The 72,089-nt window shown below is 46.6% G+C and overlaps 2 protein-coding genes across 2 annotated transcripts; both read left to right on the forward strand.

Annotated features, from left to right (window-relative positions):
* The first annotated feature begins 41,862 nt into the window (after positions 1-41,862).
* LOC147983578 (uncharacterized) lies at positions 41,863-42,641 on the forward strand. Its single transcript, XM_087539542.1, has one exon. The coding sequence runs from the start codon at positions 42,119-42,121 to the stop codon at positions 42,533-42,535; it is 417 nt and encodes a 138-aa protein (XP_087395668.1). The 5' UTR covers positions 41,863-42,118; the 3' UTR covers positions 42,536-42,641.
* A 3,574-nt stretch (positions 42,642-46,215) lies between these two features.
* Positions 46,216-48,433, forward strand: LOC125540874 (protein trichome birefringence-like 42). Its single transcript, XM_048704409.2, has 4 exons — positions 46,216-47,269; positions 47,430-47,611; positions 47,688-47,843; positions 47,951-48,433. The coding sequence occupies exons 1-4, from the start codon at positions 46,433-46,435 to the stop codon at positions 48,291-48,293; spliced, it is 1,518 nt and encodes a 505-aa protein (XP_048560366.2). The 5' UTR covers positions 46,216-46,432; the 3' UTR covers positions 48,294-48,433.
* The last annotated feature ends 23,656 nt before the right edge of the window (positions 48,434-72,089 follow it).

Consider the following 72,089-nt stretch of genomic DNA (forward strand, 5'->3'; position numbering starts at 1 on the left):
TGTTGAATCATATAACAATTTTATGATATGAGAAATTCAAAAAGAAACATTCTTATTGTGTCACCAAATGTGACATAGTTTTTAGGAAAACTAACAAACTTGTAATTGCAATAAGACAAATATCTTTTAAAAATTGTTATGAGAAATGAGTTTTTAGGGGGGGGTCATTTTCTATTTTTGGAGTGCCAAAAATGTTTACAGCACCACTCCATTTTCCAAAACTATATGATCGCATTTTATGTACAGTTGACCAAATCTTTAGATGTAAAATGCTTTCGATCCACCTCTCATCAAAAAGACAAATTATGCTTCAAAAAAGCATCTACCTCGGCATTCTTTTGTTTTTCTTCTACTTTTTCACATGAAAAATTCAATGAAATGATCTCATATTATGCACAATGGTGCACCTTGAAATGGCAAACAATGTTTTCTTTTTGTGAGACAAATAGGGGGAGCGAGGCGAGGAAGTTTTTATTTTCTTTGCACGGAAAATTCATTTTCATTTTTTGAGTGCCCGAAAAGAGGTTTTTTTGTGAAGGACCTACCAAATATTTGTTGCAAAATTGTACTAAATCAATTTTCTAAAATACTAGGATATATTTAATGCACAATTGACCAAATGGTTGGGTGTAAAAAGTTTTGATCCACCTCTCGTGAAAAAGACAAATTCCCGCCGATTCAGCTGGAAGCGGGTCAAATTTGAATTGTAGATGCCTCGTAGTTTGCTATTTATTTTTTCCAAAAATCATTTCTAGGTACATAAGTATCTATTTAATCAGAGAAACACCAAAAAAATTCCAAGATTCAACCACTATCTAGGAACGGTCATTCCCGCCGTTTTGACCGCATTTTGAAACGGGCATAAAAAATTCAAAAAATTGGGAAACCTTCGCATTGTGTCATTATATGTGGCCAAGTTCACAGGAAAAATAAGAAACTTGTAATACGGCAATTATTTTTAAAAAGTGTTCTCAGAAACGAGCTATCAAGTGTGAAGATTCATGACTTTCAGGCCAAATGATCAATCTTATGGCCACATTCATGGCATAGTTTGTTCAAATGATCTCATATTGTGCACAAGGGTGCATATTGGAATAGAAAACAATGTTGCCTAAGGAAGTTTTCATTTTCTTTGCATGGAAAAACCATTTTCCATTTTTCGAGTGCCCAAAAGGAGTTTTTTTGTGAAGGACCTCCCAAATAATTGTTGCAAAATTGGACCAAATCAATTTTCTAAAATACTAGGACATATTTAATGCACAATTGACCAAATGGTTGGGTGTAAAAAGTTTTGATCCACCTCTCGTGAAAAAGATAAATTCCCGCCGATTTAGGTGGAAGCGGGTCAAATTTGAACTGTAGCTGCCTTGTAGTTTGCTATTTATTTTTTCCAAAAATCATTTCTAGGTACATAAGTATCTATTTAATCATAGAAACACCAAAAAAATTCCAAGATTCAACCACTAGCTAGGAACGGTCATTCCCGCCGTTTTGATAGCATTTTGAAACGGGCATAAAAAATCAAAAAAATCAAAAAATTGGGAAACCTCCGCATTGTGTCATTATATGTGGCGAAGTTCCCAGGAAAAATAACAAACTGGTAATACGGCAATTGTTTTAAAATAGTGTTCTCAGAAACGAGCTATCATGTGTGAGGATTCATGGCTTTCAAGCCAAATGATCAATCTTATGGCCACATTCATGGCATAGTTTGTTCAAATGATCTCATATTGTGAACAAGGGTGCATATTGGAATGTCAAACAATGTTGCCTAAGTAAGTTTTCATTTTCTTTGGACGAAAAACCATTTTCCATTTTTCGAGTGCCCAAAAGGAGGTTTTTTGTGAAGGATCTCCCAAATAATTGTTGCAAAATTGGACCAAATCAATTTTCTAAAATACTAGGACATATTTAATGCACAATTGACAACATGGTTGGGTGTAAAAAGTTTTCATCCACCTCTGTTGAAAAAGATAAATTCCCGCCGATTCAGTTGGAGGCGGGTCAAATTTGAACTGCGGCTGCCTCATAGTTTGCTATTTATTTTTTCCAAAAATCATTTCTAGTTACATAAGGACCTATTTAATCATAAATACATGGTTTGGTGGCGATACGTCGAGGTTTGGGCGGTGGCCGAGGGCCCCAACTCTAGAGCGCGTAAACTCGCATGCCCGTCGCGTGGTCACCTTGTGACCGTGGCGTTTCCATGTGTTCTGGGCGGCCTAGGCATGTCTAGTGGGTTGGGCACTCCCCAGGTTGGTGCTAGGAAGAAAATTACAACATAAGATTGTCACGAGGAGACCGATCGATGCTCAAACATGAATTAATAGCCAAGTGTTTGATTAGCGATACGGGAAATGTACATGGCTAATGGGAGTGAGTTTTGGCTGAGGATGATCAGTTACTAAGAAGACCGTCTTCATAAATTTTCAGCTCAAAAGGAGGAGCCTAGGTGGTACTTGCTTTGCAAACTACCACACTGGACATAACTACGAATGTTGAAGCTCGGCTCAAAATAATAAATGGATTGAGCTGGCACTAGGTGGAGGATGGTTATTTGGGCATAGGAAACCACTGTAGAAAATGGATACTATTTGGACATGCCAAAGTGGTACTTCCTTCACAATTCTCTTCTATGGACAAAAACTTGGGAAAACTAGTGAGAGAGATTGGATGAATTAAATGAGCTAAAAATTGGTGTAGGTAAGTTACATAGGTATGGTCATGCGCTGGTAGATTTTCAGATCATTTGGGTAAGCCTAGCTAGTACTTACTTCACAAAGCTTCTCTCGAGGTAGAAAATTTCCTGAGAAAGATTTACAAGGAAAATTGAGCTCAATATTATGATGTGGCAATGATTTGGGTATGGAAGAGTGCCCGAAAAGTTTGAGGGTAATAGGAGGGGTCTATATAACACTTGCTTTGCAACATGCCAATTTGGCCATAAAATATAAATTGAACCTGGGCTCACATAGATGATTTGACTGAGCTGCAATTTGGAGGAGGGTGATAATTTGGGCATATGAAGGAACTGTATAAATTTCATGTCATTTCGATATATAAAAAAGGTACTTCCTTCACAATGCTTCTAGGTGGACAAAAACTTTGGAAATTTGCCGAGGAAGATTTGCCAGGCAAGTGGAGCTGAATTTTGTCATGCGGTAATGATTTGGATAGGACAGAGTGCCCAAAAATTCCAAGGGCAATCAAGAATATATAAATAGCAGTTCCTTCATAAAGTGTTGTTGTGAACAGAATAGGAAAATGAATATTGTTGAATTAGTTTTAAACTAGGCAAGGAAGGATTTTTACATATTTGATGAAGATATGACCCAAAGAATTTATGAGATTTTTTTGGGAATTTTGGGAATGACAAAAATATAGGTTGCTTCACAACCTAGGGCAAAAACAGCCACATGGACATGACACATAGGCAAAACTGATGAGGTGGCGCCTAGTCATAGCAACCCACCACAATTTACAAGGTTATGACCATCTATATTGGTCATGATCAGCTAGAAATAAGGCAGCAGACCAGTGCTATCTGCTTTATGACCATTTCGTGTAAGGAAATTACGACCTTTCTGACCAAAATGGTCGTTATAGTTTAGGTTTTGGAGCCCTCCGAACAGCTTTTGACCAATTGGTCTGAAATGGTCATAGATCTATGACCAATTCTTCCAGGGTCACTGACAGAAGGTCACTAGTTGACATATTTCTTGTAGTGCAGGTTGCAGCTCCGCCTGCTCGATGCGGCTTGCCCAAACGTCGATTGCAGTTCCGCCTGCTCGATGAAGCTTACCCAAACGTCGATTGCACCTCCGCCACCAGTGGTTGAAGCTCCGGTAGCAGCCGGTTGTAGCTCACCCGTCGGCGCAACGCCGTCAGATGGAGCTCAACCCAACATCGGTTGTAGCTCCTCCGTCCACCGGTTGCAGCTTCTGGCATGCCCGGTTGCAGCTCCACCATCCGCCGTCCGTGGTCCATCCCTGGGATGAGAGGGGGCGCCAGGGAGCTAGAAGGACGCCGGCGTAGCTATGGGGAAAAAGGGAGAAAAGCTCCCCGGAGAGAGAGAAATAGCAGCAGAGGGAACTCTCTGGTGGTGGTGGGGCTCGCCAGAGTTAGGATCCGACGGCGCGAGGCAGAGTTGAGGCAGTTGATGCGCGAGCGGAGAGCAAAAACTAAGGATAGGCGATGCACGCGCAGAGAGGACGAGCTGCATGATTTGTGTGGACTAGGGAAAGCGGTGCTGGTTCGCTAGAGTTAGTGGAGATAAGGACATGACGTACGGTGGGGCTCTGTTTGTTATGTATGTGCACGAGTACATCGGCGTTACCGGCCGAAAATTCGGCCGGCGCGCCACACACAAACGTTTACCAATATTTTATACAAAATAGGTTACAGCTTGATTTGGACTCATACTATTGTAAACAGAGTATGGAGTCATGTTCTACCAGGACGCGTATATTCTAGTCCTCCTGTATGTTAGAATAAGAACACCACGCCAGATCATAGACAACATCGAGGCACAATATTGGTTAACATGGTTCACTGATCATGACTACATCCCAGGGGCAAATAACTACATGCGATTGTCCCCAAGATATCGCATCACCGGCCGCCGGCTCCCCCGCGTAGTACCTGTTGTTATCAAGTCATCATGGGTTACAACTTGTGGTACCCCCTCGTTACTGGCAGAGCTACTACAAGACCAAATGGGCCATGACCTGCCCAACATTTTAAAATATGTACAATTCAAAAAAACATTTTGACACATGTATACTATTTTTTTACTTCTAGTCCTTGGAACGCCAGACCATATGCTATTTTATTTTGTTAGGCCCACATAACCCGCCCACTGAAGGGCTTCAATCTCCGCCACTACCTCTTATTATATAAGAGATCTAGAATACAATGTGACCTGATTACAAATTCAAGTCCAAGTAAGGGGGTATTCACCATGTCGTATCCCGGTCAGGAAGATTACACAAATTTGGCGCACAAGACGAGAACTCTTCTAAATTCTAGGCCTCTGATACATTATATAAAACAAGGCTAGGCTAGTCGATAGAACATATTCTAGACATCCTAGAGATTCATTTCACATATATGATTAAGCAGGGCATTGTTTTAACTCTTCGAGAGTGCCCAAACTTGGGTAAACACCATGTCACTTTTCTATCATGTTACCATCAAGTCAAGATCACCAGCTTGGGACTCCCTACCCGAGATCTGTCGGATTTAGCTTCGTCATTGATGGGAATTCAGATCCCTGCTAGTAGTCAGTGCGGTGTGATGGGAATTCAGATCGGCTTCGGCGCGATCTATGCACTGGAACAAAACTTCATCATGAACGTCGGCATCTTCGGGGCTAGCTCGACTGGTCAGCTTGGCTGGGCGAAGGACTAAGCTTCGCATTGGATAGTCAAGATCGGACGGGTTCCTTCGTCTCCATCAACTTCGACCTCCATGAAGATCATGGAAAAGATCGTTTATGGAGCTCGCGACCTGTACGTCAACATTGCCCTCGCGTGACCCTGCAGAATTTTCTGGGCAGCGGATTTGTTTTGGAAGTCCTAGCCTAAAAAATATTGTTGATAGTCAGTCATATGATGATGATTTTGTGAGAAGGGACGTACTGGTTCTTATGGGTACAGTCTTAGCACCACAATCCACCAAGTTTGTTCCTTATCGTTATTACAAAATGGTGGAGGACGTGAACGCTATCAAGTCATACAATTGGAACGATTTCACGTTGGGGGTGTGCATGGATGCTATTAAAAAACGGTCGAAGATCTTGAAAAATTCAAGTGGCCTATCGGGAACTTGGCTCTTCTTCAGGTAAAAGTCATTTCGTAATAGTTGTATGTACATATATTTTTTATGTGATCTATGTGCCTGACTATTTGTGTTTACTATCATGCAGTATATATACTGGGAAAAACTTGAGCCAATTGGTGTGGATACATTTGATCCTTTGTCTTGTGAATACCCACTAATGCTTAACTGGCCAGAAACGGAAGGGGAAAGGCGAGACGACATGACAACATGCATGGGCGGGGTACCGGCAATCTAAGTCAATAAGTATAGTCCTTATTGGTTTCACATAGTAATTAAGTATATTCGTTATTTAATTCATTTTATTGTTTGTTGTACAGATTGAAAACTGCATTAGCGAAGAGTACAGACGTGCTAAGGTAGCACGTGAAGGGACTGTCCCAGAGGAAGAAACGAAGAAACCTAAACGGAAAGGTGGTGGCAGGTGTAGAAAGCCAAGCACGTCCGCGGTTTCATCTAACACGAATTATAGTATGGACCATGTGATGACATACATAAAGCTGCTTCACAAGGAGGTTCTCAATATACCCGAAAGATGTGCATAGGTAATTTAGAAGTTGTATTGAACCTGCTTTAATTATTCAACTACTTATCGTGTTTCATTTGTGTTTGTAGATGGTAATGGAAAGGTTGAACACGGAAGGTGTGTTGTACAAACCCAATAAGAGGGACAACGATGACGAATTTGATAATGTAGGCGAAGGAGTTGGGATGGAGAATGGCAAGTACAAGTCATCAAAATATTTGCCAGATATTGAATCACCTACGGACGTAAAGATAGGAACATCTTTCACGGGTATGAATGATACCTCCGTGCCCGTTGATGACACGGATGCTCCGGCGACGACATCGGGTAAAGGTGAAGCTACTGATCCTTTCATTATAGAGGATAATGGAAACTCTCCATCTTCGACATCAACTGTATGGACAAAAGACTTTCCGTCTATGTCCCGAACCCCGCAGAATGATGATATTTCTGGTGAGTCTATGGGTGGTTTGTCACCAACAAAGTCTGAAGACACGTTTGAGAGTTTCCCAGCAAAGAGCAACATAGGTAATGGTGAAGGCAGTCAGGACAATGAAGGTAAACGCAAAAGAAAAAAGTTGAAATATTGTCAACCCCCCTACGACCTTCTCATTACCCGCAAGAAACGTGGTAAAAAAGTAAGTCAAATACTACTTTATAATTCATTCACTCGTTATGTAATTTTTTTATTATTTAACTGACTGTAGCTGCATTGCTTTAGATCTGTTTGCATCGTCACCACATTCAGTTCTAGCAAGTTCTCTTAACATGACTCCGGATCACATAGAGGCAGCCAAAGTTTTTGTTGAGACTCTTGCATCGTTAAAGAAGCATGCACACCGAACCATGGTTGATGTGCCGCCACCAGATGGGGACATATGCACGCCAGCTATGCTTTACGATGTCCTAACGTTTAAATGGTTGAATGGCGCTGTAAGTATGACTTTGTTTTTAACAAAACCCTCATTTGTACTTCAGCTCTCTGAAACAAATTTTTAGTTTATGTATGCAGATCATCAATGCATATTGTAAACACCTATAAAACCGTGATTTTTCTGATGATTACATATCAACAACGTGGTTCCCCAAATTTATGTTGAATAGGGCAAGGGGAAAGACCAAGTCAGTAAATGATTTAGACTCGGAGAATGTTACAAAGAAAAAAGTCCTCGCAAGAGTATTGGATGAGTATTTCAGACGGGACAAGGTATTGCTTTCATATGTATATGTTTTATTAGTCAATACTATTTAATTGCACTAGCATCATTTGGTTACTATGTAGGTGTATTTTCCTATGCACGTTAATGATAATCATTGGATAACCATAGTGATGCACACCGTGAAGGAGGAGTTTCAAGTTCTTACCTCAAATTCTAAAGGTGCGATTAGCCAAAGAATTCGCCATATGATTGCCACCCTGGTATGCTATAATTTTTGCACTCGCATTCGGAAAAATATTGGGTCATACATTATATTCTGGTTTTGTTAATTTGTTTCAGATAGCTGAAATTTCTAAGGATATTATGGAGGCCAACTCAACTCTTGAAGCAAAAAAATTCCATATGTCTCATCGTGGCCAATAAATGAGTACAAAATGCCGAGACAAAAAGATGGGTAAGTTAATACTGCATACAACTAGTACAAGCAAGTGCATTCTACATCCTAAGCTGATCACACGTGTTTATTGCAGAGTGGCTTGTGGACTTTTTTGTGATGTGGTGCATAAAATACTGGGACGGAGATCGTTGGACATATGAATTTGACCAGGAAGAGATTAATGCGTCAAGGCCACGTATTGTCGCGGAAATTATTTTTTCAGAGGTGAACAAATTAGAGAAGGTCAAGATGAAAATTGTTAAAATCATGGAGAGGAATAGGTATTAGCATCGGTAGGGTTTTAGTCCCGTAGAAGGTTTACCTGCCGTTGTTGGATACTTTGTTCGATTGTAATGCGACATGGCACTGGGACAGAGTTCGACAATTTTTTCACGTTTTAGTTGTTGCTTTCGTGTGAGACTAAACATTTAAATGCGTGTCCAACTATGAATGGTACTATTTTATGAAACGGAATGTTATAAGTGTGGGCAAGTAATATTTTTGCTGTGCTAAAATGTATCAGTTTTCGGATGTGATGTCATATGTACTATTGTTGTTTGTATTCATGGCAGTCATTTTTTTATAAAAAAAATATCTCCGCCGTCTTGAGTTGGCACGATGTGGAAAAAACGTGCACGATATCTCAGGGCGATTCTGGTGGCAGCGGCGGCGCTGGATCCGATGAAGATCGGCCTGTCAGCATGATTGGCGCGCCGATGATGAATATTTCAGCCCAGCCCGTGCGGTGGCCGACAGCCGAGGCAGTGGCGGGCCCGCGTAGTCCAGCTAGTGCGGGCTGGCGCGATTGGCCGTGCGCCACGCGCGCATCTGGTGGCCCAGCAGCCGACCAAGCGACAGCCGCGGGCCCGGTGGCAGACGTCTCGTCCCGCTCGACCGAGCGGGCACATGCAACGATCCCGAGGGGGATTTATGGCGATGTCGGCCCATTAATGACGTGCGTCAGGCGCGTGTGCCGGCCCTTTAATGCCTCTTTGTGTGCGGCTGGAGACGCTGGCGCGTTGTGGCGACTAGGTTTAGTCCCACCTCGCCCGCGGAGAGACGCGACGACCGATTTATATACCCGCGCTGTCGCCTTCTCACAAGCTCACTACAGAACACTAATGAATGCCCTGTTGTACGCCGTGGCCTCCCCGCTCGGCGGCCGAAAGGCCTCCCCGAAGGCGTTGTATAGTATACTGTCCATGCGCGTGTCCGGACACGGCTGGGCCTTTTTTCAAATATATTTTTCACATAGATTAAAATTTTAAAATGTTAAACAGTCGAGAAAGTCATGACAACAGTAACACATTCATACAAATATATCATGTTTCACACATAACAATACACTACTGGAATCAGGTACTTTGCCATCTGCCAGCTCTTTGCCGTCAGCTATTGGACGGCGAAGAAGCTCTTTGCCATCAGCTACCAAAAAGCAGACGGCAAAGAACTGGCTGATGGCAAAGACCTAATTTGCCATCAGCCAGTTCTTTGCCGTCCGCTAGCGGACGGCAAAGAGGGAGGGGGCCCCACTGGCGAGCTGCTTAAAAAAACCTAACGCCCCCCCTCTTTGCCGTCCGCTAGCAGAAGGCAAAGAGAAAATAAGCGGACGGCAAAGGTGGCGGACGACAAAGAGGGAGGGGCCCCACTAACGTTAACGGTCGTGCCCCACCCCGCCCCCCCTCTCTCTTTCTCTTCTTCACACGTGCGCCGCCGCCCCCAGCACTCGCCGCCGCCCCGTCGCCCCACCACCCCGCGCGCCGCCCCACCGCCCCCCCGCCCCGTCGCCACTGCCGCCTGGCGCCCCACCGGCCCCCCGCCCCGTCGCCACCGTCGCCCCCGCCGCCCTGCCGTCTGGGCGCCGCCGCACCCTGGCGCCCCGGCCTCCCCGCGCCCCACCGCCCCAGCCGGGCCCGGCCCCGTCGCCACTGCCGCCCGGCGCCGCCGCCCCAGGCCGCCCCGCCCCCCTCCTCCACCCCAGGTGAGCTCTGCCTCCTTTTTTTCCTTTTTTTCTTTTTTTTAGTTTTAGGTTTATGTTTAGTTTAGATTTAGTTTTGGTTTTAGGTTTAGTTTTAGGTTTATAGGTTTAGTTTTAGGTTTAGATTTAGTTTTTTCCTTTTTTCTGTTTTTTTAGTTTTAGGTTTAGGTTTAGTTTAGTTTTAGGAAAGAAGAAGAAGAGAAAAAGAGGAGAGGAGGAGAAGAAGAAGAGGAAAAAGGGAAGGAAGAAGAAGAAGAAGAGGAGGAGGAGAAGAAAAAAGAAGAAGAGGAAGAAGAAGAAGAAAAAAGAGGAGAGGAGGAGAAGAAGAGGAAAAAGGAAAGGAGGAGGAGGAAGAAGAAGAAGAAGAAGGAGGAAGAAAAGGAAGAAAAGAAAGAAGAGGAATAAGAAGAAAAGGAAAAAAGAGGGGAAAAACCGACCCGACACGGTACCCCGACCCCGACCCGGCACCCCGACACGACACCCCGACCCCGAGACCCCGACCCCGACACCCCGACCCCGACACCCCGACCCCGAGCCTGACCCGACACCCCGACCCCGACACCGACACGGCACCCCGACCCCGACCCGGCACCCCGAGACCCGACACCCCGACCCCGAGAACCCGACCCCGACCCCGACCCCGACACCCCGACCCCAAGCCTGACCCGACACCCTGACCCCGACACCGACACGGCACCCCGACCCCGACCCGGCACCCCGACCCGACACCCCGACCCCGAGACCCCAACCCTGACCCTGACACCCCGATCGACCCCGAGCCTGACCCGACACCCCGACCCCGAGCCTGACCCGACACCCCGACCCCGACACCACACCCCGACCCCGAAACAGCACCCCGACCCCGACACGGCACTACCCCGACACCGACACGACACCCCGACCCCCCGACCCCGAAACAGTACCCCTACCCCGACACGGCACCCTGACACCGACACGACACCCCGACCCCCGACACCTCCCAAAAAGGTGTTCTTTGGCCTTGTAGAGGCCGACGGGGTCATATATTTGTGAATTATTAGTTAGGTCATATATTTTTCGATTTTGTTATGAAAAACATCATATCTAATATTGTTGATCGGGTAGTTTTAAATGTGCAGTTGTTTCATTGCTGCGAGGTTTGGTGTTCGACGACCTCGCCGTGCGTTTGACGAGCTCTGCCCCTTCGTTCGTGGGTGAGCACAAATGACATGTCCTCCTCCCCCATTAATTATTTGATCTATTCCGATGAAACTTGATAGCTAGCTATATATGTGTCTTGAATCATCAGTATGCGTAACCAATATGTGTCCACCGTTCGAAAGCGTCATAGTTATAAATATGCATGCATTTGCATATTTATAACCTTGATTCTTTCGAATTGTCCAACGCTATCCATGGACAGCCCGAGTATGTGTAGATTGGGTTCGTTTTCCCATATGCTTTGCTCCGGATCTGACACATAAATTTCGTCAGTGCCTCCCCTGTTGTTCTCTGGGTACACATCCTCTCTGTTTATTGCAGAGACGTGTATCAGGAGAACAGCGGGGAGGTGCTGCCGAAATTTTGCATCGGATCCGGAGCATAGCATGGGAAAATGAACCCAATCTACACATACACGGGTGGGATTAGGACCTATCATTACCTATTAGAGTGTAGGTTGCATGGACGTAATAAAATTGACAAAGTAGATCAACTGATGAATATATACATGGTGAATTACATATATAATTGTTGTGTGACCAGTAGCTCTGAAAGTCAAGATGAGTGACCGTGCGTGGATGTATACCGGTCACACTGGTCAGAACAAATGGAGCGTTGAATGGTTCACAAAAACCAAGGGGTTTATGCAAGCCGCATTTGCAAATGGGCAGAATAAAACCTGGTGCCCCTGTTTCCGGTGCGGCAATTGGGAAAAGAAGACAGAGGCTGAAATGGGCAAACACCTGCAGAAGAGTGGTTTTACGCCCGATTATACGGTGTGGACATTTCATGGTGAGTCTTCCCAACGTGACCGAGCTGAGGTGGATCGTCGTCGCACCAACGAGCATGGTACCGGGATGGAAAACATGGTGCAAGACTATGATGATGCTCGGGATCCGGACGAGGAGATGGAGGAATCTGCAAAGGCCTTCAATGAAATGTTGGAGTCTTCAAAACGTTCGCTCCACGAGCACACTGAGCTTTGTCAGTTGGATGCCATCTCACAAGTAATGGCTCTGAAGGCTCAGTTCAACTTGGGCAGAGAATGCTATGACGCAATTATGATAGTATTTGGACGCTTTCTACCCAAAGGCCATGTAATGCCTGCAAACCTGTACCAGTCGGACAAAATCCTCCGTGCACTGAAGATGCCCTATGAGAAGATACATGCCTGTGAGAAAGGATGTGCCTTATTTAGGCTTGACTATGCGGACTTGAACTATTGTCCCATTTGCAAGTCTTCCAGGTATATTGTGGTAGATAACGGTATGGGTGAGAAGACACAGACCAAAAATCCCCGTTAGTGTTCTTCGGTATATGCCAATCGTACCAAGACTTCAACATCTTTTCATGGTCGAAGAGACGGCCCGACAGATGACATGGCACAAAACAGGCAAAAGAACCGAACTAGATGCAGATGGGAATCTGATGATGGTACACACATCAGATGGTGTTGCATGGAAAAAGTTTGATGAATTACATGCTGACAAAGCGGCAGATCCGAGGCATCCTCGAGTCGTCATCAGCACGGATGGGTTCAGTGTGTTTGGTATGACGGCAGCCCAATACAGTTGTTGGCCCGTATTTGTCTTTCCACTCAATCTCCCCCTGGACAGATTATGCAAAGAAAGAACATTTTCCCCCGTGATGTTGCGTGGCTTCATCCCTGAGGATGAATGGCTAGTACTGGCAGAACTCGGCTGTTTCTTCCGTGTTCTTTGTGCGAAAGAACTATCGCCTGGCGTGTTGAAGAAATGGAAGAGTTGGCGCTGGAGTTGATCTGCAAGTTAGAGAAGATCTTCCCACCAGGCTTCTTTAATCCAACGGAGCATTTGATTTTGCATCTCCCGACCGAGGCAAGATTGGGGGGGGGGCGTGCAAAATCGTTGGTGCTACCCAACTGAGAGGATGCAGAAGACGCTTCGAGAAAAATGTAAAAATAAACGTAGAATTGAAGCATCGATGGCTGAGGCATTCATCACAGAGGAGGCGGCAAACTTCGTAACAGCGCACTACGAAGCCAAAAATTGTCATTTGCATAATTCGAAGCCTCGGTACAATGCTGATGACCCTAAAAAGGGTGGATCCAACCTCAGCCTATTCAAAGGGAATCTCGCACCAGCTAGTGTTTCACATCCAGTATCTTTGGATAACGAAGAATGGCGGACCATTTCGTTGTATATCTTCAACAACCTGATAGAAGTGCGGTCGTACATCGAGTAAGTTCTCGGTACATTGTTTCACAACTTCTATTTCCTTTGAACTGCTCTTATTCCTGGATATGTCATACAGTCGATACGTCGCCATATTCTCGTATGGAGCGGAGATCCAAAAGGATTCCGTCGAAGAGTATGAGCTTCTCGCAAAGCAAGGAGGCGGCTATCCCGGTTTCATCTCTTGGTTCAAACAAATGGTAATTTCTCTTAGACAATTTCATTTCATTCGCTAATTTGTGCGTAATGCAACAGTCCTTTCATATTAAACTTGTAGGCTAATTCAGAGTCTATGGACGCCGAATTGAGACAAGTCGCTAATGGTTTTGACTATAAGGTCCGTTCATTTGACAAGTACGACATCAACAGGTAGCGCTTTCGTACCTATGGCAAAGAGCTATCTATGGCCGACCGAAAGTCTACAAATTGTTGTGTATCTGCTATCGGCGAAGGAGGTACCGAGTATTATGGGAGAGTTGAAGCAATTTATGAACTTCTGTTCTATGGTGAAAACCCACCGAATGTCGTAGTCTTCAAATGTTATTGGTTTCAGCAGAAGGAGACTACAAGGACTCATGAACATATAGGGCTAGTTGAAATCAACCAAAGCACCCATTTAGATGTTCCTGATGTCTATATTACGGCTCAACAGGCGACCCAAGTATTCTATCTACCGTGGGCCTGCCAAACTAATCCAAATCTGAAAGGTTGGGATGTCGTTTATGAAGTGCTGCCACGTGCTAGACTTTCTCCCCCAAAGGAAGAGGATTATGAACCTCACATTAACCCAGACACATATGAAGGAGAATTCTTCCAAGAGACACGTCTTTCCAAAAAGCGTTTCAAGAACCGCTATACTTCACCCCAAAACATTGAAGTAGACAGCGACAATGAATCCAACATCACCCCAGAGGAGGAACAAGAAGAGCCAGAACAAGAAGAGGTTACTGCTGCGGATGACCTGCCAATGCTTGACCGATTACGTCAAGGTGGCCTTGCACATGTTGATGCCAATGAACCCTATGAGCCCATCATTGATTATAGTGATGATGATGATTATGCATTTATTGATGATACTGATCGAGATTATTAGTAGTGTTAGGTATTCAATTTTTTTATGTTGTACTTGATGATGATACACTTAAGTGATATACATATTATTATTCATGTCGGTACTTTTTTTATGTTGTACTAATTTCGTTTATTCTTTGTCATGGCAGGTGTTGAAAGATGGTGGGCGCTGGTCGGGAGCACGCCGAGGCCCCTTCTTCGTCGGCACGTGGTGCGAGGTCTTCCATTCCACACGCACCTCTCCGCCGAGCGTTGCTGGACAGTATGGCGACACCGCCGGGCCCTTCTTCGTCGACCACAGTGCCCAGCAGGGGACGAGGTAAGAAGAAGAGAGGAGGTGGAGCACGTGGTCGCGGGAGAGGAGGTAGGGTGACTCTTACTGCACCTTCCTCGTCACCGCCCCTAACTGTTTCACCCGAGCACGTGACTGCTAGGGTGGACTCGTCTGAGGAGGAGGCTGCACGGACTCCGGTCCACGAGCCTCTGGTCCACGGGTCTTCGGCCCATGAGTCTCGGATCGACGGGCCTTCGGCCCACGAGACTTGGGCCCACGAGACCCCGGAGGAGCACACGTCTGGATGGGGTAACTGGTCGGGTCAGCCTGAGGAGCCGAGTGGCCATGATGATGATGGCGGGGAGCCGAGTGGCCATGCTGATGATGGCGGGGAGCCGACTGATGAGGAGGGTGAGGAGGGGGCAACGTCTACCAGCGTGGTGCTACACGGCTCCCGTCCGTGCCGGCGACCCGCGAGCAGAGGTGGTTGATTTTCCCTGATGGGGAGAGGTAAGTGCATTTAATCTTTTTGTACCTTCTGCATTCACGTTTCTTCAAATAACTGATGTGTTGGCCTTGTCATGCTGCAGGGGTTGGGACCACCATGAAAGTGTCCGCCGGCCCAACTCCGTCCTTGGAGTTCTGATTCGGCAAAACTTCCCGGGGTTTGTCACGTTGCCTGGTGAGGGTCGGCTTCCAGAGGTTGGACTGACTTGGGAGCACTACTTGGCTGCCTCGACCCCGCCGGGTGAGATTATCGACGGTGTCTTGTGCAAGACGAGGGCAGACGTGGTGATCAGAAAGTTCTGGGTAATTTCTCCTTTACACAATTAAAAATCTTCAACTAGCTAGTTATTAATTGTACTAATCAATATTGTCTCATTTGATTGCAGACATTCTACAGGTGTGAGGAGGGATACGAGGAGGAGGCGGCAGATGTTATCCACAAGGAGTGTAAGCGCCTACTTCAGAACTTACGGCATGAGGTTCGGGTGCAGGCTGTTCGAGACTACTACGCCTGGCGTGGTGTCAAGAAGCCCAAGCAGGAGTGCCGCGATAAGTTCTTGAGTAAGGAGAAGTACATGAAGGTAATTCTTAAGGGCTTGTACTTACTTCCTTCATTTAGTAATTCATAGCCGTAGCGCTCAAGTTTCTATTTGCTAACTTAGGCCCCTCCGAGATGGTGTGCGGATCGGATGGATTGTTGGGAGGTGTTGGTCAATGCGTGGTGCTCAAAAGAATGGCTGGCCACCCACAAAGAGGCCAAGGACAAACGTGCCCAAATGGAAGGTGTGCCACACCACCAAGGCAGCTCCAACTTATTTCAGTACGGGTGGAACTGGGTATGTGGTTTGCTTCATGATTCATGCAATTCATTCATCATGCTAGCTTTAGCCCTTTAATTACTAATTTACTTTGTTTCTCTCTTTCAGGCACGCTACAATAAGGCGGATAAGGTGCCAGAGGTGTACGACCTGTATGCCATGGCCCACACTGGCCCTTACAAGAAAGTCAAGGCATTCTCTGCGTCTGACCTCGATGATCCAAAGAACTTCACCAACATCTCCACCCACGACAAGCTCGTGCAATATAGAGATCAGGGGAAGGCGAGGAAAGGGGAGGACTTTAACCCGAGCCAGGGTCCCATTGATACAGAGCTGCTGATGATATCTGGTGGCGGGAGGTCCCATGGCTCCATAGCCATGGGAGATGGACTTATCCGTTGTCCTAGCACTCTCCCGGAGATCAAGGCGCGCCAGTCGAGCTCCGCTCCTGAGATAAGGCCTCGTGAACGGCCAGTCCAACTCGCCTTCAAGGTTAGTTATACGTACTCAGCTATCTTTCTCCATTACATTGTGTGCGCTTCCATCAATGATTACAAATGGTCATGTGAGTGGTGTTGCAGGCTGCTATACAGAGTGAGAGAGATAGAACGGAGAAACTTCTGGCGGAGGCGGCGGAGAGCTAGCGGGAGTTGGAGGAGAGGACGACAAAGATGTTGGAGGAGGAGAGGGCACGGAATGACATGCAGGCAAGGGCCATGTACGAGCTCCTTGTGGTAAGTTTCTTCTGCAGATTACTTGCTAGTCTTAACATTTGAGTCTCATTACTAACTAGTATGACTCTGTTGTGAAAACCAAATGTGCAATCTGTGTGCGAGAAGTTCGGTCAGACCGCTCCGCCGATGCCAGTGATTGCTCCTAGGAGCACGGTGAGTTTAATTTGAATGGACATTACTTGCTAGTCTTAACATTTGAGTGTCATAATGCTAATGAGACATTGGAAATGATATTTGGTGCAGCTTAACTCCAGAAACGCATCGCACGATCCTTCTCCAGCTACCGGCGCAAGCCAGCCCGCTCCTACACCTCCGTGATCACGGTAAGTTTCTCTAGTGTTTTGCTTAACAAATGCATAAAGACCTAGACTTGGCTTTATTTCCTCCAATATGGTTACCATAATGACCTAGAGTTAGCTTCTTTTCCTCCAAAATGACTTAATAAGCTTACTGACCTCATAAACCATCCATTTTACCTAAGTTAGCTCTAAAACGATATGTACTTAGCTTACTTATGTCAAAAATTGCATAATTAACTTAGTTAGCTCATAAACGATCCATTTTACCTAAGTTAGCTCTAAAATGACTCATTTTACCTTAGTTAGCTTATAAGTGATCCAATTTATCCAAGTTAGCTCTAAAATGACCCATTTTACGTAGATTAGCTCCTAAATGATCCATTTTACCTACGTTAGCTTTAAAATGACCCATTTCACCTAGGTTAGCTCCAAAATGACCCATCTTACCTAGGTTAGCTTATAAATGATCCAGTTTATCCAAGTTAGCTCTAAAATGACCCAATTTACCTAGAGTAGCTCCTAAACGATCCATTTCACCTAAGTTAGCTAAAAACGATCCATTTCACCTAAATTAGCTCTTAAATGATCCATTTCACCTAAGTTAGCTTAAAAACGATCCATTTCACCTTAGTTAGCTCAAAAACGTGGCATTTCACCTTAGTTAGCTCATAAACGACCCATTTCAACTAAGTTAGCTCATAAATGATCCATTTCACCTAAGTTAGCTAAAAACGATCCATTTCACCTTAGTTAGCTCAAAAATGATCCATTTCACCTTAGTTAGCTCATAAACGACCCATTTCAACTAAGTTAGCTCATAAATGATCCATTTCACCTAAGTTAGCTCATAAATGATCCATTTCACCTAAGTTAGCTCAAAAACGATCCATTTCACCTTAGTTAGCTCAAAAACGATCCATTTCACCTTAGTTAGCTCAAAAACGATCCATTTCATCTTAGTTAGCTCAAAAACGATCCATTTCACCTTAGTTAGCTCAAAAACGATCCATTTCACCTTAGTTAGCTCAAAAACGATGCCCTTCACCTTAGTTAGCTCATAAACGACCCATTTCAACTAAGTTAGCTCATAAATGATCCATTTCAACTAAGTTAGCTCATAAACAACCCATTTCAACTTAGTTAGCTCATATATGATCCATTTCACCTAAGTTAGCTCATAAATGACATATACTTCTTATTCTAGTCTTCTTCTTGTTCTATTCACCTATTTCTAACTTTCTTATTTACCATTTTGCAGATTTCACTCACTTCATGGAAGCTAGCTTGCTATGATGGAGTGCTGGCTTTTTCTTCGCTAAAACTTTGCATTGTATCTAGCTTGCTATGATAGAACTTGCTATGTTGATGAAACTTTGCTATGTAATATGTATATGGAACAATGTGTATGGATGGAACTTGATGGAACTTGCTATGTTGATGAAACTTTGCTATGTAATATGTATATGGAATTATGTGCTGGATATGTGATATGTTTGCTGTTAAATATATCTATATATGTCATATATATTTGCTGTGAAAATTGTTGGATTAAAAAAACAGAAAAAAAAAGAGACAATATGCAGGCTCTTTGCCGTCTGCCACCAACGGCAAAGGGCTCTTTTCCATCAGCAGCCGCCGGCAAAGAGGTCACGTGGCAGGCAATTGTGCTTCCTGGGAGGCTGACCAATTTGGTCAGTTTGCCTACAGTGGCTGACGGCAAAGGCTTTGCCGTCGGCGGCGGACGGCAAAGAGTAAAAACTTTGCCTACAGTGGCGGACGACAAAGGCCTGCCGTGTAGTGACGTCGGCTGACATCATTCGGCGGACGGCAAAGGCCTTCCGAAGTTTGCCGTCAGCGGCGGACGGCAAAGGCCTGCCGTTAACCACCTAACAGAGTAACAGCGCATTTATTGCCATCTGCACTCTTTGCCGTCCGCTGCTGATGGCAAAGGCCCCTTTGCCATCAGCCGGCCGAAGCAGACGGCAAAGTAGCTCTTTGCCGAACCTTACTTTGTCGTCCCCTTTTGCCGTCCGCGGCAGACGGCAAAGACCTTTGCCGTCAACCATCCATGCCTTTGCCGTCTGCCGTGGCAGATGGCAAAGTAGCTGATTCCTGTAGTGATAATCACATGTCTCATAACGTTGAACAAGGTGGCATAAAAAATAAACTCAAAGTGCCATGTCTCATATCCTTTAACAAAGTAGGAAAACAGATAAACTGAAAGTGCCATGTCGCATTACAATCGAACAAAGTATCCAAAATAAAGCGACAAATAGTACGACATGCTAATTGAACTCTGTCCCAGTGCCTTCCATTGATTATTAATACTTCATCTTTATGCCCGGTTCCTACATAACAAATTGTAAACAACTCATCAGACAATTGTGAAGAGAGAAACAAAAAATAATTAGAAAATGTAAAACTTACTTTTCATTCTCAGGGCACGTTTGTCGTCTATGGCCCTCTTTCTTATCAATGTCACAAAGAGGACCGGGTTTTCTCTCAAAAAATGATTTTGGTCTTCCATTTTTTGTAACATTTGGATCTTTTTTTACCCGCCTTGTCGTACTCTATTTAGGGGCGCCCTTCGTGGAAACTTTCACGGGATCACCTATGACATCAACATGTTGTTCCGGCTCACGTGGCTCCTCATGCACATTTCTTCTACTACCAACAGCATCATCAGGGACCTTTTTCTTCGCTATTATATTCTGCAGACACTGCATCAACTCATCAAAGACGAATGGATCATTTGAAGCAACATGAAAAGCTTCAGCTCCTGTTATACTGAGTTCACTATAGCGAGAACGCTGCTCTGCCCCTGTCCAACCCCAGCCAAACATGTCACTCTTCCACTATGCAGGCAGCCCACCTCTCGCAACTTTCGACATCCTCTTAAGGATGCAACACTTAGGTATTTTAGATATTTTCAGATGAACTAACACATGCAGAATGTGTTTACAAGGCAACCCTTTTCGAAGCATTCGTCCACAACTGCAGTATATCGTACTCTCAGAGTTTTCAGCTCGATAATTCATGCTGAACTGAAATTTGCGGTTATTTCTCCATGTCATGATGAAGGTGTGGCAGTCAACTCCCACTAGCATCTCAAAAATCTCAAGCTCTCCCATCTTCTTCAGATCTTGTTGAAGAATATAAAAATTGGAATGAGTGAATACTTCGGCAGCATGCTTCTCAATGTCCTTATATTCTGTGACTGATGGTGGCAATGACTTATTTGAAACACAATCATCACGCTCCTCGTTCTCACATAGTCGAACTATGCAGTTCTCATAATACACAACTAGATCAACAATAGTCTCCCACAACTATGAAGGTGAAGACAAGAGTTAAGGCTTTCACTCCTCTGATTACTGCGCATACCCAAAAAAAACCATCTAACAGATATGATGCTGCCCACAGACTCCTCTTCCTGTACATCCTACGCAGCCACTCTTCTATTTTATCAGTCTTCCATTTACGGACAAAAGCGTGCCATCTCGCCTCAAAGTTGGCCAGAGAGGTGGAATAGTGAAGGAAATATGCCCTAGAGGCAATAATAATGTTATTATTTTATTTCCTTATATCATGATAAATGTTTATTATTCATGCTAGAATTGTATTATCCGGAAACATAATACTTGTGTGAATACATAGACAAACTAAAACATCACTAGTATGCCTCTACTTGACTAGCTCGTTAATCAAAGATGGTTATGTTTCCTAACCATAGACATGTGTTGTCATTTGATTAACGGGATCACATTATTAGGAGAATGATGTGATTGACATGACCCATTCCATTAGCTTAGCACCCGATCATTTAGTATGTTGCTATTGCTTTCTTCATGACTTATACATGTTCCTATGACTATGAGATTATGCAACTCCCTTTTGCCGGAGGAACACTTTGTGTGCTACCAAACGTCACAACATAACTGGGTGATTATAAAGGAGCTCTACAGGTGTCTCCAAAGGTAAATGTTGGGTTGGCGTATTTCGAGATTAGGATTTGTCACTCCGATTGTTGGAGAGGTATCTCTGGGCCCTCTCGGTAATGCACATCACATAAGCCTTGCAAGCATTGCAACTAATGAGTTAGTTGCGAAATGATGTATTACAAAACGAGTAAAGAGACTTGCTGGTAACGAGATTAAACTAGGTATTGAGATACCGACGATCGAATCTCGGGCAAGTAACATACCGATGACAAAGGGAACAACGTATTTTGTTATGCGGTCTGACCGATAAAGATCTTCGTAGAATATGTGGGAGCCAATATGAGCATCCAGGTTCCGCTATTGGTTATTGACCGGAGACATGTCTCGGTCATGTCTACATTGTTCTCGAACCCGTAGGGTCCGCACGCTTAAGGTTTCGATGACAGTTATATTATGAGTTTATGAGTTTTGATGTACCGAAGTTAGTTCGGAGTCCCGGATGTGATCACGGACATGACGAGGAGTCTCGAAATGGTCGAGACATAAAGATTGATATATTGGACGGCTATATTCGGACACCGGAAGTGTTCCAGATGATTTCGGAGAAAACCAGAGTGCCGGAGGGTTACCGGAACCCCCCGGGAGAAGTAATGGGCCTTATGGGCCCTAGTGGAGAGAGAGAGGGGCGGCCAGGGTGGGCCGCGCGCCCCCTCCCCCTCTGGTCCGAATTGGACTAGGAGAGGGGGGGCGGCGCCCCCCTTTCCTTCTTCTTCTCCCCTTTCCTTTCCCCCTCCTAGTAGGAGTAGGAAAGAGGGGAGTCCTACTCCTACTAGGAGGAGGAATCCTCCTCCTTGGCGTGCCCTAGGGCCGGCCGGCCTCCTCCCCATGCTCCTTTATATACGGGGGCAGGGGGCACCCCTAGACACACAAGTTGATCCACGTGATCGTTTTCTTAGCCGTGTGCGGTGCCCCCTTCCACCATACTCCTCGATAATATTGTAGCGGTGCTTAGGCGAAGCCCTGCGACGGTAGAACATCAAGATCGTCACCACGCCGTCGTGCTGATGGAACTCTTCCCCGACATTTTGCTGGATTGGAGTCCGGGGATCGTCATCGAGCTGAACATGTGCTAAAACTTGGAGGTGCCGTAGTTTCGGTGCTTGATCGGTCGGGCCGTGAAGATGTACGACTACATCAACCACGTTGTCATAACGCTTCCACTGTCGGTCTACGAGGGTACGTAGATCACACTCTCCCCTCTCATTGCTATGCATCACCATGATCTTGCGTGTGCGTAGGAAATTTTTTGAAATTACTACGTTCCCCAACAGTGGCATCCGAGCCAGGTTTTTATGTGTTGATGTTATATGCACTAGTAGAACACATGTGAGTTGTGGGCGATATAAGTCATACTGCTTACCAGCATGTCATACTTTGGTTCGGCGGTATTGTTGGATGAAGCGGCCCGGACCGACATTATGCGTACGCTTACGCGAGACTGGTTCTACCGACGTGCTTTGCACACAGGTGGCTGGCGGGTGTCAGTTTCTCCAACTTTAGTTGAACCGAGTGTGGCTATGCCCGGTCCTTGCGAAGGTTAAAACAGCACCAACTTGACAAACTATCGTTGTGGTTTTGATGCGTAGGTAAGATTGGTTCTTGCTTAAGCCCGTAGCAGCCACGTAAAACTTGCAACAACAAAGTAGAGGACGTCTAACTTGTTTTTGCAGGGCATGTTGTGATGTGATATGGTCAAGACATGATGCTAAATTTTATTGTATGAGATGATCATGTTTTGTAACCGAGTTATCGGCAACTGGCGGGAGCCATATGATTGTCGCTTTATTGTATGCAATGCAATTGCGCTGTAATGCTTTACTTTATCACTAAGTGGTACTGATAGTCGTGGAAGCATAAGATTGGCGAGACGACAACGATGCTACGATGATGATCAAGGTGTCGCGCAGGTGACAATGGTGATCATGACGGTGCTTCGAAGATGGAGATCACAAGCACAAGATGATGATGGCCATATCATATCACTTATATTGATTGCATGTGATGTTTATCTTTTATGCATCTTATCTTGCTTTGTTTGACGGTAGCATATTAAGATGATCTCTCACTAATTATCAAGATGTGTTCTCCATGAGTATGCACCGTTGCGAAAGTTCTTCATGCTGAGACACCACGTGATGATCGGGTGTGATAGGATCTACGTTCAAATACAACGGGTGCAAAACAGTTGCACACGCGGAATACTCAGGTTATACTTGACGAGCCAAGCATATACAGATATGGCCTCGGAACACGGAGACCGAAAGGTCGAGCGTGAATCATATAGTAGATATGATCAACATAGTGATGTTCACCAATGAAACTAGTCCATCTCACGTGATGATCGGACATGGTTTAGTTGATTTGGATCACGTGATCACTTAGAGGATTAGAGGGATGTTTATCTAAGTGGGAGTTCTTTAGTAATATGATTAATTGAACTTAAATTTATCATGAACTTAGTACCTGATAGTATCTTGCTTGTTTATGTTTGACTGTAGATAGATGGCCCATGCTGTTGTTCCGTTGAATTTTAATGCATTCCTTGAGAAAGCAAAGTTGAAAGATGATGGTAGCAATTACATGGAGTGGGTCCGTAACTTGAGGATTATCCTCATTGCTGCACAGAAGAATTATGTCCTGGAAGCACCGCTGGGTGCCAGGCCTGCTGCTGGAGCAACACCAGATGTTATGAACGTCTGGCAGAGCAAAGCTGATGACTACTCGATAGTTCAGTGTGCCATGCTTTACGGCTTAGAATCAGGACTTCAACGATGTTTTGAACGTCATGGAGCATATGAGATGTTCCAGGAGTTGAAGTTAGTATTTCAAGCAAATGCCCGGATTGAGAGATATGAAGTCTCCAATAAGTTCTATAGCTGCAAGATGGAGGAGAACAGTTCTGTCAGTGAGCATATACTCAAAATGTCTGGGTATAATAATCACTTGATTCAATTGGGAGTTAATCTTCCAGATGATTGCGTCATTGACAGAATTCTCCAATCACTGCCACCTAGCTACAAGAGCTTCGTGATGAACTATAATATGCAAGGGATGAATAAGACTATTCCCAAGCTCTTCGCAATGCTGAAAGCTGCGGATGTAGAAATCAAAAAGGAGCATCAAGTGTTGATGGTCAACAGGACCACTAGTTTCAAGAAAAAGGGCAAAGGGAAGAAGAAGGGGAACTTCAAAAAGAACAGCAAGCAAGTTGCTGCTCAAGAGAAGAAACCCAAATCTGGACCTAAGCCTGAAACTGAGTGCTTCTACTGCAAGCAGACTGGTCACTGGAAGCGGAATTGCCCCAAGTATTTGGCGGATAAGAAGGATGGCAAGGTGAACAAAGGTATATGCGATATACATGTTATTGATGTGTACCTTACTAATGCTCGCAGTAGCACCTGGGTATTTGATACTGGTTCTGTTGCTAACATTTGCAACTCGAAACAGGGACAACGGATTAAGCGAAGATTGGCTAAGGGCGAGGTGACGATGCGCGTGGGAAATGGTTCCAAAGTCGATGTGATCGCGGTCGGCACGCTACCTCTACATCTACCTTCGGGATTAGTATTAGAGCTAAATAATTGTTATTTGGTGCCAGCGTTGAGCATGAACATTATATCTGGATCTTGTTTGATGCGAGACGGCTATTCATTTAAATCAGAGAATAATGGTTGTTCTATTTATATGAGTAATATCTTTTATGGTCATGCACCCATGAAGAATGGTTTATTCTTATTAAATCTCGATAGTAGTGACACACATATTCATAATATTGAAGCCAAAAGATGCAGAGTTGATAATGATAGTGCAACTTATTTGTGGCACTGCCGTTTAGGTCATATCGGTATAAAGCGCATGAAGAAACTCCATACTCATGGACTTTTGGAACCACTTGATTATGAATCACTTGGTACTTGCGAACCGTGCCTTATGGGTAAGATGACAAAAACACCGTTCTCCGGTACTATGGAGAGAGCAACAGATTTATTGGAAATCATACATACAGATGTATGTGGTCCGATGAATGTTGAGGCTCGTGGCGGATATCGTTATTTTCTCACTTTCACAGATGACTTAAGCAGATATGGGTATATCTACTTAATGAAACATAAGTCTGAAACATTTGAAAAGTTCAAAGAATTTCAGAGTGAAGTTGAAAATCATCGTAACAAGAAAATAAAATTCCTACGATCTGATCGTGGAGGAGAATATTTGAGTTACGAGTTTGGTGTAAATTTGAAACAATGCGGAATAGTTTCGCAACTCATGCCACCCGGAACACCACAGCGTAATGGTCTGTCCGAACATCGTAATCGTACTTTACTTGATATGGTACGATCTATGATGGCTCTTACTGATTTACCGCTATCATTTTGGGGTTATGCTCTAGAGACAGGCGCATTCACGTTAAATAGGGCACCATCAAAATCCGTTGAGATGACGCCTTATGAACTGTGGTTTGGCAAGAAACCAAAGTTGTCGTTTCTGAAAGTTTGGGGCTGCGATGCTTATGTGAAAAGGTTTCAACCTGATAAGCTCGAACCCAAATCGGAGAAATGCGTCTTCATAGGATATCCAAAGGAAACTATTGGATACACCTTCTATCACAGATCCTAAGGCAAGACTTTTGTTGCTAAATTCGGAAACTTTCTAGAGAAGGAGTTTCTCTCGAAAGAAGTGAGTGGGAGGAAAGTAAAACTTGATGAGGTAATTGTACATGCTCCCTTATTGGAAAGTAGTACATCACAGAAACCGGTTTCTGTGACACCTACACCAATTAGTGAGGAAGCTAATGATGATGATCATGAAACTTCAGAACAAGATACTACTGAACCTCATAGATCAACCAGAGTAAGATCCGCACCAGAGTGGTACGGTAATCCTGTTCTGGAAGTCATGCTACTAGATCATGATGAACCTACGAACTATGGAGAAGCGATGGTGAGCCCAGATTCCATAAAATGGCTTGAAGCCATGAAATCTGAGATGGGATCCATGTATGAGAACAAAGTGTGGACTTTGGTTGACTTGCCCAAAGATCGGCAAGCAATTGAGAATAAATGGATCTTCAAGAAGAAGACTGACGCTGACGGTAATGATACTGTCTACAAAGCTCGACTTGTTGCAAAAGATTTTCGACAAGTTCAAGGGATTGACTACGATGAGACCTTCTCACCTGTAGCGATGCTTAAGTCTGTCTGAATCATGTTAGCAATTGCCGCATTTTATGATTATGAAATATGGCAAATGGATGTCAAAACTGCATTCTTGAATGGATTTCTGAAAGAAGAGTTGTATATGATGCAGCCGGAAGGTTTTGTCGATCCAAAGGGAGCTAACAAAGTGTGCAAGCTCCAGCGTTCCATTTATGGACTGGTGCAAGCCTCTCGGAGTTGGAATAAACGCTTTGATAGTGTGATCAAAGCATTTGGTTTTGTACAGACTTTTGAAGAAGCATTTGGTTCTGTGCTGGTTGGTTGCGTTAATTACAACAGATGTGGTAACATGGTAACATAGTAAACCGTAGAACTCAAATATAGAAGAGCTTTTTGTCCCATGGTAACTTGCAGGGTATTTAGTTATTGCTTTACATAGCCTAACATTGGTTCCTAAGAAGGCACGAGTTCAAAGCCAACACGACGCCGCCCCAATGTGAACTCTGTTAGTGAAAAAAAAGCATTTCAAATTATGATGGTAAAGATAAAATGCATGACTAATGTATGAGGGAGAGCGGTGGACTGGAGGGTAGAATAAACTTTATTTTTCTAGTCTTCTCCATTGCGTCGTTTGATGCAGAGTAGACATGTTCTGTTTGACTTGTTCAACTTTGCGGCACAAAGATTCGGGGGCGTGAAACAGTACATGGATTGGCTAGGTGTCCTTGCGGGCGAGCTCGCCGGTGCTGGGGCATCGGCGACTCAAGGGCCGGTCCTATGAGATGCACGATTAACATTTTGGTGTAGTAGAAAAAAAGAGAATAAAATGGTAAGATATTGATGAGTGGGCCCAGTGGCGAGAAATTCTAGAGGTTATAGGTACAAAAGTTCATTAAAACATTTTTTTAGGTTCATATTGTATTTATATTGAACATGTTTCCTAGATATTTTCACCCACCATGAGAGGTGCATCATTTCACCCACCATGCATTATCTTTTGATTCGTATTTGCCTGGTTGATAATAATTATGATCTACACGCTTGTACGAAAGAAGGAAAAATGGCTTTAAATGAAGGTATCCCCCCCCCCCCCCCCCCCCCCCCCTTGCATGGTCGTGTCTCCTTCCACCAGAATCTCCGCTTTGCACCTTTCCCATGATTCATTCTGTTTCCACTCACACTCAGTTGTGATCCCCTAAAAAAGGTAACTCACACCCAGTCGATCTCGATGTGTTTATCCAACAACTGCAGTTGTGTAGTTGTGTTTAATAAGGCAAGATGAGTCAAGGCATTTTAAAGTCACCTCTGGAAACTCCTCGCGCCACTGAATTTCCTGTTGTTGAGTCGGCTGATGATACCTTATCAGTAACATCACACATATCAAGGCAAAATGAGTCTACAACGTAATAAATAAAGTGTTTCATGACACCACATATATGTTACTCCTCACTGTAGAGGTAATAAGATAGATTAGTAACATATGCATGTTACTAGTCTAAGTTACTCCCCACTGACCACTGTGGCTAGTCTTAGATCTTCTTTAAGCACACTTCAGGCAGACGATTCATTTGTATTAAACCCTTATTTCTGGCCAGCTTGTTGTTTCTCTTTGAGTCTCATCAATGAAAGATGTTATCTGCCAGTTTTCAAACTTTCTTGTTTTCCTCAACAAACAAACTCATGGATAGCTTGTCCAAGTGCTCTTTGCTCTCATCCCATCACCATAATCCTTTGGAAACTTTATTTTCGTCCTCTCCCACAAACTGTAGTTTAGTATTGCATATTTGAACACTCTCTTGCCAAACTCACTTGGGTGGGTGGTAGCAAAGACGGTCGCTAGGGAGAGGAGGGACATGGTTCGGGGGATGTGCGCATGCGTGTGCGAGAGAGAGAGATAGAGAGAGAGAGAGAGAGAGAAGGGCAGCCCACGTTGACTCCTCGAGTCAATGAGCTCATTGGATCAATTGACTAGGCAATCAACCGAGCCCCTGGTTGTGTAATTAATGGTGTGGCAGGTTGGAGGGTGAGCAGTAACATGTTTTGGAGTTGATGGTTGAATCGTGAATAAAGCGGTAAGTCGTGGGTTCAAAGTTTGCCTTCTCTCTTTGAATAACTTTGCTCCACTACTACAAAAGATGGGTGATTCAAATATTTGTGAAAACAAAAGTGTAAGATAACCAGTGGGACAAAGAGATTGTGCCATGGTCCCGACCATTGCCCTGTTTAAAAAATGACATACTTCCTCTGTGTCTTAAGTCAAACATCTTTAAGGGCCTCTTTGATTCACAGGATTTTGAAAATGTAAGAATAGGAAAAGTATAGGATTGCAATGGCATGTCAACTTGAATCTTATAGGATTAGCAAAGAGTGTTTGATGCCACATGAAAAACAAAGGAATTATAAAAAAAGGTTGGAGTGGATGTTAGATTTCCTATGAAATGTAGTGCAAAAGATTTCATAGGATAAATTCCTATGGAATCAAATCCTATAAATCAAAGGGCCGACATAGGAAAAATTCCTAAGGATTTCAATCCTCCAAAAATCCTAAAGAATTCCTTTGAATCAAAGGAGCCCTAAGTTTGATTATATCTATAAAAAACAGTTTTTCTAAAGCACATCTAGATGTGTCATAAGTAATGCACATTTAAATCCTATATCATTGATCTTACACGGAGATTCGTGTGGGTGTGTTCTTTTTTTTTCTTATGCTTGTTTGGGTCAGTTAGATTTATTGTAGAAAATAATTCCATATTATATATGTTTGAGGTTGTAGGCATTTTCTTTATAATCTTGGTCAATTTTAAAAACAGCTTGACCGATCAATATATAGTAGACAAAGCTAGATCTTCAAGTATAATTTAGGGTGAGAGATTATTATTTTTTGAAAGAAAAGGCAGAGCAATTTATGCCTTATGCATTTCAAAACAGGTACTCCCTCCGTCACGGTTTAGAAGGCATAATTAAATTTGCGTGCGTTTCCACAATAGACAAGGTTTAGGGCGCATTGCATTTATTTCTAGTAGCTAATTAGTACTCCGTATACTATTTCTATATGCATGCGTAGTGTGAATGCTATTTTTAAACTCATCTCACAACCAATAGATAACCACCTAGGTCCTAGAGAATTTCCAAACGTGCATTCTAAACCGTGACGGAGAAAGTATGAAACCTGGGTGACCGAGATCAATTACATAAAGGCAATGTTAGCGCTGCACGGAAAATGCAGCTGGCCATTGCCAAGCCATGTTGAACTAGGAACAGAAGAAAAGGAGTGAGAACAAAGATACAAAAGGAGCTACAGGATGGGGAATACGAGAGCGTATCTAAAAATCTCCCTCCACCGAAGCATGATCTGCTGGTCTGCAGAGTTCTTCGCCCGATGTTAGCGCCTGGAGAGAGATTATGACCATCGCTATATCTTGATGCTTCTTGACACTCGCGATGCGAAATTATGTCCGTCGCTCACCTCAATTAATTACTCTTCTGCAATCATGGATCTCAAGATGAGCACACGCCCATTCAATTTCTCCCATTTCTTTCTTCGTCGTCAATAATGTTCGTCATGTTGTCATCACCGAAGTACCAGCAGTTACCTTTGCACGCACCATAAGGAAGCACACACGGCTTGGAGGTCCCGGTGGCTATATCACACACCATGGGAACGCCCTTCGAGTCGATCCAGTACACAGAGTCTGCTCTCACCCCCGGGATGGTGCCGGCTCGCACCACGGCGGGGCTGCTCTTGTTGCCGACGAACACGGAACAGCCTCCAAGATCCCTCACGGCGTCCCAGCACGGGATGCGCCCAAGGTCGTACCTCAGGACGAAGATCTCGTCCGCAGACATTCTGAAGTACCCGGTCCCCGAGGTGATGTTGCAGCTGTTATTCTGCCACACCTGGTACAGGCTGCCATGGCAGAAGAAGATGTGCTTGGTGGATGTGAGTTTATAGAAGGTGGTCGGGTCAAAGTCGCACCTCCACACGAGTGTCAGCTGGTCGTCTTGATAGCCGCGGGGGGTGCGGAGCGCGTGCACGCCCCCGCGTGAGTCGAGGCAGTAGCAGTACAGCTCATGGCCGGCGTCGTAGAAGGCTAGGTCGACAAGGTAGCGGTCGATGATGTCGGTGGTCGTCCACTTCCTGTCCACCTTACCGTCGATGTAGGCCAGCTCGTCCCTGTTGCACAGGGCCACGACGGTCCAGTCGTAGTTCGGGTTCGGCGCGAACACGATCTTGCGTACGCACTCGTCCTCGTGAGCCCTGGGCGGAGAGACGAGCTCAACCTCCTTGCCAGTGCGGGGTTCGACGAGGAAGATCCTCCTCCAGCTGCTGGTGCCCATGTCGTTCCAGTGTTCCTGGTCGACGGCGAGGGCGAAGCGTCCGTTGCCCGAGCCAACGACACGGGCGCGGGGCCGTTGGGCGTGGTGGTCGAGCGCGGAGAGCATCGGGTGAGGCTGGAACGAGGGCCGCCGCATCGGGAGTAAGAAGTCGAAAACACCGAGAAGGCGGGCGGGGTCGTGGAGATCGGTGGACACCGTGTGGAGGTGGAACCAGCGCCGCATCGAAAGGGAGAAGACGGAGGCGCTGTAGTTGTCGTGGTCGTTGCCGAGGGAGAGGAGGCCCGCGTAGGACGGCGGCAAGAGGGAGGAGCGCCACGCGTTGCAGACGCCGCGGATGGACGTGTAGTCTCGTAGAGACAGGCCGTCGGCGGCGGCGATGGACACGAGGAGCTCGGCAGGCAGGTGAGCCCAGGGCACGGCCGGCGCGGCGCCGGCGTCCCGTACTCCCGTCTCCCTGCACCTGGCCTGGATGAATCGCCAAAGGAACATCTTTTTGGATCGGGGAATAATTTGGGCGGTTGCTACAAATCATCCGGTTGATCCCTGCATAGGATAAGCCGCCTTGTTAGCCACTCGATCGGGCCATCAGGAAGCAACATCAGCCGTGCGATCCATCGAGTCAACCCACTCAGCTTTTCCCTTCGCGTTTCTTTTGGCGGCTGCTACCCACCAAACAGCGCGTACACTTTGCGTCGGAGAGAAAAAAGCAGCAGCCCCAGTTCTCAGCGCCATGGCACCCCCTGTCAGCTCGAGCGCCCGACGGCGGTGCTGTGTAACAGAAGGTGCCGCAAACGGAGTTGTTTCGTTGAAATAGCTGGTCAGTTGCAGACCGACGGCGAGCCTCGGATGGCAATGCTTCACCGCAGCGCGAAAAAAGCTCGAGCCCTAGGTGGTGCTCCATTGCGGCTCCGGTGAAGCTCCATTGTAGCCGCCACAGAGCTCCATCGATCCCGGCAGCGCTCCATTTGTAGCTCCGGTGAAGCTCCATTGCAGCGGCGGCGAGCTCCAACAACCCCGGAAGTGTTCAATTGCAGCCCCTGACAGACTCCATTGCAGCTCCGGCGAAGATCCATTGCAGCGGCGGCAGAGCTCCGAAAACCCCGGTGATGCTCCATTGCAGCCCTCGGCATGCTCCGTTGAAGCTCCGAAGAAGCTCCATTGAAGATCCCCGACAGCGCGGCGGCATGGTGGCGTAGCGATGGCGCGTCGGTGGCGGGGCGAGGAAGCGGGGAGAGAGCACGTGGCAATGTGTCGCACTGCGATATCGCCAGTGCCTTTCGACGACGCCTGTCCGCCCGTTCCACGCGCCACCTTGCCCCCTCTTCGCCCAAAAGGCATTCTCGTTGGCGACGTCCTCTGGGTGGCGCTGGTGCCGCTCGGCCATGGCTCGCTCGTCCGCCTCGGTGATAAGGAGCCGGCGCTGCCGCCGATGGTGTTTCTGACGGTCGGCGTCAGTTATTAGCCGCGGCGGAGGGGCGACGGCCTGCGCCTGCTCGCATGTCTAGACATCCTGGAAGTTCATCAGTTGGCGAGGCCTCTGGAGGCTCCATGCCTTCACGTCGTACATGCAGGCGGCCTCGTGCGCGGTTTCGAATGTGCCGAGGCCGAGGTGGACGTCGCCGGACTGAAATCCCGGCGTAGAAGGCGGCGGAGGGGCGCTTGCGGATGCCGCGGTAACCTGAAGATCCCCGACAGCGCGGCGGCATGGTGGCGCGGCGGTGACGGGGCGAGGAAGCGGGGAGAGAGCACGTGGCAATGTGGATAGCGATGGAAGGCCGCGTGGCAGGCGCCGCAACTTATAGATGTGCCAAATCTAGCGCGCGAGCTCCCGCTTTTTCCCGGGCGCACGAGTTTTCCACCTTCGCTGGAGTGCGCGAAAGCATCCCGCGCGTGATTTTTGCCGCCGCCATTGGAGATGCTCTAAGGAGAGTGTAGGATCGAAAGTATGTCTAGAGGGGGGTGATTAGACTACTTGACCAAATAAAAACTTAACCTTTTCCCAATTTTAGTTCTTGGCAGATTTTAGCTATTGTAGGACAAGTCAAGCAATCATCACACAATTCAAGCAAGTATGCAAAGAGTATATTGGCAGCGGAAAGTAAAGCATGCAACTTGTAAGAATGTAAAGGAAAGGGTTTGGAGAATTCAAACGCAATTGGAGACACGGATGTTTTTCCCGTGGTTCGGATAGGTGGTGCTATCCTACATCCACGTTGATGGAGACTTCAACCCACGAAGGGTAACGGTTGCGCGAGTCCACGGAGGGCTCCACCCACGAAGGGTAATAATTGCGCGAGTCCACGGAGGGCTCCACCCACGAAGGGTCCACGAAGAAACAACCACCCACAAAGGGTCCACGAAGTAGCAACCTTGTCTATCCCACCATGGCCATCGCCCACGAAGGACTTGCCTCACTAGCGGTAGATCTTCACGAAGTAGACGATCTCCTTGCCCTTACAAACTCCTTGGTTCAACTCCACAATCTTGTCGGAGGCTCCCAAGTGACACCTAGCCAATCTAGGAGACACCACTCTCCAAGAAGTAACAAATGGTGTGTTGATGATGAACTCCTTGCTCTTGTGCTTCAAATGATAGTCTCCCCAACACTCAACTCTCTCTCATAGGATTTGGATTTTGTGGAAAGAAGATTTGAGTGGAAAGCAACTTGGGGAAGGCTAGATATCAAGATTCATATGGTAGGAATGGAATATCTTGGTCTCAACACATGAGTAGGTGGTTCTCTCTCAGAACATATGAGTTGGAATTGTGTATGTGTTCTGATGGCTCTCTCCACGAATGAAGAGGAGGTGGAGGGGTATATATAGCCTCCACACAAAATCCAACCGTTACACACAGTTTTCCAATCTCGGTGGGACCGAATCAACAAACTCGGTCGGACCGAAAAGGTAAACCTAGTGACCGTTAGAGATTTTCGGTGGGACTGACATGCAACTCGGTAGGACCGATATGGTTAGGGTTTGGGCATAACGTAATCTCGGTGAGACCGATTACACAAACTCGGTGAGACCGAGTTTGGTAATAAGCTAACCAGAGAGTTGGTCAGGTAAACTCGGTGGGACCGATTTGCTCTTTCGGTGAGACCGAAAAGTTACAAAAGGAAAACAAAGAGTTTACATTGCAATCTCGGTGGGACCAATTCGCTCTTTCGGTGAGACCGAAAAGTTACGAAAGGGAAACAGAGAGTTCGCAATCCCATCTCGGTGAGATCGAGATCCCTATCGGTAGAACCGAATTGCTAGGGTTTGGCAGTGGCTTATGACAAGTGAAACTCGGTGGCGCCGGATAGAAAGAATCGGTAGGACCGAGTTTGGCTTAGGGTTTAGGTCATATGTGGATATGGAAAAGTAGTTGAGGGTTTTGGAGCATATCACTAAGCACATGAAGCAAGAGGCTCATTAAGCAACATCTCATCCCTCCTTGATTGTATTGGCTTTTCCTAAAGACTCAATGTGATCTTGGATCACTAAAATATAAAATAAAGAGTCTTGAGCTTTTGAGCTTGAGCCAATCATTTGTCCTTAGCATTTTGAGGGTTCCACTTTCACATCCATGCCATGCCAATCATTGAGCTTTCCTGAAATAGTTATCTTGGAATAGCATTAACTCAATGAGCTATATGTTGTTATGAATTACCAAAACCATCTAGGGATAGTTGCACTTTCAGAGAGTTAACATGACACCTGACTACAAAGTCCTCCAGATCACATACTCCCTCACAAACAACAAACATACTAGTCTGAACTGTTGTTTCGGAGCAATCCATGGCTAGGGTTTCTATAAACTCCCTCCGGCCGGTTTACAACTACCGCTGGTATTGTGAGCTTAACTTTGACCGGTAATTTAAATTTGAGTATACCATTGGAATTATAAACTGCTTGGAATTATCTAGCGTAGTAGTTTCTTGTATTCACAAATAGAGTTTTAATCTGTGGAAATAAGAGGAATCGTATTTAAGGCTGATGGTAGTGGAGAGTATCATACACTAGTATTATGCATAGGATACTAGTGTGTGATACTACTTCCGTAATGCATAGTATTATAAATTAGTATCTTAGGTTACTTTATTAATTGCTATACATGACACACAGTAGTACAACATTTAATATAATACGGTATCATGATATGATATCACAACCTCTCTTTCTTTATTTAATTGTATGCCACATCATTTAAAAAGTCTAGTTGGTATGCATGATACCATTTATGATACTCCCGTTACGACCAGCCTAATATTATCTTTGTCGTAACTACATACCATCTTTTAATTGGTGCATGCAAATTTCACCAACTCTGACTTAAGAATTAATACATAAAAAACATTAAGATGGAACACATTAAAACAATATCATTAGATTAGAAGAAGTATGCCTCTAATATGATGATTTAATAGTATATATTTCACCAAAAATCTCGTGAAAACAGTAGGAACGTCTAGTTTTGAATAGTTGGAAATCAGGGGATATTTCTGCTCTCTTTTACCCACGGAAAAGTTACATGTTAATATGTTATGCACATCGGTATTTCTCCAATCTTGCACAACCTCTCCACATACATAGGATGTTAACTAAAAAAAGATACATACGGTGTTACCCGCAAAGAGAGATACATATGATGTTAACTTTATTTTTTGACTTGAAATAGCATGCATTTAAATTAACTAGTTGGCGCAGTTAAATCACCGGCCACGGCACTAACTACATCAAGAGGTAAATCATTGAGCCAAACACGCTCGCTACCCCTCACCATCCTAGAACCAAAACTAGTACTCCTCTATCTTAGGTTATGCACCGTGACCAAGGTGAAGAGAAAACGAGAGAACTTAATGTTTATTTACAAATTAATGACATTGTATGCAACAAGCTGACCATTGCATGTCATATTTGGTAGTCTCAAGTTATTAAAAGCATATACACCTCACATCTCTTATTGTTTAATTTCTTTATTTATGTCAAAAAAACAAGAAATAACGTGAAAGTTAATGCACCGCATCTATGTGTTTTGTAATTATTTGGTTTTCGTAAGATGACTTAGGCTGATCGTAATGGGAAGTATCATATACTAGTATCATGCATATGATACTAGTCTATGATACTACTTCCGTAATGCTTAGTATCATAAGTTAGTATCTTATAGGTTGTCTTATTAATTGTCATGCATGACACAAAGTAGTACTATATTTAATATGATACGGTATCATAATATGATACCACACCTTCTCTTTTTTTCATTTAATTGTGTGCCAGATCATCTAAAAAATTTAGTTGGCATGCATGATACCGCTTATGATACTCCCATTACGACCAGCCTTATACATCGACACCGTCTTCAATTCCGGCCCTTCGCTATTGAAGTACCAGCAATCATCTTTGCATGGGCCATAAGGGAGGACACAAGGCTCAGAGATCCCCGTGGCTATATCACACACCATGGGAACACCCATCCCGTCCATCCAGTACACGCTATTTGCTCTAACCCCTGGGAGAGCGGCGGCCCGCACCATCCTCGGGCTGCTGATCTTGCCGACAAACACGGAGTAGCCTCCGAGATCCATCACAGCGGCCCAGCATGGCCAGCGCCCAGGATCGTACCTGAGGACGAAGATCTCGCCCGCGGACATTGTGAAGTGGATCCGGTTTGCCTGCTTCCTTCCGTGCTTCCATTCGTGCTTCCACTTCATTTTACAGCTGTCGTTTTCCTTTATTCTTTCTAATCTAATCATCTTCCCCCCTGATTTTAAGGAGATGGGACCGGACCTTATTTTGTTTCAATCAAATCAAGCCATGTATGCGGAGCATGGATGGGCACACACGCGAGGAGCAGGCAAGTCTCGTCCTTGTGAAGTTCCGGCTCCATGAGATAAAATTGGCATTTGTGTTCCTCCACACCTGGTACAAGCTGCCATGGCAGAAGAAGATGTACTTGGTGACCATCAGCGGGGACGCGGCGTCGTAGGGCGGGGTGTAGGCGGCCGTCGGGTTGGGGTTGAGCACGAGGGCTGCCAATGGCTCGACTACGGCCCGCTCCAGGCTGTTGTGGCCGCCGCGGGGCACGCGGAGCACGTGCAGGCCAGCACGTGAGTCGAGCAAGTACACCTTGTCGGGAGCGGCAGGATCAAAGGCCATGTCGACGAGGCACGCCATGTTGCCGGTGAGGACGCCGACGGTCGTCCAGTTCTTGTCCACTTTGCCGTCGATGTAGGCCACCTTCTCGCGGTTGTACAGGGCCACGACCGCCCAGACGGCATTCGGTTTCGGCGCGAACACGACCTTGCGTACCGACATCTCGTCGTAGTCCTCGGTCGGAGTCGGGGAGACGAGCACGACCTCCTCGCCGGCGCGGGGGGTCGACGAGGAAGACCCTCCTCTTCCAGCCGCTAGGAAAGACGCTGCCCTGGGGCCGGGGGTCCTTGTGCTTCTGGTCGACGGCGAGGGCAAAGCGGCCGTTGCCTGAGCCGACGACGCGCACGCTGCGGTTGATTACGGGCCCATCGCGGTCGTCGTCGCCGTCGTCGAGCGTGGGGTAGACCGTGTGGAGGTGGAACCGGCGTCGCATCGGGAGGCCGACAAGGGAGGCGGTGCGCCGGCCGTGGTCGTCCGCGGGGGAGAGGGAGAGAAGGCGAGGGTACGTCGGCGGAGTGAGGGCGAAGCGCCACGCGGCGCAGACGCTGCGGAGGCAGGCGTAGTCCCTTAGAGACATGCGCGCGGCGATGGACGCGAGGAGCTCGCTGTCGAGGTCGGACCAAAGGTAGCGTCCCACCGGCGCCATGGCGTGCCGTTCGGTTGCACTTGGTGTGGAGGAATCGAGCATTGTACTACAGATACGTTTGGACCCGGTCGCCGCAATCGCCATGACTCGCTCGATCTGCCATTTGCACTACGCTTTATACTCAATGTTTTAAATAGTGAGCTATGACATTTAGCGACGACTTTTAGAAACAACTATAACTCGGTAAATCGTACATGAAATCATTTAGCGTCAACATCCTTAAACAGCTATAGCGAAGCTATCGCCGGCTATTTAAAACTATGTTTATACTACTCAGGTTCGAATCCTAGGCGAACTATGGGGCGTTGAATTTACAACTAGCTCAAGCAAGGCTGCAATCCGATCGAACCTCGGACGTTTTGTCGACACCAGTACGGAATTTCAGATTTTTGTTTCCGCTGAATTCTGGACGCATATGAGCTTTCTGATCAGATATTTGAAGAGTTGATAAATCAATATGCCGTACCAGAGTTGGAATCGGACAGACTCCGGCAGGCTCCCCGATCGATTTTCTTCTCTTTCATCTACTATCTACTACCACTATAAAAAAAAAAGGCGAAGAACCAGATCATCCTATCCATCAAAACCTGCAATCTGATGGTCTACATCCCTCCAGCATACTAAACGCGTTTTACGCTTTAATTACCCACCATGCCATCTACTACCACTATAAAAAAAAAGAGGCAGATCCAAATGATCACAACCATCCATCATCAACATCTAATGGTCCATAGTCTTTCTATGTTTAACACTAGCAAGCCACTGATCACACAGTAAGCAAAAGGACCCGCACAAACGCAAAACGACTCGCACCACTAATCCTCCTCATTCCTTCATCCTGAACAAAACTGCCCGCACGAACCCACGACCTTCGCTGGTCCTCTTCTGCTACCCACGCCTCCCGCAGATCCTCCGCTCGGCCGCTCCCCGCAGATCCTCTGCTGCCCCACGGACGCGACCGCGGACTGCCGCCGCCGATGATCCCATCTGATGGCGGCGCCGACCCATCCCTGGCGCTGGATGCGGCGACCTCCGGTAGAGGCGCGCCCAGCCGCGTCTTCCCCAGCACAGTCTCGCCGGGATGCCTCCGCTCCTCCGGCAGCGCCGCGCCCGTCCGCCGCAGCCCGCCGGCGAGGGCACAATCGGTGCCGACCTGCACGCGCAAGGGGAGGCGGCAGGAGCAGTTGTGCAAGGGCAGGACCAGCCGTGCGGTCAATCGAGCGATCCTTTTTCATCTTGGCCGCCATGTCCCCCGCCGTGGACGACGCCCGCTGTGGCGATCTCCACCCTGGCGACCAGCTCTGCCTCGCCTGCCAAATCAAATCTACGAACTAAGGTTGATTTCTATGACTTCAGTTCGCTGGTGGTACTGGCATAACGCTTATGTTGCAGGCTTCTCCAGAATGATTCCTCACAAGAGATATCTCAACCAGTCATAAGTTAGCCTGAAGACATATGGTGCAGATATTCTTCCTTGGTATAAGAGATACTTTCGAGTTTCGACTAAGCACACGCGCAATGTTACATTTGAGTAAGGGATTACCATGTTCTCTGAATTTTCTACCCGACTGATATGTTCAACTATAGTTAGAGTATCCCGACAAAGGGTTTACCCCCGCTTTATATTATAAAGCATCCGAATATTTAGAGTATTATACATCTCTAATCTGCATATTTGAAACCAACATGATAATGTTCCATACTTCTTAAGCCATTTTGGTGCCACCTATTGTACCATCATTTTTTGCTTCAGGTATTGTTCTTATTTCCAAACAATTCCATTGTCTTCGCTTTCTCTACTCACATGTGTTTTTTAGTCTTCCTCTCACTCTTTTGAGCTTCTACAGAACTGATGTCTAACTGCTATGTTTACCCTTCTGAATAATACCCTTATCAAGTTTTCAGCTTTTAATATAAAACCGTAACCAATTACCGAAATTTTGGAGTTCTTTTTCACCTTTTCTTGTCCGGTTGTGGATAAAAAAACTTATGCTGAATCATTACGTCTCCAGACGAGCAGTGCAGATTTGAGAGTTGGGTTATTTGTCAAAAGTTTTCCGTTTTATCCATACAATAGAAAAATTAGTTTTACATAATTTGAATGTGTGCTCACATGAGCTTGTAAACTTCTCTCATGTGTCCACACAAGGGCGGAGGGAAGATTCTTTCTGTGAAGAAACCTATTTTGTATGAAGTTGTAGTTGATTTTATCGGACTGGGAAGTGATGGATGCACCAAGTAGGTGGTCTTTATTTCTGGGATTAGAATTTTCAAAAGGACTGTTTCTTCTCACCTTGATCTTGTGATCTAATGAAACTTATTCCTGATTTTGATCAGGGACACAACAGTGAAGATGTTTTTGAATTTCGTGCTGTAGCTAAATGGTGAAGTTTTCATGAATTCATGTTATGAATTGGTTCTCACTTTTTTTATCATAACCTTTTATTATCTCATGATTTATTGATTTTTTTTGTTTTTTTGTTGATTTTTCTGTTTGCAGAACGATTATTAGATATTGGAGTTGAGTCAAAGCACGGTTTTGAACGATTATCAGTGATTGTCCTAGATCAATGGGTGATTTATGTGCAAATGCTACAGTCGAAGACATGCAGTTGCTTGCCGTCGATGAAGCGACATCAACATGGGTAGCTGATCCAGTCATCTGTTAGTCTGTTCGTCTTTCTTCCTTGCACTTTGTTCTTCAGTCATGTGTTGGGCATCCTTCCCCATGCTACTGACTCTATGGTGTCGCTGGCCCATGCTTCTGACTCTCCAGACATATACTCACTTCTTAGAAATCCCATGGCAATTGCTTTCATGTGAATTTTGGTTAGTACTCCGTATTTATGATGCTGCTGGCCTCATTGCTCTGAATATACTACCACACTGCATGATAAAATCAACAATGACTTTTCTTAATGCATGTAAATTATCGCTTCTCTGTAATGTTTGATGTCAATTTATTCCATGACAATGGTGCGAACTAGGGTCTGACCGGACAAGACAGTCACGCTGTCAGCCCAGTCTACCACGTCCTTGCTCGCGTCAGCACACCCATTGCAAGCCTATTGATGGTGCAGTTGCTGAGCGGGGAGGTGAAATCCCTGAGCTAGGCAACAATATGGATGACTTGGATTGATAAAAAAATTCATTAGCATTTATCTCCTTAATGAGAGAACTTTTGAGAATTTTGATAACTTTGAAAGATGTTTATATTGGCAACAACAGTTGTAACGAATATTATGTGCTTTAAGAATATGGTTTTTGGTGCTAACAGTTGCAGGATTAGATCACCATTCGAACATGATTTGAGGATAATGCAAAGCGGCTTTCAATCGGAACTAGATTTAATCTTCTTTTCCAACCTATCAGTAGTTCAGTACACAGGCCGAATGAAACATCATTTATCTCTATGCAGCTATATTATCACAATGGTGAGTGGCATAGCTAGCTCGGTGAGTCGGGGTGGTACAACAATGAATTTTTTAATGTAAATCTATGTATTTGGAAGAATTTTTTTTTCTAGCCTAAATATAGGCTATGGACCACCCTGTCCACCCCCTAGCTAAGCCATGGCTGTCACTTCTAAGAGCAAGTATAATACTACCTCCGTTTCAGTTTACAAGTCCTACGCGTATATCTAGGTTATCAATTTTATCATCTTAATATAAACTATATAACACAAAAATTATACGGTTTGAAAATAGAACATCTAAAGTTTATATTGATATATTTTTTGTAATATATGACTTGTATTAGGTTGGTCGAATTGACGACCTAGGGGCACGCGCACGCCTTGTAAACTAAGAGAGAGGTAGTAAGGTCCAGTTAGCAAGCTATAAAGATTAAACAATTATATTTATACTGAGTTGGATGAGAGAGAAAAGGAGAGAGAAGGAAAGCGGGTTGTAGATTAATAGCCAGCTGCAACACGGACTCCAAGAAATATTGTGAGAGTGTATGATGGGCCATACATTAATAAAGTCGTACTACTTAGCAACTTACCACTATACATGTTGACTATAATATTGGCTATATGTGGCACAACGACCCATATAGCCGGTTGTTGGCTATACTATTAACAATGCTGTAAGAACACACGACTTGAGCGACATCACAACACCGCTCATCCATTAAAATTCTATTACTCATATTGTTGGACATTTTCATGACTTTTTATTTGTGTGACTTTCGATCAATATTGACTAACTATTTCTTTTATCAGACAATATTGACTAACTGTGCGGGACATTTTCTACCATTCATATTGTTTAGACTAACACTTATGTTTAATGAAACATTTTGTATTTCCTTCTACACCAAATATCTTGGACTTCGACAACTTTACACTTTGCAAATTCACTGATAATTTCTCGCTTTCACCACTTGTAAAATGGTACATACATTGCAGAGTGACAGCCAAAATTTGCTTGCTTTATTGAGAAAATATGAGCATCTTTAGGACCAAATTTTAGCATTTTGAATCAGAAGAAGGATAGTGATGAACAAAAGCTATACAAATATAACTCAATAAAAATGTTCTCCCTATCTATACACATTTTAATTCTAAATACATCTATTTTTATGCATTTCCCTGACATATACTGTGATTTGTGAAGACGTGCAACGCACGTGCACGCTAACTAGTAGTAAAAAACTACGGAAGCAGCAGCTGCATGCCCACGCGGCCACGCGAGCGAATTAGCCAACCAACGAAACATCAAATTTGCCGGCGGGAGAGCAACCATCCAACTCCAGCGAGTGCCGGCGCCGCGATCTCGCGATGGAGGAGGTGCCGTTCTCGGCGGACGACCAGCATCCGTCGCCGCTGGCGCAGGAGGACTACGACGCCATGGAGTGGTGGACGCGGGAGCCGGTGTGGTCGCCGGGCGTCCCCGAGGAACTCTGGGGACTGCGCTTCTTGGCCCCGCTCGACGACGATCAGCTGATGACGCAGGAGGGACGCAAGGGCAAGCCGTCGTCGGAGGTCCCCGAGGAGTTGCGGTGGCTGTTCTTGACCCCGCCCAACGACGGCGCAGCTGTCGCTCCTCCGCCGCCGTCGCCCTCGGCGGATGCCCAGCTCCTGCCGGAGGAGGGAGATTATGATGCCTTGGAGCTGGACCAGTGGATGCACGAGAGCAGCGAGCCGGAGCCGTGGTCGCCGGAGGAGGAGGATTACGACGCGTTGGAGGACGACTAGGTCCGGTAGTCAGTCTATTCGTATGTGCTGATCGATCTTATCCAGTAGCAGCAGTGATTGGTCGATCGATGCTTTGATCTTATTTTGGTTTAAGGTCTGTGATGTATAAAACCGATACTATACTTACTAGCTTTGATTTTTTTAGGGATTAGGGAAAAGAAGACCTTCCTTATCTTATTTTAGTTATTAATTATAAAGATTTTATTTTTATCAAAAAAATATAAAGATTTTATTCGTACATAGCATGAGAACAAGCAGACCCGTTGATTCTGCGTGACTCGCCCCAAGTTCTTATAATTATCTTGATGAGCCTAGGTTACAAAGCGTGCACAACACACACGTACGTGGTTCTGGCATCGATCGTCTTGATGAGCACATTGTTCCATCTTATCTTATGATGAATACTAGCGAACCTTTCATGATGTCACCAGGAGAACACGACGCAAAACTTCATAAATCATCGACATGACATATCTAAGCATAAACATACTCCCTCCGTCCCATAATACAAGAGCGTTTTTAACACTAGATGGGACAGAGGGAGTAGTACTTAAGAAAGTCGGCTGCTGTAGCTATCGTCGGAGTGGTTGCACTGGGGAGCACCAGCGCCACCGCCCGCCATGTCGCCCTGTGCCTCCTCGCCGCCGAAGGCCGCTCCCACTCCAGCGGCCGCTTCACTGCGTGTGGGAAGCAGGGGCTGGAGGCGCGGGATCGGGGACTGGCGGCGAGCGTTGTGTCGCCCTGGCCCTCTGCGTCGCTGAAGGGCGATCCGGCAGCAGCGGTCATCGCCGCGTACTTGAAGCAGGGCAGGAGGCACAGGATCGGTGTCCAGCAGCGGTGCGAGGAGAGGGAAAGGAGACACGGGGTAGTGAAGAACGAGAACCATGGGAGGAGGCAACCGCCGTCGTCGTGGAATATAGGCGGTCGGCTAGGCGGTGGCGCGAGGGGAGCCAAGTAAGAGAGCGGGCTAGGAGTCGACGACGAGAGGAGGAGAGGTCCAGAGAGAAGGGGGCGAATGGGAGCACAAAGAGGCAAGCCAACGCCCTCCCTCACCTCTTCGACGCACGGACCAACCAGCGGCCACCACACACAAGGCCGGGACATGAAAAGAGGAAAATGCTATCAGCGGGGCACGGGAATTATCGGCGGTGGCACAAGATATTTGACCGCTGGAGGGCACCGACGGGGCGCACAAGCCACGCTCCCAGACACAGCAACTGACTGACGCGGCCCACCCACGAGGGACCCCACGCGCCAGCGAAACAAATGCCGTAATTCCATAGTAAGAAAAAACCGAAAGAAAAAAGGCATTATTCGGCTCAGCTCCTCCCATCGCAATATCCAACGGCCGAAAACGCATCAAGCAAGTCAACCGGACGGCCGAGAGTCGTTAAACTCACTCTGAGAGAGCCCGGGTTCTCGGGCGATTCTTGTTTTTGGATGCGTGCATGATGATTCCGTCATGGGTCGGGTCGCGAGGCCGGGATGATGGATGTTTCATCGTCCTCATTATCAATCCACAGCATGCACCCCAAAAGCGGCGGCATGATTTCCGCTTTCGCATGCACTGCCCCGATCGAGATCTCTACCGTGGTGATCAAACCCACGAGGTTACCCAAGCTTTAAGCGATGGGCACACTCATTCCCCTGTCCTGACCATCCAGAATCACTCGCCGGTTACTGGTGAGTACTACTTTCTCCCGTAGGACATGGATCGACTCCCACACAACATGCGTGCATGATCGTGCGCATGCATCCATGGGCCGTGCTAATTGTTTCTCCACCATACTTGACCTGTACCAGAATCGCCGCTAGCTCGGCAAATTAAAGGCATGGCATGTGCTACACTGCACGTGGTGAAACAGATAGTTGAGCCGACTGACAGTACATATGATGCTGCCCGGACGAGCTGTTTTAACATGCTCCTTCTTACCTCAGGGGGACGTAAGAGGGGGAGCTGATTGACAGTATGACACTATTTACATCTGAATTTGTCTTTTTTTCTACTTGTATATTTCAGATTTCCATCTGAATTTTTTTAGGCGTTGTCGACATATGTGTTGTGAATATTCATGATTTTTGAAATATTTAATAACATGTTTGAATTAGAATTTCGCAAGTTGGTATCATCGTAGCATGTAAGAACTGATATCACCTGATACTTTCCCCAAATTTCTCATCGTATCAACAAAATTGCCTCTGTTTGCTTCAGCCGGTCACCTCTCACCATGACAGATAATGAACCGCCACTAAATCTCTAGTTGTATTAACAGGAGAGAAAATCACGGAGGAAAAGAATCGGTTCTACTAAATCTTTCATCCCGAAAAATCCTCCCGTGAATCCCCACCCATCCGGATCCTTTCACCGGATTTCCTTCTTCGTGTCTCGAGCTTCAAAACACCGATTTTATGCCTGTCGTTCTTATTCGTACCGGCGTCGCCCATGCTTGTCTAGTGTTGTTGGCGTATTTTGCCTCCGACTGGCGACCGACCACTTCCCTGCCGCAGCATGAAGATTGTTTACCATGCTCCTATGATGTTCCCGCAAAAAAAAGAAAACAATCTAAGTTGAAAATTAGAATCAATGTTAGTATTTCAAAAAGTCATCTTCTTTTTAAATATTTGTAAAATAACACATTGCTGAATTTTATGCAGTCTCAAAATATATGAAATACCATCCTTAGCCCATCCCAAATTAGTTTGACCAGTGTCGCGCATGTTACCTCCACACGTTTCGAAAAGAGAGATTAATCTTGAATGAAATTTAAATTTCAAAATAAATTAGATGAGATAAGAAAATTGACAAATAACCCCCTTGCATCTTCTCACGACTGTGAGACGATTATTATTTCTCCACCTGCCGTCGGCGCCGGCGCCGGTTCGCCTCATCTTTGGCGACACTAGGGCGAGCCTTCAGCTCGCGCCAGTGCTAATAGTCATCGCTAGATGGTACGGACCTGCAAAAAAAAACAAAATTAGCTTCAAGCACATCAAATAAAAAAAAGTGGAGAAAAAAAATAGATGAAAATAGAAAAAACATAGGACCCTGGTGAGTGGCACAAAGCAATTCCGTCTTGACGTTTTTTTATGCCAATTTTAGTTACCCGGGGATGGCAATTTTAGTTGTGAAGTATGGCAACTTTAGTTGTGATGTATGGAGGGAGTAACCAGGACAACCCCATATTTACTTTTTTTTTCTTGAAATTTATTGGTGTACTTGACCATATATGTGCATTTTTTTTACACCAACTAATAAATTATGGAAAGAATAAAAAGCTTCATATGTTTTGTACTGTCACGCTATTGCCTGACTACATGATATCTCAATATTTGTTCAAAAAACATGATATCTCAATATAAAATCGTGGCATTCAATACTGTGTTCAAAAATTGCATTGATCATGTTATTCAGGAATGCAATTGTTTCCTTTTACTCGAGCGCCCTTTACACGCAAGTAATAGATTATCAATGCGTGCTTTCCATTCCGGTGCTTCCTATTTTTCTACTAAAACTTACTCCCTCCGTAAACTAATATAAGAGCGTTTAGATCACTACTTTAGTGATCTAAACACTCTTATATTAGTTTACAGAGGGAGTACCAAATATGAGCGCTGGAGACCTATTAGTAGTACTACCTCTCACCAGATCAGAAATTATCAATACTTGGGATCATCTGAAATTTTGCCCGGACAGAAACGGCAGCAGACCAAAACCCTAACCCCTCCTCACCAAGACGCAACCAACCAAAACCACTCTACCTCAGCTCCACGCATCCCACGCCCGGTCCATGGCTCTGACCAGCGGCGACGGGGTCGGTTGACTTTCCTTCCTATAGACTTCCGCCATTGCCAGCTCCATCGAGCTCGTGAACGCGCCCCCTCCCTCCACTGAGAGTAATGGATTCCCTCGCGACGTCCACGGCCCGGAGATGGGCGCTCTGCTCCCTCCTCTGCCTCTGCCTCTTCTCCGCCGGCCTCCTCCTCGGCTCCCGCCCCTTCTTCTTCCCCGCGCTGCTGCCGCCGCCGTGGGAGCACTTCTCCAGGCTGCAGCAGCAGCCCGCTCCACGTCCTCATCTTCCTCCTCCTCATCATCATCATGCTGCTGCCTACCATGACCACGACGACTCAACGGCACCAGCGCCGGACGCCGGCCCCGGAGATCTTGGCAGCGAGGAGGAGAAGCGAGACGAGGAGCCGGCAGCGTCAGCGCCCTCTCCCCTTCGTGCTGCTGCTGCTTACCATGACCCCGACGACTCAACGGCGCCAGCGCCGGACGCCGGCTCGGGAGATGTCGGCAGCGAGGAGGAGGAGCAAGACGAGGAGCTGGCAGCGTCGGCGCCCGCGCCCGCTCCGGCATCGGACGGCGACGGAGAGGGAAGGGAGTGCGACCTGTTCGACGGGAGCTGGGTGCGCGACCCGGCGAGGTACCCGCTGTACGAGGCGGCGGAGTGCCCGTTCCTCAGCGACCAGGTCACCTGCCGGAGGAACGGCCGCCCGGACTCCGGCTACGAGCAGTGGCGGTGGCAGCCGAGGGGGTGCGGCGGCGCCGTCGGGAGGCTCGACGGCCACGGGGCGCTGGAGCAGTGCCGGAACAGGCGGCTCGTGTTCGTGGGCGACTCGCTCAACAGGAACATGTGGGAGTCGCTGGCCTGCATCCTCTACACGGCGCTGCCCGACCGCTCGCGGGCGCGCGTCCACCACGCCAGCTCCGAGCACAAGATCTTCCGCGCCATGGTACTCACGCCTTTTCTTGAGAAATACTACTCCTACTTCAGAAACAGAGTGCCCCCAGATGCATGCTCTGTTTCCAAATTATTTGTTTGAAATTCATGTTGCTACAATAGAGCTTACACAAAATTATTTGAAATAAAAATAGGGAAAATTAATGTTGCAGGATTACAATTGCTCGGTGGAGTTCTTCTGGAGCCCGTTCCTGGTGCAGCTTGAGACCAAGCCGGACCGGACCAAGGTGCTCAAGCTAGACCAGCTCCCAGCCATGCTTCAGCAGGTGATCGGGGCAGACGTCCTCGTCTTCAACACCGGCCACTGGTGGACGCACACCGGCAAGCTCAGGGCGTAAGTCCATCTCCGCTCGTATATATTTCATCCCCTTTTCCAGCGGCCGGCGAGCTGATTATTTCACTGACTGCAGCTGGGATCACCTGGAGAGAAACGGGATGCTGGTCAAGATGGAAGGAGAGGAGGCATTCAGCAGAGCGCTGAGGACATGGGCGAGATGGGTGGATCACAACGTGGACCAGACCAGAACCAGAGTCTTCTTCCGAAGCGTCTCGCCTGAACACAAGGGGTACGCACATTTCTTTCTGCCAAACTATAGCATAACAAAAATTCAGGCATTACCGACTGACTGAACCTCCTAACATACATACAACGCTGGTACTACAATGTATGCAGCGCGAACTGGTGCTACAATCAGACGTCTCCCATCGCCGCGGACGAAGCAATCGTTCCATGGTTCCCCAAGAGCATGGTGTCCATCGTCGAGGGGAGCATACGGAGCATGAGGACGCCCGCCGCATATCTGAACATCACGCGCCTTTCCGAGCTCAGGATCGACGCCCATCCTTCGGTGTACTCGATCAACCGGGATGGGAAGCCTCTGACGTTGGAGCAACGAAAGCAGCCGGTCGCGTATGCTGACTGCAGCCACTGGTGCCTGCCGGGGTTGCCTGACACATGGAATGTGCTTTTGCTTGCTTCCTTGACGAGATATCCCTCATCTAATGTACAGTTGTAGGTAGCCTTGTAGGAATACTGTACTTCTAAGACACAATCTAGCTAGGCTGATATAGTCTGTCTGGTTCCGGTTGACTGACGCATGGTGGGCAAATGTGGTTGAAATCAGTTGACAGATCAATGAATCGCATACTTGAAACAGGCTTTCGTCCCGTTTTATAAATAAAACAAACACCAAACAGATTACATGGCAAAACGATACAAAGTAATGTGATAGCACTCAAACGATCCTAGACTACCTGCATCACGCAGGACACACGACTAGGCTACTGTAAGAGAGCATAGAAGGATCTGAGTACAACGCCACACAACGCCCTAAAAGACCTAAGTTCCATAATAACAGCGCTAAACGTCGCCATTCAGAGTGGACACGGTCCGGGCCGGTCCGGTCCTGGTCCGAGCCGACGTTTGGACCGGCCACCGGCGGTCCGGTCCGAACAGCATGACGGTCCTGATTTCAGATTTCAGGGACCAGACCGGCGACGATGAAGCCCGGGCCAGATCAAGCAGACCGACCAATGACCACCGGCGGCGACTTGCAAAAGGCAGACAAGACTCTTGAACTCATGGAAAAGGATTAGGGGTACATGTGGCGTTCGTTTATTCGCTGGAGACTAATTAGGTAGTTGCCGCACGACAATGCATCAATGAATGGGGAAATGAGGCTGAAATCAGTTGGCAAATCAATGAATCGCATACTCGAAACAGGCTTTCGACCTCTTTATAAATAAAACAAACACCGAACAGATTACATGGCAGAACGATACAAAGTAATAGGGTAGCTCTCAAACAATGCCGATCCTAGACTACTTTATCACAGTTCACAGGACACGAATAGGCTACTGTAAGAGAGCATAGAAGGATCTGCTAACAACACCACACAACGCCCTAAAACACCTAAGCTCCACGATCGACAACGCCAGGATAACGGCGCTAAGCGTCGCCACTGCCGAGTCTAGACGGACAAGGGTTTTCACCTGGAACCTTGACACGGAGAAAACAATGCCAAAGCTATTCCACATGTCATTTAAAAGATGCCCGTGGATGGACCGAATCCCCAAGGGATTGTTGCACCTTCCATCCCTCAGGTGTGCAACACTCCGTGATATGAGCAGATACTGTTTGAATGACAACACACTAGGCTGGAGTAGAAAGGAATTGAGGTAACACTGCCTCCTCCCATTATTTCTCTTTGATTCAACTTTACTAGCAGGGATGATAACACACTGCTTTTTACAGGTCATAGGAAGTCGTACTTGGACGAACGAGCAGCAAAGGGCAACACTGGTTAAGCTCGACAGGGTCCTGTTCAACGATCTCTGGCACGACCTATTTCCCTCTTGCTTGCTACAGGGGTGACAAGAGGTTGAAGAGGAAGATGCCTTCAGATCTGATGCGGGTGTCCCGAATCCACCGCGCACCACAGTCATCGACCGCCGTCACCGCGCCGCCCGCACGGCACTACTAGGAAAATGCTTATAGATAGAAGTTTACCAGTAGCGCCTGTTTATGACCCTACGCTACTAGTATTTAGCAGTAGCGCTGGGCAGGAAACACGCTACTACTAATATATAACAGCAGCGTTTGTTTGCTTGGGCCGCGCTACTGTTAGATGGGCCGCAGGGCAAAAGCAGTAGCCCACTTAGCTGTAGCGTTTGTTTTGAACGGGCGCTACAGCTGGTGGGCTTAGCAGTAGCACCGGCCTCTAAACAACGCTACTACTAGAGCAAAAGAAAACGGCCCGAGCGCCCCCGCACCCCCTCACACTCTCAGAATCGATCCCCTCCGCTCGACGACGCCGCTGCGGTTAGGGTTCGTCCCCGGCCGCCTCACCCCCGTCGACGGTGTCGTGCGCCACCACCACACGAGGTCGCCTCTCGCCTACTCCGACGCTCCAGCCTCGTAAGTCCCCCTCGATCTCCTCCTCCCTGCACGCGCCACACTAGCTAGGCTCCAATCGATTTGCCGCGGCGGCTCGCCATGTTTTGGGATTTAGGGATTGCACGGTGGCTCCGCGCTTTGATGCGACATGCTCCTCGCGTGATTGGGGAGAGAGTAGAGAGAGGGGTTAGGTGAGAGAAGTATAGGCTTTTTGTTGCTCACCGAAACTTAGGAGAGAGTAGAGAGAAGTAGCTAGAGAAGTAGAGGCTTTTAGCACATATAATTGAAACTTGGGTTTCAATTCTTGGCTGCTGCCCCTGGCGGAGTGGTGGCGGCGGCGGTGCCTAGTGTTCTATGGTTTAGAGAGGGGGCGTCCATGTCATAACTATTGTTTCCGACATTTAGGATCATTGATGTAGTACTTGTAACTACTTGTCATTCCTTAGCTGGAACAACCATAGTGCTCGACCGTAGAATCGTGAGCATTTTTTTAGCTCTGATATGACAGCAACGGTTGAGAGTTTCAATTCTTGGCTACTGCCACTAGCTTCTTTGTTGATGCACATAAAGATATGACCAAGAAGCTCTCACTATTATGTGGTTTCATGGAAAAATCAATGCTTGATTCGATACTCTCTTTCAGGTTGAAGAGAGTATTTGTATGTGGTGATGCTCAAATTGCTAAGTTCTTATGATGCTGTTAGTGAACCCATTTTTGGTAAATTTCAGAAAAAGAAAACACAAATAGACAGAGAGTTGTATCTGATCGAAAAGGGGGGTGTTTGCCTTTTATAGTTTTAATTATTGTGCATCTGATGCCAAAGGTGGAATGGATGTTTACTTATTGTGTTCTGGAAGATTCTAAGCTGGTTCAACTTTTGGATGTGGGAATAGATAAAGTGTTCCCCTGGACTGAACTTTATGTTTACTTTTTAGTTGTTATTTTGCTTGCCATGTGAACTCTAGCTATGAAAACTTTATGTTTACTTTTTGGATCGTTAATCCTTTAATCATATTGCTTTAGGGAAATGGCGCCACCACCACCACCATGTCGACGGTGCAAGTCAAGGTGCGCCAGCAGCCTTGCAACTGGCACGCTGTTTGGCATCTACTTCGAGTCTAGTTTTCTTCATGCGGCGGTAATAAATTATATGAAACTAGTAACTACTATTTTGTTTTTAGTGTTATTGGCATTAATGCATCGTGTATATATCATTTTGCTTTTTGTACACAGATCATCCCATGCAATGTGAGGTCAGAATTCAACAATCTGACTGGAGACTCTGTGACCTTTGAGGCTCCTGGGGACCCATACACTATGGAGATCGAGAAAGGACGAAAGATGACGCGGGTGGGAGGAGATGGATGGGTCCGTTTCATCGACCACATGCGTATCACTGGTGGTGAGTTGATCAGCTTCTCCTTCAGAGCTGAAAGACCCAAGCTGGCCGTGATTTGTGTCAACAAAGCAGAAGATTATGAGGATGATGAGGATTATGACGACCCATTCGGTGATGCCATCGTAGCTCAAAGAATGAAGTTGAGCGAGGAGGAGGTGTGCAACCTATGGGACATCATTCCGCCACGTGCTGACTTCGTCGGGGTGCCATTCCTGACCCACCTGACAAGTACCATGGTTGATCGGCATATCATGGTATGTTGCATTTACTGTAGTAATTTGTTGATATGCTTTATTGTTATACTTAGTGTAGAGTCCGATCATATATATGCTTAGTGAATCTTATATACTCAGTAAATTTGATGATCTATATGCTTAGTGAATCCGATGATATATATGCTTAGTGAATCTTATATGCTTAGTGAATCCAATGATATATATGCTTTATTAGTATACTTAGTGTAGAGCCCGATGATATATATGATTAGTGAATCTTATATGCTTAGTGAATCCAATGATATATATGCTTTATTGTTATACTTAGAGTAGAAATGTAGTACTGTCTTTTGATAGTGTAGAATGTGTGAGGCTACTTATTAATTGATATGTTTTTCGTATTCAAAAATTGCCAAAGAGCCTATCTGAGAGTTTTTGTATCAAGCCTGATGAAGAAGGCTCTGCTGAAATACGCCTTACCGCGAGGGGCTCCATCACCACTTGTGCGTACGGCGTGGACACGGACGGTCGCACACACTTCAGCTCGGTTGGATGGAAGAGCTTCCTCGTCGGCAAGAATCTTCATGTTGGACAGGCAATCCTAATTACTATCAGGAACACCCACCGCCCAGGCTTGAGGATGATGGTCGTCATCGATATCATCTAGAAATACATATGCTTGTGAGATCTATCTATGCATGCGTGTGGATGCTGAAATATATATATGCTAGTATGACTACCTAGTAGACTTATCAACTATGATCTATCCATGCATTGTGGACTACTATATATGAGTTTGTGAGATTGTGTGGTTATATTAAATGTGGTATTTGTCGTTAATGCTTGTGAGATGGTTCTGTGAACTTAGTTTATTTGCACTGGACTTGTCTTGATTTAAATGAATATTGCCTCTGACTCTTTTTTTATTTTTAATTTCTATTTACCTAGTTGTAGCGCGGGGAGAAAATAGAGCGCTACTACTATGTGATCATAGTAGTAGCGTTGGTAGAGAAAGAGGCGCTACTACTAAGTATTTTAGCCACAGCGCTTGTTTAGAAACGCGCTACTGCTAAATAATAGTTGTAGCGTCCTAGCAGTAGCGCTGGTGCCCGCGCTACTGGTAGCTCAAAAACCAGCGCTACTGATAAGCATTTTCCTAGTAGTGGGCCGAGATGAGCGGCCAGCACCCGCTGCCGCTGTTTGCTGAGGACGATGCAGCACCACCGCCCAAGGTCGCCACCTCGGCTCCGAGATTCTCCACCGGGGCGGAGCGACCGGATCCTCGCCGCCACCATCCTCGGCGACCCCTCCGGCGGCGACGAGGGAGAGGAAAATGGGGAGGGAGCCCCAACGGCGGGCTAGGGTTTGAGCCGTCCGAGTCGCCCCTGCGAGAGCGACGCGAGGCCCTTGGAGGGGGGGGGGCTCCAGAGTTTCAGTTCCAGTTACAATGCAGGAAGGCTGCCTAATGAATACCAAATGGGTAATGAAAATAGCACACGTGCTATCTCATAAGAAAATGCATGCAGAGAAGCTTCGATGCCTGCTTGCCTAAATGGTAAACAAAAACAATAGCACACATGTCGAAAATCAAAAATTTGATGCAGAGATTGGCTAATGGATGCCTAATTGGGGAATAAAAGCACACATATTGCTTCCCCTAAGAGCATCTCCAACAGCCGCGCAACGCGCCGCGCGCCGTTCGCCTGGTTTGGCGTGGCCGGCAGCGGTGGCTCCAACGGTTGCGCTAAAATGCAGTGCGCGCGCGTCGCTCCAGCAGCGCGCCAAAATGCAGCGCGCGCGACCCGCCGGTGCATTGCATATGGCATTTTTCAACATAAAATGATGAACATTTTCAACACAATAAAAATTTCACACAAACAAGTTGATGAAGTTCATGCCCACAAGTTTAAAATCATGCCCACAATTTCATCCAACCAAGTTTAAAATGCAAATCAAGTTCAATACACAAAGGAAAGACACATCATTCTTCGTCCTCGTCCTCGTCTCCGTCCTCGTCCTCATCTTCGGAAGACGATTCTGTTGGAAATATGCCCTAGAGGCAATAATAAAAGCATTATTATTATATTTCTTTGTTCATGATAATTGTCTTTATTCATGCTATAATTGTGTTATCCGAAAATCGTAATACATGTGTGAATAATCGACACCAACATGTCCCTAGTAAGCCTCTAGTTGACTAGCTCGTTGATCAACAGATAGTCATGGTTTCCTGACTATGGACATTGGATGTCATTGATAACGGGATCACATCATTAGGAGAATGATGTGATGGACAAGACCCAATCCTAAACATAGCATAAGATCGTATAGTTCGTTTGCTAGAGTTTTCCAATGTCAAGTATCTTTTCCTTAGACCATGAGATCGTGTAACTCCCGGATACCGTAGGAGTGCTTTGGGTATACCAAATGTCACAACGTAACTGGGTGACTATAAAGGTATACTACGGGTATCTCCGAAAGTGTCTGTTGGGTTGACATGGATCAAGACTGGGATTTGTCACTCCGTATAACGGAGAGGTATCATTGGGCCCACTCGGTAATGCATCATCATTATGAGCTCAAAGTGACCAAGTGTCTGGTCACGGGATCATGCATTACGGTACGAGTAAAGTGACTTGCCGGTAACGAGATTGAACGAGGTATTGGGATACCGACGATCGAATCTCGGGCAAGTAACATACCGATTGACAAAGGGAATTGTATACGGGGTTGCTTGAATCCTCGACATCGTGGTTCATCCGATGAGATCGTCGTGGAGTATGTGGGAGCCAACATGGGTATCCAGATCCCGCTGTTGGTTATTGACCGGAGAGCAATCTCGGTCATGTCTACATGTCTCCCGAACCCGTAGGGTCTACACACTTAAGGTTCGGTGACGCTAGGGTTGTAGGGATATGTATATGCAGTAACCCGAATGTTGTTCGGAGTCCCGGATGAGATCCCGGACATCACGAGGAGTTCCGGAATGGTCCGGAGGTAAAGATTTATATATGGGAAGTCCTGTTTCGGCCATCGGGACAAGTTTCGGGGTCATCGGTATTGTACCGGGACCACCGGAAGGGTCCCGGGGGTCCACCGGGTGGGGCCACCTGTCCCGGAGGGGCACATGGGCTGTAGGGGGTGCGCCTTGGCCTACATGGGCCAAGGGCACCTGCCCCAAGAGGCCCATGCGCCTAGGGTTTCAAGGAGGAAGAGTCCTAGGAGGGGAAGGCACCTCCTAGGTGCCTTGGGGGGGAGGGAAACCTCCCTTGGCCGCCGCCCCCTAGGAGATTGGATCTCCTAGGGCCGCCCCCCCCCCTAGGCCCTCCTATATATAGTGGGGAAGGAGGGCTTTTTGATCCACGCCTTTGGTTGCCTCCTTCTCCCTCTCCAACACCTCCTCCTCCTCCATAGTGCTTGGCGAAGCCCTGACGGAGTACTGCAGCTCCACCATCACCACGCCGTCGTGTTGCTGCTGGAGCCATCTTCCTCAACCTCTCCTTCCCTCTTGCTGGATCAAGAAGAAGGAGACGTTACGCTGACCGTACGTGTGTTGAACGCGGAGGTACCGTCCGTTCGGTGCTAGGATCTCCGGTGATTTGGATCACGTCGTGTTCGACTACTTCATCCCCGTTCTTTGAACGCTTCCGCTCGCGATCTACAAAGGTATGTAGATGCATCCGATCACTCGTTGCTAGATGAACTCATAGATGGATCTTGGTGAAACCGTAGGAAAATTTTTGTTTTGTGCAACGTTCTCCAACAGTGGCATCATGAGCTAGGTCTATGCGTAGTTCTTCTTGCGCGAGTAGAACACAATTTGTTGTGGGCGTAGATGTTGTCAACTTTCTTGCCGCTACTAGTCTTATCTTGCTTCAACGGTATTGTGGGATGAAGCGGCCCGGACCAACCTTACACGTACGCTTACGTGAGACCGGTTCCACCGACTAACATGCACAAGTTGCATAAGGTGGCTGGCGGGTGTCTGTCTCTCCTACTTTAGTTGGAGCGGATTCGATGAAAAAGGTCCTTATGAAAGGTAAATAGAAGTTGACAAATCACGTTGTGGCTTTCACATAGGTAAGAAAACGTTCTTGCTAGAACCCTACTTCAGCCATGTAAAACTTGCAACAACAATTAGAGGACGTCTAACTTGTTTTTGCAGCAAGTGCTTTGTGATATGATATGGCCAAAGTTGTGATGAATGATGAATGATCTATATGTGATGTGTGAGATGTTCATGCTATTGTAATAGGAATCACGACTTGCATGTCGATGAGTATGACAACCGGCAGGAGCCATAGGAGTTGTCTATATTTTTTGTATGACCTGCGTGTCATTGAGAAACGCCATGTAAATTACTTTACTTTATTGCTAAACGCGTTAGCCATAGTAGTAGAAGTAATAGTTGGCGAGCAACTTCATGGAGACACAATGATGGAGATCATGATGATGGAGATCATGGTGTCATGCCGGTGACAAGATGATCATGGAGCCCCAAGATGGAGATCAAAGGAGCTATGTGATATTGGCCATATCATGTCACTATTATTATTTGATTGCATGTGATGTTTATCATGTTTTTGCATCTTGTTTACTTAGAACGACGGTAGTAAATAAGATGATCCCTCATAATAATTTCAAGAAAGTGTTCCCCCTAACTGTGCACCATTGCGACAGTTCGTTGTTTCGAAGCACCACGTGATGATCGGGTGTGATAGATTCTAACGTTCACATACAACGGGTGTAAGACAGATTTACACATGCAAACACTTAGGATGACTTGACGAGCCTAGCATGTGTATAGACATGGCCTCGGAACACAGAAGACCGAAAGGTCGAGCATGAGTCGTATAGAAGATACGATCAACATGAAGATGTTCACCGACGTTGACTAGTCCGTCTCACGTGATGATCGGACACGGCCTAGCTAACTCGGATCATGTTATACTTAGATGACTAGAAGAGGGATGTCTATCTAAGTGGGAGTTCATTATAATTTGATTAGATGAACTTAATTATCTTGAACTTAGTCTAAAATCTTTACAATATGTCTTGTAGATCAAATGGCCAACGTAGTCCTCAACTTCAACGCGTTCCTAGAGAAAACCAAGCTGAAAGACGATGGCAGCAACTATACGGACTGGGTCCGGAACCTGAGGATCATCCTCATAGCTGCCAAGAAAGATTATGTCCTACAAGCACCGCTAGGTGATCCACCCGTCCCACAGAACCAAGACGTTATGAACGCTTGGCAGACACGTGTTGATGACTACTCCCTCATTCAGTGCGGCATGCTTTACAGCTTAGAGCCGGGGCTCCAAAAGCGTTTTGAGAGACATGGAGCATATGAGATGTTCGAAGAGCTGAAAATGGTTTTTCAAGCTCATGCCCGAATCGAGAGATATGAGGTCTCCGACAAGTTCTTCAGCTGTAAGATGGAGGAGAATAGTTCTGTCAGTGAGCACATACTCACTATGTCTGGGTTACATAACCGCTTGACTCAGCTGGGAGTTAATCTCCCGGATGACGCGGTCATTGACAGAATCCTCCAGTCGCTTCCACCAAGCTACAAGAGCTTTGTGATGAACTTCAATATGCAGGGGATGCAAAAGACCATTCCTGAGGTATTTGCAATGCTGAAATCAGCAGAGGTAGAAGTCAAGAAGGAACATCAAGTGTTGATGGTAAATAAAACCACTAAGTTCAAGAAGGGCAAGGGTAAAAAGAACTCAAAGAAGGACGGCAAGGAAGTTGCCGCGCCTGGCAAGAAAGCTACCGGGAAGAAGCCAAAGAATGGACCCAAGACTGAGACTGAGTGCTTTTATTGCAAGGGAAGTGGTCATTGGAAGCGGAACTGTCCCAAATACTTAGCGGACAAGAAGGCCGGCAAAACAAAAGGTATATGTGATATACATGTAATTGATGTGTACCTTACCAGTACTCGTAGTAGCTCTTGGGTATTTGATACCGGTGCAGTTGCTCACATTTGTAATTCAAAGCAGGAGCTGCGGAATAAGCGGAGACTGGCGAAGGACGAGGTGACGATGCGCGTCGGGAATGGTTCCAAGGTCGATGTGATCGCCGTCGGCACGCTGCCTCTACATTTACCTACGGGATTAGTTTTAAACCTCAATAATTGTTATTTAGTGCCAGCTTTGAGCATGAAATTGTATCGGGATCTCGTTTAATTCGAGATGGCTACTCATTTAAATCCGAGAATAATGGTTGTTCCATTTATATGAGAGATATGTTTTATGGTCATGCTCCTATGGTGAATGGTTTATTCTTAATGAATCTCGAGCGTAATGCTACACATATTCATAGTGTGAGTACCAAAAGATGTAAGGTTGATAATGATAGTCCCACATACTTGTGGCACTGCCGCCTTGGTCACATAGGTGTCAAACGCATGAAGAAGCTCCATGCAGATGGACTTTTAGAGTCTCTTGATTATGAATCATTTGACACGTGCGAACCATGCCTCATGGGTAAAATGACCAAGACTCCGTTCTCAGGAACAATGGAGCGAGCAACCAACTTATTGGAAATCATACATACTGATGTGTGCGGTCCAATGAGTGTTGAGGCTCGCGGTGGCTATCGTTATGTTCTCACCCTCACTGATGACTTGAGTAGATATGGGTATGTCTACTTAATGAAACACAAGTCTGAAACCTTTGAAAAGTTCAAGGAATTTCAGAGTGAAGTTGAGAATCAACGTGACAGGAAAATCAAGTTTCTACGATCAGATCGTGGAGGAGAATACTTGAGTCACGAATTTGGCACACACTTAAGAAAATGTGGAATAGTTTCACAACTCACGCCGCCTGGAACACCTCAGCGTAATGGTGTGTCCGAACGTCGTAATCGCACTCTATTAGATATGGTACGATCTATGATGTCTCTTACCGATTTACCGCTATCTTTTTGGGGCTATGCTTTAGAGACTGCCGCATTCACTTTAAATAGGGCTCCGTCGAAATCCGTTGAGACGACACCGTTTGAATTATGGTTTGGGAAGAAACCTAAGCTGTCATTTCTAAAAGTTTGGGGATGCAATGCTTATGTCAGGAAACTTCAACCTGAAAAGCTCGAACCCAAGTCGGAAAAATGCGTCTTCATAGGATACCCTAAAGAAACTGTTGGGTATACCTTCTACCTCAGATCCGAAGGCAAGATCTTTGTTGCCAAGAATGGATCCTTTCTAGAGAAGGAGTTTCTCTCGAAAGAAGTAAGTGGGAGGAAAGTAGAACTTGATGAAGTATTACCTCTTGAACCGGAAAATGGCGCAACTCAAGAAAATGTTCCTGAGGTGCCTGCACCGACTAGAGAGGAAGTTAATGATAATGATCAAGATACTTCTGATCAAGCTCCTACTGAAATTAGAAGGTCCACAAGGACACGTTCCGCACCAGAGTGGTTCGGCAACCCTGTCTTGGAAATCATGTTGTTAGACAACGGTGAACCTTCGAACTATGAAGAAGCGATGGCGGGCCCGGATTCCGAGAAATGGCTAGAAGCCATGAAATCCGAGATAGGATCCATGTATGAAAACGAAGTATGGACTTTGACTGACTTGCTCGTAGAGCGGCGAGCCATAGAAAATAAATGGATCTTTAAGAAGAAGACAGACGCGGATGGTAATGTGACCATCTATAAAGCTCGGCTTGTCGCTAAGGGTTATCGACAAGTTCAAGGGGTTGACTACGATGAGACTTTCTCACCGGTAGCGAAGCTAAAGTCCGTCCGAATCATGTTAGCAATTGCCGCATTCTACGATTATGAGATATGGCAAATGGACGTCAAAACGGCATTCCTTAATGGTTTCCTTAAGGAAGAATTGTATATGATGCAGCCGGAAGGTTTTGTCGATCCTAAGAATGCTGACAAGGTGTGCAAGCTCCAACGCTCGATTTATGGGCTGGTGCAAGCATCTCGGAGTTGGAACATTCGCTTTGATGAGATGATCAAAGCGTTTGGGTTTACGCAGACTTATGGAGAAGCCTGTGTTTACAAAAAAGTGAGTGGGAGCTCTGTAGCATTTCTCATATTATATGTAGATGACATACTTTTGATGGGAAATGATATAGAACTCTTGGACAGCATCAAGGCCTACTTGAATAAGAGTTTTTCAATGAAGGACCTTGGTGAAGCTGCTTATATATTAGGCATCAAGATCTATAGAGATAGATCAAGACGCCTCATAGGTCTTTCACAAAGCACATACCTTGATAAGATATTGAAGAAATTCAATATGGATCAATCCAAGAAGGGGTTCTTGCCTGTGTTACAAGGTATGAAATTGAGCTCAGCTCAATGTCCGACCACGGCAGAAGATATAGAAGAGATGAGTGTCATCCCCTATGCCTCAGCCATAGGTTCTATTATGTATGCCATGCTGTGTACCAGACCTGATGTAAACCTTGCCGTAAGTTTGGTAGGAAGGTACCAAAGTAATCCCGGCAAGGAACACTGGACAGTGGTCAAGAATATCCTGAAGTACTTGAAAAGGACTAAGGAAATGTTTCTCGTTTATGGAGGTGACGAAGAGCTCGTCGTAAAGGGTTACGTCGACGCTAGCTTCGACACAGATCTGGATGACTAAGTCACAGACCGGATACGTGTATATTTTGAATGGTGGGGCAGTAAGCTGGTGCAGTTGCAAGCAGAGCGTCGTGGCGGGATTTACATGTGAAGCGGGGTACATGGCAGCCTCGGAGGCAGCACATGAAGCAATATGGGTGAAGGAGTTCATCACCGACCTAGGAGTCATACCCAATGCGTCGGGGCCGATCAAGCTCTTCTGTGACAACACTGGAGCTATTGCTCTTGCCAAGGAGCTCAGGTTTCACAAGAAGACAAGGCACATCAAGCGTCGCTTCAACTCCATTCGTGAAAATGTTCAAGATGGAGACATAGAGATTTGTAAAGTACATACGGACCTGAATGTAGCGGATCCGTTGACTAAACCTCTCCCTAGAGCAAAACATGATCAACACCAGAATTCCATGGGTGTTCGATTCATCACAATGTAACTAGATTAATGACTCTAGTGCAAGTGGGAGACTGTTGGAAATATGCCCTAGAGGCAATAATAAAAGCATTATTATTATATTTCTTTGTTCATGATAATTGTCTTTATTCATGCTATAATTGTGTTATCCGAAAATCGTAATACATGTGTGAATAATCGACACCAACATGTCCCTAGTAAGCCTCTAGTTGACTAGCTCGTTGATCAACAGATAGTCATGGTTTCCTGACTATGGACATTGGATGTCATTGATAACGGGATCACATCACTAGGAGAATGATGTGATGGACAAGACCCAATCCTAAACATAGCATAAGATCGTATAGTTCGTTTGCTATAGTTTTCCAATGTCAAGTATCTTTTCCTTAGACCATGAGATCGTGTAACTCCCGGATACCGTAGGAGTGCTTTGGGTATACCAAACGTCACAACGTAACTGGGTGACTATAAAGGTATACTACGGGTATCTCCGAAAGTGTCTGTTGGGTTGACATGGATCAAGACTGGGATTTGTCACTCCGTATAACGGAGAGGTATCACTGGGCCCACTCGGTAATGCATCATCATTATGAGCTCAAAGTGACCAAGTGTCTGGTCACGGGATCATGCATTACGGTACGAGTAAAGTGACTTGCCGGTAACGAGATTGAACGAGGTATTGGGATACCGACGATCGAATCTCGGGCAAGTAACATACCGATTGACAAAGGGAATTGTATACGGGGTTGCTTGAATCCTCGACATCGTGGTTCATCCGATGAGATCATCGTGGAGTATGTGGGAGCCAACATGGGTATCCAGATCCCGCTGTTGGTTATTGACCGGAGAGCAATCTCGGTCATGTCTACATGTCTCCCGAACCCGTAGGGTCTACACACTTAAGGTTCGGTGACGCTAGGGTTGTAGGGATATGTATATGCAGTAACCCGAATGTTGTTCGGAGTCCCGGATGAGATCCGGACGTCACGAGGAGTTCCGGAATGGTCCGGAGGTAAAGATTTATATATGGGAAGTCCTGTTTCGGCCATCAGGACAAGTTTCGGGGTCATCGGTATTGTACCGGGACCACCGGAAGGGTCCCGGGGGTCCACCGGGTGGGGCCACCTGTCCCAGGGGGGCCACATGGGCTGTAGGGGGTGCGCCTTGGCCTACATGGGCCAAGGGCACCTGCCCCAAGAGGCCCATGCGCCTAGGGTTTCAAGGAGGAAGAGTCCTAGGAGGGGAAGGCACCTCCTAGGTGCCTTGGGGGGGGGGGGAGGGAAACCTCCCTTGGCCGCCGCCCCCTAGGAGATTGGATCTCCTAGGGCCGGCGCCCCCCCCCCTAGGCCCTCCTATATATAGTGGGGAAGGAGGGCTTTTTGATCCACGCCTTTGGTTGCCTCCTTCTCCCTCTCCAACACCTCCTCCTCCTCCATAGTGCTTGGCGAAGCCCTGACGGAGTACTGCAGCTCCACCATCACCACGCCGTCGTGTTGCTGCTGGAGCCATCTTCCTCAACCTCTCCTTCCTTCTTGATGGATCAAGAAGAAGGAGACGTTACACTGACCGTACGTGTGTTGAACGCGGAGGTACCGTCCGTTCGGTGCTAGGATCTCCGGTGATTTGGATCACGTCGTGTTCGACTACTTCATCCCCGTTCTTTGAACGCTTCCGCTCGCGATCTACAAAGGTATGTAGATGCATCCGATCACTCGTTGCTGGATGAACTCATAGATGGATCTTGATGAAACCGTAGGAAAATTTTTGTTTTCTGCAACGTTCTCCAACAGATTCTTCCGCCTTCGAAGATGAATCTTCCTCCCTCTCGCGCACCACATCACGTGAAGCTCCGACGGTGTTGGCAAGATCTTCAATGGCATCTTCATGGGAATGTGTGCGAGGAGGCTCATCGAAAGACATTCCGCCCATGGCGGCCGGAGGTGCACCCATGCCTCCCATGAGATAAGCAAAACTCATGCCTTCCATTATGGCCATAGCGTCGGGGGGTGCTCCAAAGCCAGCCATGCCTCCCATTGCACCTAAACCGCCCACGGTACCTCCGAAGCCACCCATGGCACCCATGGCGCCGAGGCCACCGCCACCCATGGTGCCGATGCCACCGCCACCCATGGCGCCGAGGCCACCACCACCCATTGCACGAACCATGGCTCTTTTTTGGATCAAGACTTCTTGTTGGGCAAGATTGACATACTCCTTTTGCACCGCATTGAGGTTAGTTGTGTCCAAGAAGAACAAGTGCTTCTCCCATTCCAACAACCTAGTTCGCTCCTCATTGCTCACCTTCCTCTCCTCCAAAGCCACCTTCGTCTCCTCGGCCGCCAACCTCCTCTCCTCGGCCGCGGCATCTTGGGTCCTTGCCATTTTCCTCACCTCATTGGCTTCTTTTCTTGCCTTCACAATAGCTTCCATAGCATGTTTGAGCTCATCATCTCCTTTCCTCTTCTTCTTTTGGGTTTGGTCTTTCTTGCACCCATCCGGTCGCTTTGGCTTCGAGTAAGAAACCGAGTTGGGTGTAGGGCTTCTCTTGCCGTCATCACTTGATGCATCATCCTCATCATCATCATCATCCAACTTAATTGTTCGCTTCCGTTTGTCGCTCAAATGCAAATCATCCAAATCTTCACGCTTCTTCCATTTCTCATCATCCTTCAACACATCATAGCAATGAGGCAAAGTAAAGACCCTTCCTTTCTTGATTTTCCCCTTCTTGGTTTTCCTCTCCTCTTCTTTGAACAAGTTTTGCGCAATGTTGAACTACATGAAAAGAAAGCAAGTTAGCACCAACAACAAGCAAAACAAAGCAAGTTTAGCACCAACATGTAAGATGAAATGGCACTTACTCTATCGTCCTCATTTGTGCCACTTGGGTTCAACTTGTCAACCGCCTTTTGACAAGCCGCCCACTTTTGACAATCCGAGTTGATTGTCGACCACTGGGACCTAAGTGGTCGGTTGGAGCGGTCAATTCCACTCACGTTGCGAGCATCAAAGTGTTCCTTTATCCGGTTCCAATAAGCATCTCTACTTTGATCGCCTCCAACGGATGGATCCCTCGACACTTGCAACCAAGTATTGCATAGTAAGATGTCATCGGTGTTGGTGTAATTGCCCGCTCTTCCTTTCGGTGCGCCGACAATGCCCTCACTCTCCTCGTCCACCTCGAACTCATGGTCTTCAAAATGCATGTCATTGGTTTGAGACCAATGCGAATTGTTGGAGCCAACACCCATCGTTGACATGTATGCATCATCATTGAGATTACAATTTTTTTTGCACAATGCAAATAAGCTATCTATATGTGACGAATGCATTCAAAAAAGAACAAAAAAATGAAAAGTTAGAATTTTTTTAACTTGGAGGCATTTCGTCGAACATGTTGTGCGCGCCGGCCGCCGGCTCAACGAGTGAGCTTGCTGGCGCTTCGGCAGCCGCCGCGCCCGTCGCAAGCCCCGCAAGCTTCTTCCTCTTCGCCTTGGAGGTGCCGAAGTCGTCCGCCGCCTTGTTTTTCTTCGCTGATGTCTTGCCCTTCTTTAGCCGCGCCGCATTGGGGAGCTTTGAGGAGGAGGGGGCGGCGGCTCGGGCCGGCGCCGGCGCGGCGCCACCCGTCGCCGAGGTCATCCGCGGTGGCATGAAGAGGCCGCGCGCGAGGCCGCTCGTCGGAGGAGCTCCAGCGGCGGCGAGACCAATGCCACCCGGGCTAGGGTTTGTGGCGGCGGCGGCGGCGGTGGGGGGGTCGCGGCTATAGGACGGGGTGAGCGGGGTGCCGGCGCGTGCGTCCATGGGTGCGGGTCGCCGGCGCCGGCGCGCGCGGGGCTTTGAAGGGGGGAAGAAGAGCGCGCAGCGCGAGCGTTGAGTGTGCCGCGCGCGGAAGCGGGCGCCGCAAATACACCGCGCGAGGTACCGCTTCCACGCGCGCGCCCAACTGCTTATACCGCGCGCGCGGCTATTGCGCGCCCGCTGGAGCCATCCGCAAGGTTGCGCGCGCGCTAAAACGGGCGATTTTGCGGCGCGGCGCCTGTTTAGCGCGCCTGTTGGAGATGCTCTAAGGCTGAGATTGAGGAGATACACATGAACTCATGAAGCATGCATTATTAAGTAGGAAAAAATAATCCCTCACTATGAGCTAGGAATAGCTAATTGAACGAAGCCGCTCAGCCTAACGGCTTCACTGGAAATACTTCTCTCACACCCTCTCCTCTTGCACAATCTATCATCTCTGAGTTGCGTACGTATCGGCCTAGACGTTTAGTCTCTCCCGCCGGCGCCGCGGTCAATGCTTGCCGTGTTTTCATCGCCGAAGTACCAGCAGACACCACGGCAAACTCCTTCGGGGGCGACGCACGGCTCGGAGGTACTACCGGCGGCCACATCGCACACCATCGGGATGCCCAGGCCGCTGATCCAGTACACGCAGCCGGGACGTACCCGTGGCATGGCGCCGACGCCGGCGGCTCGCACCACCACCGGGCTGCTGTTCTGGCCGACGAACACGGAGCGGCCTCCTAGATCCTTGACGGCCTCCCAGGCCGGCCATCGCTTCGGGTCGTATCTGAGGACGAAGATCTCGTCCGCGGGGATGGTTGTCAATCCAGAGCCTAACTTGACGACGCCGGCAGCTTTCTGCCATATCTGGTACAGGCTGCCATGGCAGAAGAAGAGATGCTTGATTACCGTCAGCCTGGACGCGGCGTCGTAGGGCGCGGGGAAGACGGCGGACAGGCGTGTCAACGGGGGCACACTCGCTGCTACGGCCGGCGCCTCCTGGCCGTTCCGTGGGATGCGGAGCACGCGCACGGCCCCGCCTGAGTCGAGGCAATACAGCCTCTCGCCTCCGGCGTCCAAGGCCAGGTCGGCGAGAGCATCGCCGTCGATGTTGTCGACGGCCGTCCACGCGACGCCCCTTCCATACCCGCTGCCGATGCGGACGTAGAGCACCTTCCTGTGATCGCACGCGGCCACGACGGTGCTGCGACCAGCACCAGCGTCGGTCGTGAACACGACCTTGCGTACCCACTGGTAGGGATGGGGGAGGTCGGCGACCACGCTGCCTCCGCGGGGGTCGAGGAGAAGGATCCTAACCGGCTGCCAGCCGACGCAGGTGACGACGCCGCCCGGGCCGCGCCTGAGGTCGCCGTCGTGGACGGCGACGGCGAGGCGGCCGTTGGCTGAGCCGACGACGCTGACACGGCAGCGGGTGCAGCCGAGGCGGCTGAGGCTATGGTCGAGCGCTTGGCAGGACGTGTAGAGGCGGAGGGAGCGTCGCAACGGGAGGGAGAAGACGGAGGCGCTGCGGCCACCGCCGTCGGTGGGGGAGAGCAGGCAAGGGTACGGCGGCGCGAGGGCGGAACGCCACGCGGCGCAGACGCATCGGAGGCCCTCGTAGTCTCTAAGAGTGAGAGGCGAGCCGTCGGAGGCCACCACGGCGGCGATGGACACGACGAGCTCGCTGTGGAGATCGGCCCAGGACCTGGCGGGCGCCGCCATCGTCAATGGCGTCCCAGCGGTTTGCGTGCACAAGGAGGGAGGATCTTGGCGGTTGGCAACGTGTCTGCACGTTATATACTCAGCCCCTGCTAGAGAAAAATCGTACGTACCAGACGGGGTCTCAAACCATCAATCGTGGACACGTTGACGCTTGAGAAAAACGCCTTATTTGAAAGTCTTTTGTTTTTGGAATAATAATAGTCTTGGTGCTCGCATTATTCTTTATCTCAGGATTTTTCAATGATGCGGTTTCAATGAGATAAGACGTTTTCATCGACGACGAGACGCCTATAGTGACTTCGTAAATTTCAAGATGATATGTCGGCTCAATCTCTCGAATGCGTTCATGGGGCTAAGTTTATGTGTTTATGTATGAGCTTTTGCGTCTGTACCATGTTCAAAACAAAATATTCAGCTACGAAATTTGGATAAGAAATAGGCCACGTACAGTCTACCTTATACACATTCCAAAATCAGACCAAGGTATGAGAATTGTTCGTCGGTGAACAGGCATGTGAGAAACAGGCCATGCTGAGGATACAGTCAAGGCTTGACATAATCCTCTCCTTCAAGTTTGTGAGATCCTAGTATATTTATATTTTCCTTTCTTAAGAGAGAAAAAATGTTTGACATGATCCCAATTATCATCTGGTTTGATGATGTTTGGAGAGTACCTAGTCTGGTTTTCTTCATAGCTTTCATATATCAGGTTTGCTATTTCATAAATCTAGAACCCTTAGATCTTGTTTGTCTTTAAGATTCGCGCAGACTGTTCTTCTCGCTCGTGCGCTCGCTGGCATCGTGTTTGTTGCGCGTGGCAGCCTGTGTCCAGGTCCATGCGAGGCGGGCAGCTCGTGTCCAGCCCATGTCTTGTGTCGCTTGTTTTTTTTTTTTTGAGCTGATGTCCTGTGTTGCTCTGTGGCCTCTTGTCGCTAGGTTGGTTTCGTTTACCGTCAAAAAAATACGTGCGCACACCCGCCTGCCCGTTGTGGGCTTTTTCGTTTTTTTGTGGGTCCCCCGTTTTTGTGCTTTGTGGGCTTTCAGCCAGGAAAACGCGAATTGTTGGAGGAAAATGTGTCTAGTCGTTGTATGTGAGTGTGTCCTTGTGAGATTTTTTTGCTTTCTACCAGTTGTTTGGTTTTTTGTCTCCCCGGAGCGTACGTGTGTGAATGAGCTTGACCCATGAAGGACTCTTTCTACCGGTTTTGAGAGAAGCTTCCAACCGTTTTTTCTGTTGTTTTTTTTGTCTTTTTTGTTTGGTTTTTCTCTTTTTATTTTTTGTTTTATTTGTCTTTAAAAATTTCATGATTTTTGTTCGTGTCAGATGCATGTCCATCATCAAACATGCAATTACAGTGTGGTCTTCGTCCCGAAACTGCATACCTCCAATGCAGCTGCAATTCGAGGCAAAAATGTTTGTTGGGAGGGCAGCTGCATGTATTCTACTATACACACAATTGCAAGTATCATCCGTAACGGCAACTAATGTCTCTAACATGACTATAACTTTATGATAGAAAATGAAAGTGTTTGTCGGGTGTCCATTGCATGTCCACCAATAAACACGCAACTACATGTCTCGCCCTCGTCGCGCAACTGCATGTGTTCACTTTTTCATTTTTATTTTTATTTTTATTTTTCATTTTTCTTTACTTTTAATCCACAACACTTTTTGTGCGTGAAAACTTTATAAAGTGTCCGAAAACTATTTAGAATTTACTTTTTTTTGAATGGGTTTGCTATTTTACATTTAGATATAAAATAGCTACCTCATATCTAAGTTAGAGTCGTTAGATCATCTGTCTTTAATATTTGTGTAAAACGCGATGGTCTGGATGGTGCGCTGGCTCGCGGCGCGTTGTCTCGTGCGCTGCCTGTCAGGTCGTTGCTAGTGCGAGGTTTCGTTGTTGGTTTTCACAAGCCTATGCGTTGCTAGTGCCACGTCGATTGCTTTTTTCTATTTCTTTTCACAAGTTTGTGCTACACCGTTCTAGTTCCTCTCGTTCTTCTACACTTCCATTTGACACCAAGTATTTGTTTTCTCCGTTTCCGTTTTGTTTTCCTTATTTTGTTTTTTCTATTTCATTATTTGTTTTAAATTATAAACTATTTAAAGTTCTTGGTTTTTTGTTTTTATTTTTTTTCTATTTTCACCATTTTCTTTATTCTTTTTCCTTTTATTCTTTATTTCTTCATTTAAAAATCATGAACTTGTTTTCACTCTGTCATATGTTCGCTTTGAATGTGTGCAAATCTTGATTGCGGGTTATCTTGTCACATGTGCTCTGTGTCGTGTCATGTGTTTGGTGTCTATTTGTCGACTTGTTCACGCGTGTGTCTTTTGTTAGGCCATTTTTGCGGCGTGGTCTGAGGTCTTGTTTCGGATTGGTTTGCTAATTATTATCTAAATGAGAGTTGACAATTTTTTTCATATAACTCATATACCGTTACATACACGTGCTTCTGATTCATGCTCGGTGTCCTTGCGTCATGTTTTCTGTTTGTCCTTCGCGAAGCGTGAGACCCGATATGACATTTTTAATGGGCCTTTATTATGTTTTGCATATTGATTTTTGTGTGAGCTTAGCCTTTTTGTGGAGGGGCACGTGTCTTTTTGTTCCCTGTTTTTCTTTTATTTTTGGTTTGACCGCGTAGCTAGGAGGGAGTGTAACTAGATGTTTTGATTTCAGATTTGCTAAATCTAATCTAGATAAGTTTTAGTTCATCTAAATCTACAATTGTTTGATTTGTTTGGTTTAATGTTCACACAAACTCGATCATGCACGTCTGTATCAGCTTGTTTTTTTGTCACCCGTCCTCTTGTTCCGTTTTGTTTTGTGTGTCATGTTCTTGCATTTTTTTTCACATGAGCCTATATATGTTGGTGTTTGGGGGGCTCGACTATGAAGCTTATTCCCCATCTTCTCACTGACCAATCTTTAACCCCGGTTATTTTGCATATGTTTTATTTTTCATCCCAGTTATAGGTCCACCCTTGACATATAACCCGCATGTAGTTTGTTTCATCCTAGTTACAAGTCGACCATTGACTTGCAACTGGGCATGTAGTTCGTAGTTGTCCCAGGTGCAAATCTACCATCGACTTGCAACTGGAGCATGTGTTTTTGTTTTTCATCCCAGTTGTAGGTCTACCACTGACACGCAACTTGACATGTAGTTTGTGTCATCCTAGTTGCAAGTCGGCCCTTGACTCGCAACTGGACTCGTAATTGTCAGACTTGCAAGCCCACGACCCACAATTTGAGCATGTGTTTTTGTTTTTCATCCAAGTTGCCAGTCCACCCTTGACTCTCAACTGGGCCCATAGCTAGTTTCATCCTAGTTGCAAGTCAACCCTTGGCTCGCAACTGGCTCGTAGTTTCGTAGTTGTCCCAGGTGCAAGTCCCCCTAGACTCACAACTGGATTTGTAGTTGTCCAAGTTTCAAGACCACCCTCTACTCACAACTAGAACATGTGTTTTGTTTTTCATCCCAGTTGCAAGTCTACCTTTTGATTTTAACTGGCTCATAGCTTGTTTCGTCCGAGTTGCCAGTCATCCCTTAACTCGCAACTAGGCTCGTAGTTTCATAGTTGTCTCAGTTTGCATGTCCACCCTAGACTCGCAATTGGGCTCATAGTCGTCTAACGTGCAAGCCCACCCTCTGAGTTGCAAGCCCACCTTTTGACCCGCAACTGGGCCTATGTCTTGTCTTTCATCTCATTTGCAAGTCCACCATTGACTCGCAAGTTGGACTGTAGTTTGTTTCATCCTAGTTGCAAGTCGGCCCTTGACTCGCAACTGGACTTGTAGTTTCGTAGTTGTCCCAATTACAAGTCCACCTTTGACTCGCAATTGGTCTCATAGTTCTCCGAATTGCAAGCTCACCCGCGATTTGCAACTAGGCACCTGTTTTGTTTTTCCTCCCAGTTACAAGTCCAACCTTGACTCACAACTGGGACTGTAGTTTGTTTCATTCTATTTGCAAGTTGACTCTTGACCCACAACCGGGTGATTTGTTTCATAGTTGTCTTAATTGCAAGTCCATCCTCGACTCGCAACTGGGATCATAGTTTGTTGTTGTCCTAGTTGCAAGTCCACCGTCGACTCGCAACTGGTCCCATAGTCCGTTGATGTCCCAATTGCAAGTCTACGCTCGACTCACAACTGGGATGCGCTTGCTTTTCATCTCAGTTGCAAGTCCAACCTCAACTCGCAACTCATATCATAATTTTATATACTAGTCTCAGTTATAAGTGCACCCTCGACTCGTAACTAGGCCCGTATTTTTTTATCCCAGTTGCAAGCCCACCCTTGACTCGCAACTGGGCCTGTGTTTTTGTCTTTCATCCTAGTTGCAAGTCCATCCTTGACTCGCAAGTACGATCGTAGTTTGTTTTATCCCAGTTGTAAGTCGACCCTTGACTCGCAACTGGTCTCATAGTTTGTAGTTGTCCTAGTTGTAAGTCCATTCTCAACTCATAACTGGCATTTTTTGTCTCCAGTTGTAAGTCCACCCTCGACTTGCCACTGGCCTCGATGTTTCTTTTGAATCGTAACTAGGCCTTACTTTTTTTGCATTAGTTGCAAGCTCATCCTCAAGTTGCTATCGACTCTCACTTTTTCCGTGTCAATTGTAAGTCCACCATGTCTCACAACTAAGGGTTGACTTTTTTTGGCCCGGTTGCAGATCCACTATTGATTCGTAACTCGTCTTGTAGTTTGTTTTATCCTAGTTGCAAGTCGAACCTTGACTCGCAACTAGGCTCGTAATTTTGTAGTTGTTCTAGTTGCAAGTCCATCCTCGACGCGCAACTAGGCTCGTAGTTTTCCACCCTCGACTCGCAACTAAGTTATGTGATTTGTTTTTCGTCCCATATGCAAGTCCATCCTTGACACACAACTGGACCCATAACTTGTTTCATCCTAGGTGCAAGTCGACCATTGAGTCACAACTGGGTTCGTAGTTTCTTAGCTGTCCTAGTTAAAACTGCAAATTTGACTCACAACTAAACTTATAGTTGTCTGAGTTGCAAGCCACCCCTCGACTCGCAACTAGAGCCTGTATTTTTGTCCAAGTTGCAAGATCACCCTCGACTCACATCTGGGTCCGTAGTATGTTTTTATCGCGGTTGCAAGTCCACACTCGACTCACAATTATGCCCATAATTTTTATGGTGTCCCAGTTGCAAGTCCACCCTTGACTCACAACTGGGCTCGTAGTTTCGTAGTTTTCCCAGTTGCAAGTCCATCATCGACTAGCAACCGGCTCGTAGTTGTCCGAGTTGCATGCCCACCCTCGACTCGCAACTAGTGCATGTGTTTTGTTTTTATCCCAGTTGCAAGTCAAGGGTGGACTTGCAACTGGACCCATATAACTTGTTTCTTCCCAATTGCCAGTTGACCCTTGAGTCGCAACTAGGCTCATAGTTTCGTAGTTGTCCCAGTTGCAAGTGCACACTTGACACAAAACTGAACTCGTAGTTGTCTGAGTTGCAAGCCACCTCTCGAGTCGCAACTGGAGCTTGTGTTTTGTCCTAGTTGCAAGCTCTCCCTCGACTCACAACTTGGCCGCTAGTATGTTTTTCATCTCAATTGCAAGTCCACACTCAACTCGGAACTGCGCCTGTAGTTTTTATGTTGTCCCAGTTACAAGTCCACCCTCAACTCGCACCTAGGTTTGTTGTTGTTTTTCCCTAGTTGTAAGTCCACGCTCGACTTACAACAAGGCCCATAGTTTTTTCTTTGTTTTGTGTCAACTACAAGCCCATCATAGTCATA

Source organism: Triticum urartu, chromosome 2A (genome assembly GCF_056163025.1).
Source record: "Triticum urartu cultivar PI428250 chromosome 2A, HENAU_Tu73, whole genome shotgun sequence".
Classification (NCBI taxonomy): Eukaryota; Viridiplantae; Streptophyta; class Magnoliopsida; order Poales; family Poaceae; genus Triticum; species Triticum urartu.

Bases quoted from the DNA above. Each gene is read 5' to 3' on its own strand.
- LOC147983578 (XM_087539542.1), top strand. From the start codon at position 42,119: ATGGAGGAGGTGCCGTTCTCGGCGGACGACCAGCATCCGTCGCCGCTG.
- LOC125540874 (XM_048704409.2), top strand. From the start codon at position 46,433: ATGGATTCCCTCGCGACGTCCACGGCCCGGAGATGGGCGCTCTGCTCC. The intron at 47,270-47,429 runs GTACTCACGCCT...TTAATGTTGCAG, and splicing joins ACAAGATCTTCCGCGCCATG to GATTACAATTGCTCGGTGGA. The intron at 47,612-47,687 runs GTAAGTCCATCT...CACTGACTGCAG, and splicing joins CACACCGGCAAGCTCAGGGC to CTGGGATCACCTGGAGAGAA.